General features: G+C 38.7%; 1 long non-coding RNA gene across 1 annotated transcript; it reads left to right on the forward strand.

Annotated features, from left to right (window-relative positions):
* The first annotated feature begins 32,787 nt into the window (after positions 1–32,787).
* Positions 32,788–33,602, forward strand: LOC149259181 (uncharacterized). Its single transcript, XR_016246938.1, has 2 exons — positions 32,788–33,012; positions 33,108–33,602. It is a non-coding gene; the product is annotated as an uncharacterized LOC149259181 (long non-coding RNA).
* The last annotated feature ends 38,487 nt before the right edge of the window (positions 33,603–72,089 follow it).

Below are 72,089 nucleotides of genomic sequence, written 5' to 3' on the forward strand. Positions count from 1 at the left end.
TCGAGGGGGTAACCTCCTTTACATTACACAAATGAACAATTATTGGATGATACAAATGACTAAACCTCCTTTCTATATATAGGAGTCTAAGGGGTCACAATATAATCAAAGCCGATATAACAGTAATATCATAAGGGCACAACAATAACAATAATGGGTTTCTATGGGGCACACTAATAACAATATGGGGACAATAGGGGCACAACAATAATAATAATAAGGGCTACAATGACAATAGTAATGGGGGAATCACTAGTATTATAGGGACCTAATGTGCCCCTCTCCTTCAGAAAAGTGTTGTCCTCAATGCTTGAGTAGTTCTGGTTGCTTCTATATAAAATTCTCATCCTCCCATGTGGAATCTTCAGCGGATAAGTTCTTCCACTTGATGAGATACTCCGAAATTGATCGATTTTGTAGCTGTCGAGTTCTTGTTACTGTGACTGCTTCAGGTTACAATATGATTTTTCTTTCCTTGTCAAGTTTTGGCACTATTGTTTGAAATGGGAGCTTGTCACCTATAACCTTCTTTAAACATGAAACATGGAAAACTAGGTGCACTCGGGAAGCTGCAGGAAGCTCCAATTTGTATGCCATAGTACCAATCTTTCGCAACACCTTGTATGGACCATAATACTTTGGTGATAATTTATTATCCTTCTTAGCTTGCTTGAGGGACATTTGTTTATATGGTTGTAGTTGTAGGAATACCTAGTCACCTATATCAAAAATTCTTTCACTGCGATGTTGATCTGCCTGTTGTTTCATTCTATTCTGTGCCAACGTGAGGTTATCCTTTAAGAGTTGGAGAACTTGTTGATGATGCTTGATGTGATGTTCCGCTGCTTGAACTTTATAATTTTCTCTTAAATATGATGTGATGGATGGTGGATGATATCCTTAAAGTGCCATAAATGGGGTCATTTTTGTTTTTGTATGGAAGGAAGTGTTATACCACCATTCAGCCAGAGGCAACCATTTGACCCATTGTGTCTGTTTATCAGATACAAAGCAACAAAGATATCCCTCCAAACATTTGTTTACTATCTCAGTTTTCCCATCAGATTGAGGATGATAAGATGAGCTATGAGCTAACTGAGTACTGAGACAAGAAAATAATTATGTCCAAAAATTTCCAGTGAAAATGGGATCTATGTCACTTACAATAATCTTTTGGTTTCCATGTAGCTTTTGAATTGTTCCATAAATGCAGTAGAAACTGTACTGGCTTTAAATGGATGCGATATTGCACAAAAGTGTGCATACTTGGTAAGTCTGTCAACTACCACCATGGTGACACTCTTTCCTTTGGACTTGGGTAAACTTGTGATAAAATCCATTGAAACCTCCTCCCAACATTGGCTTGGAATGGATAGAGGTTGTAATAGACCTGGGGTCTTAATTATTTCAACTTTATTTTGTTGGCAAACCAAACATGCCGCCACAAACTTTTGAATATCTGATTTAAGGCCATCCCAAAAAAATTCCTTCTTAACCCTTTGGTAAGTTTTTAAAAATCCTAAGTGCCCTCCTAAGGCAGAAGTGTGCAATTCCATAAGCATATTTTTTTTGAGTTAGGCATTCTTACATAGGTATAAGTGATCTTTGTACCATAACGAATCATTTTTCCAGCTAAATGTATTAGATGTACTGGGATCTTGTTGTAACTTTTGAATGAGTGCCCACACATTTTTCATCATTCTTCCATTCATCCCTTGCTTCGTTTATCCAATCTGGTTGGATAATAGAAATGGCACACAACAATGCTTCCACATTCTCATCATTTCTTGAGAGTGCATCTGCCACAACATTTTGCTTCCCTTTTTTGTAGATGATTTCAAAGTCATAACCCAACATATTTGTGACCCATTTTTGCTGCTCTTGAGAGGATAATCTTTGTTCTAAAAAGTATTTAAGGCTATCATGATCTGTTTTTACCTTGAAGTGTCTTCCCATTAGGTAGGGTCCTCATTTCTTAAGTGCATGTAGTATTTCCAACATTTCCTTCTCATAAATAACTTTGTGTAAATACTTTCCTTTGATTGGACGACTTTCGAAAGAAATGGGTCTTTCATCTTGCATTAAAACAACACCAATTCCATTTCTTGAAGCATCACGTTCCACAATAAAGGTTTTTGTGAAGTCTGGCGTAGCTAAGTCTCGTGCTTGGCACATTGCCTCTTTAGGATGTTCGAAGGCTTTTATTGCTTCTATAGTCCATGAAAATGCATCTTTCTTCAATAATGTTGTTAGAGGTGTTGCTATTCTCCCATAATTCTTAACAAACATGCTATAATACCCTATCAACCCGAGAAATCCTCACAGATGCTTTATGGATGTGGGGATTTTCCATTCCTTAATGGCTTTAATTTTGCTAGGGTCTACCTTAACACCTTCATGAGATGCAAAATGACCCAGGTATTCCACCTCTTGTCCTCCAAAGAAACATTTGGAGCTTTTTGCATATAATTGTTTCTCCTCCAATAGTTTGAGCACCCTGTCAACATGTTGAACATGATCCTTCCAAGACTTGTTGTAGATTAGTATATCATCAAAAAATACTAACACAAATTTTCTAAGGAAGGGTTTGAAAATGGAATTCATCAAACCTTGAAATGTAGAAGGTGCATTTGTAAGGCCAAAAGGCATGACCAAAAATTCATAATGACCCTCATGAGTTCTAAATGCTGTTTTTGGAATGTCTTTAGTCTTCATTCTGATTTGATGATATCATGAACGAAGATCCAACTTGGTGAAGTAAATTGATCCATGCAATTCATCCAATAATTCATCAATGAGAAGAATGGGAAATTTATCTTTAATAGTGAGCTTGTTGAGCTCCCTATAATCCAAACACATGCGCCATGATCCATCCTTCTTGTGCACCAATATTACTAGGGTAGAGAAAGAACTTTGAATAGGTTGAATTATACCAACCTCTAGCATTTCTGCAACCATATGTTCAATTTCACTCTTTTGGGCATAGGGATATCTGTACGGCCTTATGTTTGGAGGAACATTTCCTAGAATCAATGAATAGCATGATCATGATCACGAATAGGTGGGAGGCCTTTGGGAGTCTCAAATACCTTGGAATGATTGTCCAAATTTTTTTGAAGATCTAGAGAAATAGATGATTTCGATGTGGGAACCTCTAGCGAACATAATTGTTCAATTATGCCTCGTTGTTCCTTCTTTAGAAGATTTGTCATACCACTAGAGCTGATTATCTTTCTCTGTTTCCCTAAAATACCCATTAATTTAACTTCCTTTCCTTCCGCACACAATTTCATGAAAAGTTCTTGAAAATTAAAAGCTATTGTACCCAAGGATTGTAGCCATTGGACTCCTAGTACAACATCGACACGACCCATTGGAATGGAAATCATTGGGATATTCAATACATATTATCCCATGTATAGCTTGATATTATGGCACTTTCCAGAGCAATTTATGGTTCCTCCACTTGCAACCATCACTTGACACTTTGGTGCTGGATATAGGAATCACTAGTATTATAGGGACCTAACGTGCCCCTCTCCTTCAGAAAAGTGTTGTCCTCAACGCTTGAGTAGTTCTGGATGCTTCTGTATAAAATTCTCATCCTCCCATGTGGAATCTTCAGTGGATAAGTTCTTCCACTTGATGAGATACTTCGAAATTGATCGATTTCGTAGCTGTCGAGTTCTTGTTACTGTGACTACTTCAGGTTCTAATATGATTTTTCTTTCCTGGTCAAGTTTTGGCAATATTGTTTGAAATGGGAGCTTGTCACCTATAACCTTCTTTAAACATAAAACATGGAAAACTAGGTGCACTCAGGAAGCTCCAATTTGTATGCCATAGTACCAATCTTTTGCAACACCTTGTATGGACCATAATACTTTGGTGATAATTTATTATCCTTCTTAGCTTGCTTGAGGGACATTTGTTTATATGGTTGTAGTCGTAGGAATACCCAGTCACCTATATCAAAACTTCTTTCACTGCGATGTTGATCAGATTGTTGTTTCATTCTATTCTACGCCAATGTGAGGTTATCCTTTAAGAGTTGGATAACTTGTTAGTGATGCTCGATCTGATGTTCCACTGCTTGAACCTTAGAATTTTCTCTTAAATATGATGTGATGGATGGTGGATGATATCCATAAAGTGCCATAAATGGGGTCATTTTTGCTGCAGTATGGAAGGAAGTGTATACCACCATTCAGCCAGAGGCAACCATTTGACCCATTGTGTTTGTTTATCAGATACAAAGCAGCAAAGATATCCTTCCAAACGTTTCTTTACTATATTAGTTTTCCCAATAGATTGAGGATGATAAGATGACCTATGAGCTAACTGAGTACTGAGACAAGAAAATACTTATGTCCAAAAATTTCCAGTGAAAATGGGATCTATGTCGCTTACAATAATCTTTGGGGTTCCATGTAGCTTTTGAATTGTTTCCATAAATGCAGTAGAAACTGTATTGGCTTTAAATGGATGCGATAATGCACAAAAGTGTGCATATTTGGTAAGTCTGTCAACTACCACCATGGTGACACTCTTTCCTTTGGACTTGGGTAAACCTGTGATAAAATCCATTGAAACCTCCTCCCAACGTTGGCTTGGAATGGATAAAGGTTGTAATAGAGATGGGGTCTTAATTGTTTCAACTTTATTTTGTTGGCAAAACAAACATCTCGACACAAACTTTTGAATATCCGGTTTAAGGCCATCCCAAAAAAATTCCTTCTTAACCCTTTGGTAAGTTTTTAAAAATCTTGAGTGCCCTCCTAAGGGAGAAGTGTGCAATTCCATAAGCATCTTTTTTTTTAGTTAGGAATTCTTACATAGGTATAAGTGATCTTTGTACCATAGCGAATCATTTTTCTAGCTAAATGTAATAGATGTACTGGGATCTTGTTGTAACTTTTGAATGAGTGCCCACACTTCTTCATCATTCTTCCATTCATCCCTTGCTTCGTTTATCCAATCTGGTTGGATAATAGAAATGGTGCACAACAATGCTTCCACATCCTCATCATTTCTTGAGAGTGCATCTGCCACAACATTTTGCTTCCCTTTTTTGTAGATGATTTCAGAGGATAATCTTTGTTCTAAAAGGTATTTAAGACTATCATGATCTGTTTTTACCTTGAAGTGTCTTCCCATTAGGTAGGGTCGTCATTTCTCAAGTGCATGTAGTATTGCCAACATTTCCTTATCATAAATAACTTTGTGTAAATACTTTCCTTTGATTGGACGACTTTCGAAAGAAATGGGTCTTTCATCTTGCATTAAAACAACACCAATTCCATTTCTTGAAGCATCACATTCCACAATAAAGGATTTTGTGAAGTCTGGCATAGCTAAGACTGGTGCTTGGCACATTGCCTTTTTAAGATGTTCGAAGGCTTTTGTTGCTTCTAGAGTCCATGAAAATGCATCTTTCTTCAATAATTTTGTTAGAGGTGTTGCTATTCTCCCATAATTCTTAACAAACTTGCGATAATACCCTGTCAACCCGAGAAATCCTCACAAATGCTTTATGGATGTCAGGATTTTCCATTCCTTAATGGCTTTAATTTTGCTAGGGTCTACCTTAACACCTTCATGAGATGCAATATGACCCAGTTACTCAACCTCTTGTACTCCAAAGAAACATTTGGAGCTTTTTGCATATAATTGTTTCTCCTCCAATAGTTTGAGCACCCTGTCAACATGTTGAACATGATCCTTCCAAGAATTGCTGTAGATTAGTATATCATCAAAAAATACTAACACAAATTTTCTAAGGAAGGGTTTGAAAATGGAATTAATCAAACCTTGAAATGTAGAAGGTGCATTTGTAAGGCCAAAAGGCATGACCAAAAATTCATAATGACCCTCATGAGTTCTAAATGTTATTTTCGGAATGTCTTTAGTCTTCATTTTGATTTGATGATATCATGAATGAAGATCCAACTTGGTGAAGTAAATTAATCCATGCAATTCATCCAATAATTCATCAATGACAGGAATGAGAAATTTATCTTTAATAGTGAGCTGGTTGAGCTCCCTATAATTCGGACACATGCGCCATGATCCATCCTTCTTATGCACCAATACTACTGGAGCAGAGAAAGAACTTTGACTAGGTTGAATTATACCAGCCTCTAGCATTTCTGCAACCATACATTCAATTTCACTCTTTTTGGCATAGGGATATCTGTACGGCCTTATGTTTGGAGGAACACTTCCTAGAATCAAATGAATAGCATGATCATGATCACGAATAGGTGGGAGGCCTTTGGGAGTCTCAAATACCTTGGAATGATTGTCCAAGACTTTTTGAAGATCTAGATAAATAGATGATTTCGATGTGGGAACCTCTAGCGAACATAATTGTGCAATTACGCCTCGTTGTTCCTTATTTAGAAGATTTTTCATACCATTAGAGCTGATTATCTTTCCCAGTTTCCCTGCAATACCCCATTAATTCAACTTCCTTTCCTTCCGCACACAATTTCATGAAAAGTTCTTGAAAATTAAAAGCTATTGTACCCAAGGATTGTAGCCATTGGACTCTAGTACAACATCAGCACCACCCATTGGAATGGAAAGCATTGGGATATTCAATACATATTCTCCCATCGATAGCTTGATATTATGGCACTTTCTAGAGCAATTTATGGTTCCTCCACTTGCAACCATCACTTGGCACTCTGGTGTTGGATATAGGAATCAATTCAATTCCGTGTCTATCTTATAATGAATAGAATTATGGGTACTTCCCGAATCAATCAACACTATTACCTTTTTCTTCTTGATATGTCCTTCTATCTTGATAGTTTGAGGAGTGGTAATTCCAGCTAATGCATTACAAGATATGGTTGGATTCATTTCTTCTTTCTCTAGGGTTTGTTCCTGGTGTATATCCTCTTCTTTTGACATTTCTTGTTCTTTTTCTTCCTCCTCTTCACAATCTATGTAGAATAATTTCTTCTCAGCACACTTATGACCTTTAGTGTATTTGCTATCACAACTGTAACAAATCCCTTTTGCTATTTTTTCTTCCAATTATGTGGTGTCAACCTTGTAGGTTGTGGAAGGCTAGGGGCAACAACACTTCCATCTTTATAGTTGTGAGTGGTAGGCTTCTTCGTTGCCATACTTTTGCTTTCCATTTTTCTTGCTAACCTGAATCCCTTCTCCAATGAATCAGGTTCCCAAAGGTGAACCTCATGTTGGATGTTATCCTTTAAAGTCCCTATGAACACATCAATCCTATGCTCCTATGGAATATATTTTACCCTTAGGTTCAATTTTTAGAAGTCCTTAATGTGCTCCATCATTGAACATTTTTGTTTGAGATTTATCAATTGGCTAAAAGAGGTGTTGCTTTTTGTATCTTCATAATGTGATATCATTTCTTCCGTAAAAATTGCCCAAGTGACAATTTTTTTATGAGAGAAAATCCATCGATATCATACAAACTGATTTGGTTCCAAATATAAAGTTGCAATACGTACCTTTTGTGTGTTTTTCACATTATGGAGATCGAAAAATTGCTCCATCTATAGAATCCATGTTTCAATATCCTTGCCATCAAACTTCCTCATATCGATATTTGGAACATGGTGGGTCTTCAATCCAATTTTAGAGTCTATGAAATCATTATTAACATTTATTTTTTTCTCATCATGAGTTTCCTTTACTACATTTTTTCTGTTCATAAACATTTCTTGTAGAAACTTTGTCAAATTTGTCTTCAAATCGTCCATTTTGCCTTCCATCTTAGCTTCCAAACTGTCCTTCTTAGCTTCAATGACATTCATCTTAGATTCCATGCCTTTCTTTAAACCATCTATTTTATCTTCCACGCCTTTCCTTAAACCATCCATCTTAGCTTCTGTTACTTTTTGTGAGAGTGAATTTTATTTCACTTGGTCTCATAATTTTGATATATCATGTTGCATTTCTTCCTCTTCTTCATGAGTCATGCTAGAGCTTCCAGGTTGCTTACTAGGTGTTTCCATTTTATTTCTTCGGGGCATAAATTAATGCTAATAATGCTTCACTATGCCCTTTGAATTCCTTCAAACTAATTTTTCAAACCAATCTTATGTAAAATTTAAAAAAAACTACACACCTTTTTTTATTTTGTAAGAGACCGATATTGAATCTGCTGTATCTCTGTAATTGCGAATCTTAAAGATCTTAAATTTCGTCTTGCAATAGCCCTATGAGTCCTATTTCTATCTCCGCAAGTATGATCAAGATTGGATTCTCCAAGGAAGAGTTATGCCAAATCTCCCACGGTGACATGATTATAGACTTGTTCAGTAGAGCGAACTTGTACGAAGTGCCATGTATCACTGTTTCAACCTTAGTACCTGAAACTGACATACAAAAAACTACAACCCGTACTATTTCTGAAAATTCTTACGAAATTTCAATCTGATGCTCAGAACAAACGTTATGACGATTTTCCCCAGGTCACCTGTTTGAGATATAAATTTGGATCTTGCAAAAATCCTAAATTCCTTGAATCATATCTCTGAAAGTATAGTGAGAAAAGATCTAAAATTTGGACCCAAGGTTCAAAGCGATTTCGGGTCCAACGGGTTTTTTTTTGTAGCGTCTGAAACGTCTCAGAACAAAAGTTATAGAAAAAATTCCACGATGACATGTTTGGAGCAGTGAAACCCTAGAATCCAAAGATATGATACCAAATGTTATGCAACCAGCTCATAAAATAGAAGAAAAGATAGATGAACGCCTTCAAAATCAGCCTCTTTGAGGGGGAAACATGCTTTACATTACACAAATGAACAATTCTTGGATGATACAAATGACTAAACCTCCTTTCTATATATAGGAGTCTAAGGGGTCACAATATAATCAAAGCCGACATAACAATAATAACATAAGGGCAGAACAATAACAATATGGGGACAATAAGGGCACAATAATAACAATAAGGGATATAATGACAATAGTAATGGGGGAATCACTAGTTTTATAGGGACCTAACAAACCCTTCCTTAATTCGTGTGAATAATAAAAAGAATATATATATATATATATATATATATATATATATATATATATATATATATATATATATATATATATATATAGATATATATATTAAAAAACCTATATCATCCTTTGGACTCATTATGAGAATTTCCACTTTTGCTTAGTGTTGTAGCAGCTACAACACCCGCCAAAATTTTGGCTCGCATGAAATTTCAAAGCCTATCGTGGATCCTATGATTGATTGTTCCTTGGTCACTTATTGGTAAGTTGATGATCTTAAGCCCCCCTCCTTGATCTTAAGATTTGTTCATGTTCTCATCTTTATGCAACAGGTGTCATCCTTAGGCATGGGGATGTTATCATCTTTATGCAGCATGTGTCATCCTTAGGCATGGGGATTATTGTTTGTCATGTAAAGGGAAGTTTGTTCTGCTTCAAGGGAAAAATTTTGTGCGTATGGGTCATTCTCATCGCATAGACATGTTTCACACTCACTTCACGCACTCTTGTCACGAAGGTTGTTGCATCAAGAATAATATGTTTTATATGTTCTAGATGGTCTATGTTGTATCACTAAGTGTTCAAGTGTGTGATCATAGTCAATTTTTATCATTGTTTACATCAATTTCACTGATCCCACACTTAGCCAGTTTCCAGAGCAACCTAGCTTCATCTAGCTTTTCGAAACTGCACACTTCGCTTCTGCAACCCTCAAGCTTTTTCCCTTTCCTGTTGAAACTATGCAATGCGTAGAAACCCCAACCTCCCTTGGCATCCAAAATTTTGCAATGATTTCCTCCAGTGTCCTTCCCTCAGCCAGAACCCATTGTCTCTAGAAACTGCGCAGTATTGTCCCTCAGTTGCCCAACTTGCCTTGCATACAAAAACTGCGTAGAGGTGTCCTCCCAGGACCCCATCCCGCAACAATGTCTTGCATCCCAAAACTATGCAGTGTTTTCCTAGCTGCGCAGAGGTGTCCTCCCAGGACCCCATCCCATAGTAATGTCTTGCATCCCAAAACTACGCAGTGTTGTCCCAGCTGTCTAGTCTTCCTTGCATTCAGAAACTACGCAGATGTCCTCCCAGGACATCATCTCGGTAGTAGTCACTGCCCGCTGAAACTACGCAGATGTATCTCTCAGTGACCACAAGGAAAGATGACATGCTAGATGACTCTCAAGGAGTTGAGGAGAAATACCAAGGAACCGAGTTATGATAAAAGATCGGGACCACATGCAAACTCTGTTGAATGCATAACCATCTAGAGGGTAAGTATGGTAAGCAAAGCTCATCCTTTTGAAATACATCTCTTAGTGTAGCTTGAAGTACTGTTGATCATCGTCATATCATTCTGTCTTCAATGACATGCATGGTTGCAAGCACTGAAATTCATTCCATGTGTTTCCTCTATGTGTCTTTCTCCCTGTCGCTTGTTTAACCAACAATCGTCCTTTGGCATGCTGATTTCTTTGTCAAGCTTGTGATTTGGTTCTAGTGATTTTGAAGGTTTGTCTTTTTGTGCATGAGTTGTCTTCGCTCTGTGAACACCAGTCATTCTCACTCAAAAAGTTGTAAGCACAGTCGCGCAAGTGTCGTCACGGTCATCCGAAGGTCTATCTCAAGTTTCACACTTGTCGCTCTTAGATTTAAGATAGTCTCACTGAGCACATGTTTTGTCTTGTTTGTCAGTGTTTTATTTTCGTCAAAATATGATAAGTGTATGATCACATTGTCAGTCTACACAAATTCACTTGCTTTCGACACTTAGCCTTTTTCCAGAAAGTCTACTCGACCGGACAACCTCCTTCAGCCGGACCTTGACTGAGCTGCATTGCACAGTCTCAGCTCTCAGTGACCCTACTCTAGTACCCAGAACTGCATAGTTTTTGAGGCTATCCTCCGTGTCAGCTGCACTTTGAAATCGTGGAAGTGAGAAGCTTGTCTGACTCCCAGAACTGCGTAGAAGTTGCCTTCGAACCTGATCCAAACTACGCTTCCCGCAAGATCAGTTATCAAGACCCCCTTTGAACTGTGGAAACCTGCACTGCACTGGGACCTGGGGCTGCACTGCTCTCCAAACCTGCGTAGACATGCCCATTTGTTTCCCCTAATTCTTTCCCCACACTACCTTCAGAAACTGTGTAGTCATGATAAGCAAGTCTTATGTTGCCTTGCTCTACACTGTCTCCATAAATTGCATAGTCCTGTCCAGTAGGTCCCTTGCTGGCTTATTATGCACTGCTCCAGGAAGCTCCGTAGAATTCCCAGCTGTTCTCCTGAGTGGCATGCCTTGTCTTCCCCTTGAACTGCGCAACAATTCCCTTGCACCCTGCCTTATATTCCTCCCATAAACTGTGCAAAACTGACCAATAGTCCCTTTGTAGCCTTGTTTTGTCCTCCCTTTGGAAAGTGCGTAGGACTACCCAACAATCCTACTCTGTCCTCCCTTTGGAAACTGCGTAGAACTGCCCAAAAGTCCCTCTGCAACCCCGCTCTATCCTCCCTCTTGAAAATGCGCATAAGTTGTCCCTCTCAAGGTGTCATCTTGTAGTTGACACTGGTGACTGTCACTACCAGATTTTACCTCCTAGTGGTCACTGCGCAGTTTTTCTCAATAGTGCAGAATGAGCTCAAGAATTCCTCATCCTGGCATGAGTTGTGTTCTGCACAGTTTCACTGTCCTATCATCTCTCCCGGTCACTTGGACCTGAAAACGGAAAACAATGTATCATGTTAGACTAGGAGATTTTCATATTTGATGTCGTCCCATCATGAGTGAATTGTAGGAACATCGTGATACGATGAATAAGATGAAGAAGGAGTGCATGCTAGAAGACTTTCTTACAGTTGGATGGACGCACAAAGCACATTGAACAACAAGCGAAAGGAGTACATACATCAAACCATCTTGAAAAGATCAAGTCCATTGGAGACCCCGCAACACCAAGCTATGCAGAGGTGAGGACAAAGCACGTCCAAGAACACATCTATCACTCAGCAGCACAACAGCTTGACATGGACACCACAGTCAGTCAATACATGTTAGCAATGTCATGTCAATTTGTGTCATGAGTTGTCTCGGCCACATTCCTACCATGATCCATACTTGTTGTAATAAAATGTAATGAAAAGTGAAATTCCAAGTGTCATTAACGGAATGCAAACATTCATTATGTAATGTAAAGAGTTATATGTAACGAAGTTAAAGAGTGATGAGGGTAGTCCAAGAGTCAAAGTGGAATGTCAAGGGTCAACCCACCCTTTGCTATATATAGAACCTCATAACTCTTAGAACGGGCTTTTGGGAGCCAAGTTTTTGCTAGGCATTGCTTAGAGGGGGCTTGGAGAGTATTGTGACGAGCCTTGGCTTCTCTAGAGTGCAGAGTGAGTACATCTCTTTGGAGGAGCAAGTAGTGTTGACTGTAACGTTCCACTATTGGGGCTAGTGGCTATCATGGTTGTATGTATGGATGAAAATTTCACCTTATATAATATAACAGAGCCAACACGTTTTCATGCATATGTTGTTATTGTAGTTGGAATATTTTGGTTGCTTTAGCAATATATGTTATTTAACTTAAGCATTAATGTATGAACCACTTTGTATATGATTGTATGAATCATGTTGTTGGTTTAACTCATCACCCTAGTTTGTGGACTATTCCGCTTCCAACCCGTGACGTCATTCTTCTCTTATGTTCCTTTCAGGCTGCGTATTATTACAACTTCTAAGGACACACTTCCTTTTCTCCTTCGTGTGTTAGAACCTCCCCATGCATCTCTCTTGACTCGCCGCAAGGTCACACACTTGCTTCTGACAGAGTTATCTTACTTACCTCTGCGCGCTACCATAGTCAAGGCATTACCGTACTACCCACTGTTGGGACTCCTACTCCAAACGGTCTGAGGTCTAGTTGGGACTTCTTACCAGGGAGATCCCTTGACATGTTGGTGGGTCCAACACCATCAACACTTGGCCATACATAAAATTAAAATAATATTGTTAGAGACTTTAGTGTGTCCTAAGAGATTAGTGTGCCAGGTAAAATTATCCACTTTTACTTAGCTATACATAAAATTAACATATTATATCTAATATTTAATTCCAATCTATAAATAGAAAGTTTAATAAAATATTATATTTAATTGTAATTTAGAAATAAAAAATTTAATTAAGTGATTTTTATTTTTTGAAATAGATTTTAATGTTTTATTATTTAAATTAAATTTTTAAATGGAATTTTTCTAAAATCCTTAAACTTTGGAAAACAATGGAAATTCCTACATAAATTTTTGGAAACCTTGGTCACAACTCTCAAGCTTCAACATTTTGGGTGTCCTGAGAATTCTTAATGGTGCTGAATCCATTTCCACTATACAAAAACAATTTAAACATATATATAATTAAATTTCTTAAAAAATATTTCACAAATCATTAAAATTAAAACTAAATTGTAAACTCAATAAATAAACCACACCAACATTAATTATATAATTTTTTATATTTTTCTAATTCCTAATCAAAATTTTGGCAAAATAAAATAAAAAATTAACCAACAAACTACCAAAAAAATTGCCATTTATTCTACTGCACTTACTAATATTTTATATCCAACTCGAGGTACTTTACTTGACTGTATGTGGGGATGGGAACAATAATCCATGTTTGGAAACACTATAACAGGCTTCCGTGACTCTTCCGGTTATGGTCGTTAGTAGCTTCAGCTAAAGCTTATAAATCCTGTTTAAATGTGAATATCTATATCTATATATATATATATATATATATATATATATATATATATATATATATATATATATATATATATAGATATATGAGACTTTTAATAAAAGGTTTTTTTTTTTTTTTAGCACGAAAAAAAGCTTTATATGTATTATATTAAAAAACAGAGAGAATTTACAGACATATACGTCGACAACAGGGGCATATAAGGGATTCAATCGCCTGTTTGAGAGAAGAATAAGCCACAGGATGTAAATCCCGAAACAACAAAATATTTAAGCTCTGGTGAAAATGTTTTATGAGCATGATATAGAGGATATAGATCCATAATGACCAGGGAATAAAAGTGCAAAAAACAAAACTATTCGCAGCGAGCAATGAAAAGAAAGTGAGGGGAACATACCAGATATTCCATAGAAAGAAATTTAAGTACCCAGAAGGCAAAAATCATGGATCTGGAGGGTGGTATTGTGAACTGCATCCCCCAAATACAGACTATGCGGCCCAGAAAATATGATTATGTACCAGGCAACTGAAAATCATGAATCTGGAAAGAGATGTTGTCCAAAATAACCTGCATCCTCCATACTCCTTGAGGCGCGGAAAGCCCCAGTTTTGACAGAGCATCAACTTTACTATTCTTTTCCCGGCCAATGTGAGAGATTGTGAAGTCCTTCCGTTTATGCCACAGCTTCTCGATCCAGCTCAACCAACCGGATAGGTGGATATTTTTTATGCTGTTTCTGGACAGAACATGGTCAATGGTGACCTTGGAGTCTCCGTAGATATGGAGGTTTTGGATACCCAGGAAGTCGGAGAAATAGATGAGACCGGCGAGAGCCATAATTTCAGCTTTGCTACTGGTTCCGGGACCTCCGTTCCAATATAATTCAATAGCTTGATCTTCTTGAGTATTAATGTATACACCGCAGGCGCATATGTTGTTCTGGGCAGCGCCGTCGAAATATGCGCGGGGAAATCCATAGACAACGTTTGTCTGATGATACCTTCCTTTGACGACCTTGGGTCTCTGTTGGCGATCAAGGGATCGATCGAGGGCACCATATAAACAATGAATAGAATCAATGACATATGAATGTGGTTCTCTTTTTGATTCAAAGATTATTTGATTACGCCATTTCCAGATGTACCAAATGGTAATTAAAAATATCAGCCTCCGCGAGCAGCTCATGGTGCTCCATTCATAGAAAGTCTCCTGGATGGTGGGAGCGAAGACTTTGTTGAAACCCAATTTAGAAATTGAGCGCTGCCAGATTATAAGGGACTGTGGACATTCAAAGAAAATGTGTGAATTGTTTTCAGAATCCAATCTATAGAGGGGGCAAATTGCAGGGCCACTCCATTGGCGCTTCTAGAGATTCTCCCAGGTGAGATTCTTGTTATAATATACCAGCCAGGCAAAAATAACGATTTTGATCAGACATCCAGTTTTCCAGAAAGTGAGCGGAAAGATGTGGTCTGGAGGATCGAATTCAGAGTGAAGTATCTGTTGATATATATGTTTTGCACGTATATCCGCACAACCCCCAAGTCCATTCCATTTGATATAGTCGCTGTCTGTTGAACGGAAAATGCCGCGAGTTTGTAAGGCCAATATGATATCCTTCCATTGTGTTGCCAGCACATCAGGCAATCCAATTTCCACGGCGGATTTCCAGACAGGGACGACACCTTCCCACTTTTTGATAACACTGTCCCAGAAAAAATGACCAGTCCTGTGTAAAATATTTAGTAGTCGTGGGGGGATATGGATCTGTTCTCCCGTTCCAGCAAAGACATCAATGCCTATAATGATCGAGGCCCCTGTTTGAAATTTCCAAATCAAATTTTCCTTAAAAAAAGATTCCAATTTTTTAAAACCCCTCCATATGAACGAGCCGTTAGCAGAGCCAATGGTTTGCTGTCTGATCCAGTAAGTAATATCACGGCCTTTCATATACTTGGCACAGATAGCATAACTCCAGAAGGAAGACCCCAAAATCGCCTTGCACATTGATTTGCAAAGGAGCGCCCTTCGAAATGTGTGAAGATCCAATATGCCCCAGCCTCCCATATATTTTGGCCGAGTCAGCTTCGGGAGTTTGCAGAGATGGATTTTGTGTTTCTCCTTCTGACCGCCCCAAATGAAACATGCTATCATTCTGTTTAATTTGTTAATGATAGATGCAGGGATATAGAACAGGAGAGCCCAGTAAACCATAGATTGAACCAAAACGGCTTGGGTGAGGATGGCATGCCCACCCATCGATAAATATCTAAATTCCCATGAGGATATTTTGTGGTAAATCTGATCTAGTATCCATGCCCAGTCCGCCACTTTATAGCTCACAGGTTTCAAAAGATAGCCAAGATATTTGAGGCCCTCTTTGATAGGAAGAACTTTGATGCGATAAATTTCAGAAATATAAGCAATAATATCACCACTGACATCGGCGACATAAAACGAGGACTTGGTGTCGTTGATGATCAGGCCGATGGCCTTTTGAAAACACTCCAATATGTTAAAGATGCATAACCATGTTTCTCTGCACAGGAGGGCCGTCAAAAGAATGTCATCAACGAAGAGTGAATGTGACAAATATATACCCCTGCATATGGGGAGAGGTTTGATTTTTCCCTGTTGAGCAGCATTCTTGATGTGCAAACTCAATGATTCCATAACCAATATGAAGATGAGTGGAGACAGGGAGCAGCCCTGTCGTAAACCCCTGGCTGCCTTGAAAAAGGGGGTAGGAATGCCATTGATCAGGACAGCGAAATTAATATCCGCTACGCAAGCCATGATCCAATGAGAGCACCTGACATCCAGACCAATCCTAGACAGAAGGCATCTAATGAAGCCCCAGCTCACACAGTCATATGCTTTTTTAAGGTCGATTTTCAGGAGGGCCACATGGATGTTCCGACTGTGTATAGTATGAAGGCATTCTTGCGTGAGGGCCACAACGTCAGAGATATTTCTGTCTTTAAGAAATCCATGCTGTTCGGTGGACATATGAAGAGATAGGGTGTTCCTTTTGCGGAGAGCAATAGTCTTGGAAATGATCTTGTATAAAACATTGCATAGAGAGATGGGCCAATAGTCTGAGAATGTAGAAGAGGTCTTCTTTTGAGGGATAAGGGCAATGTATGTAGAGGAGATCTTCTGGTGTATGATGCCTTGAGTTCTGGACTCCTCAACCAAACTGAGGATATCGTCCTTGAATAATTCAAAAAAATGAATGAAGAAATCGATGGTCCAACCATCCGGCCTAGGGCATCTGTCCTTTTGGAAAGATTTCATCATAGCTAGTAACTCTTCCTCCGAAACTGCTGCAAAGAGGGCACTGTTCAGATCTTCATCAAACATGATGGGATAAGGGTCTAGTCCCCATAGAATATCCGCAAAATTGCAGGGCAATTCTTCATTGTATGCCCTCTTGAAGTATTTGATAGTGTTGGACACCTAATCCTCAATGGGTTAGTGTGGAAGCCGAATGGACCAAAGCAGTCCAAGAGACCTTGGGATCTGAAACCCAAGAGTCACGTATTGTACTATAAATGTATATCTCATGTTAATAAAAATTGTATTGCATGTTTTATCTTTCATATTGTCTTTGATGTCCATGTGTGTTTAACATGGTATCAGAGCAGCAGGAGAATTTCTACCCTGCCCAAATTTGAGCCACTTGTTGTGGCCTCTCTGTGCATGTCAGTTCTGTATTTCTGCAGATAGAATTGTCATTATTGTGTGCATGCCTATTTCATGCTGCAAACAGTCTGGCTGACACGCACCTGCACTCATCTGCCCTCTGCGTGATAATCAGAGTCTACCCTCTACGTGATAATGGGTAATGCTTGGTATTCCCATCGAATACCTGCTCCTACAGTGTTGTCAGCAGTCCATTAGCGTTCCTTCTCTCTGATTTCTGTCGCTCAGATACACCAAAATTCTCCTTGCCACCCTAACGTATCTGACAGCTCTGCCTGATTCTCTCTGTGTCAAATCAATACCCATTTTTGCATTGAGCGCACTTCAAAGCTATAGCAGAAGAATCAGACGGATGCTCTTGTAGATCAGTGCACATTCTGGAAGCTTGATAGTTTACATATTAGTTGTTTTGTGCTGATAAGTGGGTGCATTAAACGTGTTATTAAATTTTCTTGGAGTATTTTGGACTTTTGATTTCGTTGAAGAAAAGATGAATTTCCCGTGAATACACTGGCAACCTTTATTATCCAATTAACTTTAGTAGCAGACTGAGCATGGCCAGAAAGCTTTCCTTTTTCTAATCACAAAATCCTGATCAATATCTGGTAACACTTTCTAGCAGCTTTGTTGCAAAGCATATTTCAGTGCTATTGTTGATGGCAGAGGCTCTGTTTTTTTATCGAGTCTTCGTTGCCATATATATGTAGATAATGGGAATAGATTGGCACTTGAAGTCTATTATGGCCACGTAATGGAGGGATTCTCCTATCCATCTGCTACGCTTTAATTAGCTCACAATGAGATCCGTTGGCCCCTCCTGGTGAATGCTCAATGCAATAGAGTCTGAATTAAAAAGGGCAACTTCATACGATTGGTTTCCTTGACAAAACTATGAAGTGGTGCTGACCCACATGGATTTCAAGCTTGATTTGTGTCAGCTTTGTAGCTGTGAAAAGTAAGTATTGGCAAAATGGATTAATCCCTATTCCGTGCATCAATAATCTCTGTACTTTCCCGTATCTGAGGCTTTTGATTTTGGCTATACATCTCAGATAGTTTGGGCCTCTATCCCTGTTAGATAGTTTGGGCCTCTGAATAGTGGATCAGACATTTTCGCTGGAACGAACATGAATCCGACGACAACCTGCTCACTGATATTCGCAATGTGTTGAATGTGTTTTGAAGACCGTAAACTGTGCTTTGAAACTTTTGGCCGAATGGAATAATATACGATTCGTTGCCTTTAACAAAAACAAAAAATATCATATCATGTGCTATGACCAATGCGCTTACAGGATCCCCGTGCGCAGGATAGCTGAAAGGTCGTAAATGGTAATCCCAATTACTATTTGGTATCTTACCTGTCAACTCTCGAATTTTTAGGTGGCCGAAATAATTCATAGTTTAGCGGTGAGAATTCCATGTTGTAGTGGCACATATTTTGAAGAATGATGCATACAATTGTTTACATCCTTCATTAAATGTCAAATCTTATTATAAAAAGGTGGTGGTATATATATATTTTGTTTGGTGTATACGCTCCTGTGTCCATACTATCAAGATTTCCATCTGACAGTGAGGCTGCTCCTGTTCTAGATTTCGTTGAGCCGTCATCAGCTGGACACCCAGAAAATGGCCGACCACTACAGTGCAAACTGACATTGTAATTGTACCGCTGGTTTTGGTATCAGACAGTAAAAGGTTTGGGTTCGTGTTTTTGCTTGCTCGGCCTTCTTCAAAGCTTCTATTATTGTGTATTTGAAAATTGGATTTGAAGGATATTTTTAGTTTAATAGAGTCAGGGGTTCAAATCTTTATTTGCTGCAAGGTGCTGGTGTAAAATTAAAATGTGAATTCTCTCATTGAAATAGTGTCCAGACTTTATACTTGAGACATGACATTGAGATTAATTTGTATAAGGTATTTTCTGTGGTTGTTTGGGAAAGGTTCCAGTTAAAAAAAAAAAAAAAAAGGTTGTTTCTTTTTGTGAAGATTATTGCTCTTAATATGTGCATTGTATGTGCTGGACATTAAGTCTCTATTGCAGAGAAAGAAATCAGTTTTGTATATTGCTCATTGATTTGTTTGTGTGCTGACCTGGAGCTGTATTGAATGCAACGAAAACTATGATTTATGTTGCCTGAAATACGTTGAAGCTGCTGTACAATCCAATGGTATGGTGATTGGTTTCAAATACACGTTGAATAGTTCGAATTCCATTTGCAATCGAGATTCTGTGCTTCTGTTCCTATAGTTGGATCCGATTTGATTGCTGGTGCCATTAATATGTTTAATGCTTTGTTGAGGTTGACCGCTGTAAATTACAGTTCAATGAATTCCCATGACATGGTGTTATAATTATTGAAGTTTTGATAACCATGATTTCTGAAGGAGTACTTGAAGGATCCAAACAAGTTTGCAGTTGCTGCTGCCTCAATTGTGGCATTGCATTTAAAACTCATTATAGTGCATTGAATCCTTGATTCCACTGCTGCATAAAGATTTTGGTGAGCTGATTGTAAACTTTTATATTGCACACTGATCATTTGCTGACATTTATAAAGGATATTGCTGTGTACTGTGAGTAGATATTACTTTTCTGGATTGAGTAGTAGTTGTGATCAGTTTTTTAAGGTGTAAATCAGACATTGAAGAAAAAAATGGCCAGAACCAGTGAAGTATTACAGTTCCTTAAAACTCTGATATTATCTACTGTTGATGACACATTACAAATCAGCAAAGGATCTCTCTCAGAAATTCAGACATGTTTACAAAATGCACAGGAAAAGATCGATTTTTTGCAGCTTGAATCACAGCTACAGCAAGAAAAGCTACATCAAAATAGACACCATTCAGAACCTGTTTCTGTTCAGAACATTGAGACAACCACCCATCAGCAGCATGATAATAATGTTACAGTTCATTCAAATAAAGCATCTGTTGTATATGCAGATGCAGAAACTCAGTCTGCACTTCCCAAGCCCATCATCAGAACTTTGATGCGATAAATTTCAGAAATATAAGCAATAATATCACCACTGACATCGGCGACATAAAACGAGGACTTGGTGTCGTTGATGATCAGGCCGATGGCCTTTTGAAAACATTCCAATATGTTAAAGATGCATAACCATGTTTCTCTGCACAGGAGGGCCGTCAAAAGAATGTCATCAACGAAGAGTGAATGTGACAAATATATACCCCTGCATATGGGGAGAGGTTTGATTTTTCCCTGTTGAGCAGCATTCTTGATGTGCAAACTCAATGATTCCATAACCAATATGAAGATGAGTGGAGACAGGGAGCAGCCCTGTCGTAAACCCCTGGCTGCCTTGAAAAAGGGGGTAGGAATGCCATTGATCAGGACAGCGAAATTAATATCCGCTACGCAAGCCATGATCCACTGAGAGCACCTGACATCCAGACCAATCCTAGACAGAAGGCATCTAATGAAGCCCCAGCTCACACAGTCATATGCTTTTTTAAGGTCGATTTTCAGGAGGGCCACATGGATGTTCCGACTGTGTATAGTATGAAGGCATTCTTGCGTGAGGGCCACAACGTCAGAGATATTTCTGTCTTTAAGAAATCCATGCTGTTCGGTGGACATATGAAGAGATAGGGTGTTCCTTTTAAGGAGAGCAATAGTCTTTGAAATGATCTTGTATAAAACATTGCATAGAGAGATGGGCCAATAGTCTGAGAATGTAGAAGAGGTCTTCTTTTTAGGGATAAGGGCAATGTATGTAGAGGAGATCTTCTGGTGTATGATGCCTTGAGTTCTGGACTCCTCAACCAAACTGAGGATATCATCCTTGAATAATTCAAAAAAATGAATGAAGAAATCGATGGTCCAACCATCCGGCCTAGGGCATCTGTCCTTTTGGAAAGATTTCATCGTAGCTAATAACTCTTCCTCCGAAACTGCTACAAAGAGGGCACTGTTCAGATCTTCATCAAACATGATGGGATAAGGGTCTAGTCCCCATAGAATATCCGCAAAATCGCAGGGCAATTCTTCATTGTATGCCCTCTTGAAGTATTTGATAGTGTTGGACACCTAATCCTCAATGGGTTAGTGTGGAAGCCGAATGGACCAAAGCAGTCCAAGAGACCTTGGGATCTGAAACCCAAGAGTCACGTATTGTACTATAAATGTATATCTCATGTTAATAAAAATTGTATTGCATGTTTTATCTTTCATATTGTCTTTGATGTCCATGTGTGTTTAACATGGTATCAGAGCAGCAGGAGAATTTCTACCCTGCCCAAATTTGAGCCACTTGTTGTGGCCTCTCTATGCATGTCAGTTCTGTATTTCTGCAGATAGAATTGTCATTATTGTGTGCATGCCTATTTCATGCTGCAAACAGTCTGGCTGACACGCACCTGCACTCATCTGCCCTCTGCGTGATAATCAGAGTCTGCCCTCTACGTGATAATGGGTAATGCTTGGTATTCCCATCGAATACCTGCTCCTACAGTGTTGTTAGCGGTCCATTAGCGTTCCTTCTCTCTGATTTCTGTCACTCAGATACACCAAAATTCTCCTTGCCACCCTAACGTATCTGACAGCTCTGCCTGATTCTCTCTGTGTCAAATCAATACCCATTTTTGTAATGAGCGCACTTCAAAGCTATAGCAGAAGAATCAGACGGATGCTCTTGTAGATCAGTGCACATTCTGGAAGCTTGATAGTTTACATATTAGTTGTTTTGTGCTGATAAGTGGGTGCATTAAACGTGTTATTAAATTTTCTTGGAGTATTTTGGACTTTTGATTTCGTTGAAGAAAAGATGAATTTCCCGTGAATATACTGGCAACCTTTATTATCCAATTAACTTCAGTAGCAGACTGAGCATGGCCAGAAAGCTTTCCTTTTTCTAATCACAAAATCCTGATCAATATCTGGTAACACTTTCTGGCAGCTTTGTTGCAAAGCATATTTCAGTGCTATTGTTGATGGCAGAGGCTCTGTTTTTTTATCGAGTCTTTGTTGCCATATATATGTAGATAATGGGAATAGATTGGCACTTGAAGTCTATTATGGCCACGTAATGGAGGGATTCTCCTATCCATCTGCTACGCTTTAATTAGCTCACAATGAGATCCGTTGGCCCCTCCTGGTGAATGCTCAATGCAATAGAGTCTGAATTAAAAAGGGCAACTTCATACGATTGGTTTCCTTGACAAAACTATGAAGTGGTGCTGACCCACATGGTTTTCAAGCTTGATTTGTGTCAGCTTTATAGCTGTGAAAAGTAAGTATTGGCAAAATGGATTAATCCCTATTCCGTGCATCAATAATGTCTGTACTTTCCCGTATCTGAGGCTTTTGATTTTGGCTATACATCTCAGATAGTTTGGGCCTCTATCCCTGTTAGATAGTTTGGGCCTCTGAATAGTGGATCAGACATTTTCGCTGGAACGAACATGAATCCGACGACAACCTGCTCACTGATATTCACAATGTGTTGAATGTGTTTTGAAGACCGTAAACTGTGCTTTGAAACTTTTGGCCGAATGGAATAATATACGATTCGTTGCCTTCAACAAAAACAACAAATATCATATCATGTGCTATGACCAATGCGCTTACAGGATCCCCGTGCGCAGGATAGCTGAAGGGTCGTAAATGGTAATCCCAATTACTATTTGGTATCTTACCTGTCAACTCTCGAATTTTTAGGCGGCTGAAATAATTCATAGTTTAGTGGTGAGAATTCCATGTTGTAGTGGCACATATTTTGAAGAATGATGCGTACAATTGTTTACATCCTTCATTAAATGTCAAATCTTATTATAAAAAGGCGGTGGTATATATATATTTTGTTTGGTGGATACGCTCCTGTGTCCATACTATCAAGATTTCCATCTGACAGTGAGGCTGAGTGAGGCTGCTCCTGTTCTAGATTTCGTTGAGCTGTCATCAGCTGGACACCCAGAAAATGGCTGACCACTACAGTGCAAACTGACATTGTAATTTTACCGCTGGTTTTGGTATCAGACAGTAAAAGGTTTGGGTTCGTGTTTTTGCTTGCTCGGCCTTCTTCAAAGATTCTATTATTGTGTATTTGAAAATTGGATTTGAAGGATATTTTTAGTTCAATAGAGTCAGGGGTTCAAATCTTTATTTGCTGCAAGGTGCTGGTGTAAAATTAAAATGTGAATTCTCTCATTGAAATAGTGTCCAGACTTTATACTTGAGACATGACATTGAGATTAATTTGTATAAGGTATTTTCTGTGGTTGTTTGGGAAAGGTTCCAGTTAAAAAAAAAAAAAAAAGGTTGTTTCTTTTTGTGAAGATTATTGCTCTTAATATGTGCATTGTATGTGCTGGACATTAAGTCTCTATTGCAGAGAAAGAAATCAGTTTTGTATATTGCTCATTGATTTGTTTGTGTGCTGACCTGGAGCTGTATTGAATGCAACGAAAACTATGATTTATGCTGCCTGAAATACGTTGAAGCTGCTGTACAATCCAATGGTATGGTGATTGGTTTCAAATACACATTGAATAGTTCGAATTCCATTTGCAATCGTGATTCTGTGCTTCTGTTCCTATAGTTGGATCCGATTTGATTGCTGGTGCCATTCATATGTTTAATGCTTTGCTGAGGTTGACCGCTGTAAATTACAGTTCAAAGAATTCCCATGACATGGTGTTATAATTATTGAAGTTTTGATAATCATGATTTCTGAAGGAGTACTTGAAGGATCCAAACAAGTTTGCAGTTGCTGCTGCCTCAATTGTGGCATTGCATTTAAAACTCATTATAGTGCATTGAATCCTTGATTCCACTGCTGCATAAAGATTTTGGTGAGCTGATTGTAAACTTTTATATTGCACACTGATCATTTGCTGACATTTATAAAGGATATTGCTGTGTACTTTGAGTAGATATTACTTTTCTGGATTGAGTAGTAGTTGTGATCAGTTTTTTAAGGTGTAAATCAGACATTGAAGAAAAAAATGGCCAGAACCAGTGAAGTATTACAGTTCCTTAAAACTCTGATATTATCTACTGTTGATGACACATTACAAATCAGCAAAGGATCTCTCTCAGAAATTCAGACATGTTTACAAAATGCACAGGAAAAGATCGATTTTTTGCAGCTTGAATCACAGCTACAGCAAGAAAAGCTACATCAAAATAGACACCATTCAAAACCTGTTTCTGTTCAGAACATTGAGACAACCACCCATCAGCAGCTGATAATAATGTTACAGTTCATTCAAATAAAGCATCTGTTGTATATGCAGATGCAGAAACTCAGTCTGCACTTCCCAAGCCCATCATCAGACCTTGGGAACAGCTTGTCCACAACAAGCACAAAACTAGTCTTGGATATGACAAGGACTTGTCCTTTCATATTCCAGACTATGTCGAGCCCATTCAGTTTCAGAGTGCTGGGTTCATTCATGACAGTTCACCTTCAGCTGATCCAGACTCTTCCCCTCTTCCACAACAACAACAACAACATATTGTGAAATGCCAACACTGTGACCGAGTTGGCCATCTGAAAGATCACTGTTTTGATCTTCATCCATGTAAGCACTATCATAAAACTAGCCATTCTTCACACAGATGCTTCAGAAACAAACGTCCTGCAAGAACAAAGATTCATCTTGGATGGATCGCTTCTTGGCAATGGGCATCAACAGCCAAGAAGTTATTCCAAACACATGTCAGAACTTGTTCCAGAGTATTGAAGAGTCTTGCAGTTGAGTTTTCTCCATCTTCTCACCTTGTATCTGACAGGGGGGGAAATGATGGTCATCTACAAGCTTCAAAGCCACATCAAGCGAGCCTGAGCCACAACCTGCCACACCAGTTTCAGAGTTGTAGCCAGAGACAAAGATGCCCCTGAGCATGCCTTGAGTTGGTAATCTGGGACACTTCCTCTAGCAGAAGACTTCAGCTTCTTGCTAGTTTTGGAAGAGTTCCAGGAACACAATTGAGAACACTTCCTCTAGCAGAAGACGCCAGCTTCTTGCCAGTTTTGGAAGAGTTCCAGGAATTGCATTAAGCATTCCAGAGTTGTTGGTCATCCTTAAACCATCACAGGTTGAGACTTCCCTTTTCAGGTTGAAGTTTTACCTTTTATGTGGGGTGAGACCTCCCTTTTATGGTTGAAGGTTTCCCTCTTTAAAACAATAGGATCACTTCCTCTAGCAGAAACCTTTAGTTTCTTGCCAGTTTTGGAAGAGTTCCGAGAACTGCACTAAGCGTTCCAGTGTTGGTGGTCATCCTTAAACCACTGCCCTTTATACCAACATTTCATAGAGCACATTCAGCCTAGTGCTGCCATGCATTTTTTGCACATTTTGTATTACAACTCTTTTCTTGGACTCATACATAACCCTTCGGATTAAGGGGGGGAATGTTGGACACCTAATCCTCAATGGGTTAGTGTGGAAGCCGAATGGACCAAAGCAGTCCAAGAGACCTTGCGATCTGAAACCCAAGAGTCACGTATTGTACTATAAATGTATATCTCATGTTAATAAAAATTGTATTGCATGTTTTATATTTCATATTGTCTTTGCTGTCCATGTGTGTTTAACAGATAGCCTCTTTAGAAATAGCATCCTGAGTGGAGTGTGAATTCCCATGCTCGTCCTTGATCTCCCATATGGCGTTGATCTCCCTTCTCTTATTTGCATACCTGTGAAAAAACTTGGTGTTATGGTCACCCTCCCTGAGCCATAAAGCCCGACTTTTGAGCCTCCAAGATAGCTCTTCTTCTTTTAAAATCTTCTGTTTTTTTTTTCCAGAATCCAAATCCTATGCTTGATGTGAGACGGCAAACAAGGATTTTTAAACAGGAGAGATAAGCGTTTTAATTCTGTGCAAATATTTTTTATCTCTTTTTTATTTGAGGCAGCCTTCTGTCTTTGCCATTTTTTAACCTCCGATCGGAGGGATTGTAGGCGCTCGATAAAATGACAAGGAGGGTCCATCGCCTGCGTATGTGATTGCTTCCAGAAATCCTTAATAAAGATATTGAACTTTTCATCATCCAACCAAGTACGGTTAAACTTGAAGGGGTAACCGAATCTACAACCAGATTTTTTCCATTGAAAGGTAATGGGTCTGTGATCGGATATATAGGACGGGATGATGTTCATAGATGGAGGCCCAAATTTTCCAATCAATCGTTCATGGAAAATAAATCTGTCGATTCTCTTCGCCAAGTAGGAGTTGTTTGATCGGCCATTATCCCAGGTAGGCCCCTATTCAACCGGCAAGACATCAATGAAGGCATATTGAAAAAAAGATTCCCTGATGAATCTTCCTATAGGGTCATACTTCTTATTGTTTCCCCAGATTTCTTCATTACAGAATGTGCAGTTAAAATCCCCGCCAATAATCAAAGAGTCAATGTCAAGGAGCTCAGATGAAAAGCAATTGATTCCAGAAACGAAAATGATTTTTATATGGAGCATATAAATTTAATATATGGAAGGGGTTTGGGGAACCCCAGAGATGTGCCAGAACCAGAATGCCTGCAAAGCACTGGAATGCAGCAGCAGAGATCCACTTAGGGTCCCACAAGACAGCGAGTCCCCCGGACATACCTTCAGCATTAGTAGCGACCATATGCCAAGTCGGCATCATTCGCCTGAAATATAAGATGGTATGAGCGCTGTCATGCATGGTTTCCTGAATGAGGAGCATTTTGGAGTTCGAAGAGACAAAAAGTTGTTTAAGGGCCAGAAATTTGTGTTCAGCGCCAAGGCCCCGAATGTTCAAGGACAAAATGTCAATCATTTGAGACCTTCAAGAGGCCGACCAGCTCTAAGAGGCCTATTTTCAGAAAAGACGTCGACAACAACTTCAGTCACAGGAATGTCAATCAGTGTAGGATCTCGGATTGACGAGTCCCGCCTTCCTTTTCTACCACGAAAGTGCCGACTGCCGCGGTTCTCCTTCCGACGGACTGTAATGTTCCCCGCAGATGTTGGGCTGATGTGGGGCGAGGGGGAATGGGAAGGTCGATGGACAGTAAGAGACTGGAGATTAAGTGAAGCCTTTTGAAGGAGGAGATCGATGTCGCGGTCGAATGAATTATGAGGAGAGGCCTGGGGAGAAGGTGGAGGGGAAACCGGGATAATAGGCCCTTTTCCCTTACGGTCATCCAATTCAGGGATGTAGGGCGAGGGGGCAGAAAAGGGAGGAAGTGGTCTAATCTCAGAAAATCGCCCATGTGAGGGGATGGGCGAGGGTTCCGGGATAGGAAGAGGGCGAGGGGGGGCGAATGGGGAGAAGAAGAAATGTATATGGTGGAGGCAGCCGCGGAATCAATACCGAATGGTTTGGAAGTTGTGGGAGGAGGAGGGATCTCAGGGTCCAAATCCGGTTCAGGAGGCGGCGACGAATAGAATGTGCACAAAGTATTGCCTGGAGGGTTGATGACGGGCAAAGAAGGTGACTTGGAAACAGTAGAAGACCTCGGATGTTCAGCCGACAGATTCGAGGATCGGAAGGGAGGGTCCACGAAGACAGAACAGGAAAGAGGGAGGCTAGCAGAACGATCAAAGGCCCTGCCCATCAGGGGAGGAGAAACGGCTTCAGAATTACCAGGAGCCCGCAAATTCTCTGAAGGGAGAGGCCAATCAAAAGCTGCCGAAACTCTTTCATGTGCACGGGAGGAGATATAAACAGCCTTCTTCTTCATTTTTCCGCTCGGCCGTCGAGGACAAGTTGAGGAGAGGTGCCCAGTTTTGTGACATATGGAGCACCTGAAAGGCACGCCCCAGTAGTCAAGGCGCTGCTGAACTTTTGACAGCTCCCACGTTAGATCAATGGTAGCAGGAAAACCACACCTGTATTCTCTTTCAATCAATATCCAGGCCACGCATTTGTCTCTAGCACCAATACAGCGGGGGTCTACATATATGAAACGACCGATTGCATTCCCGATATTTTCCATCGATTCCTTAGTCCACAATTCAAGAGGCAGTCCAGGCAATTTAAGCCAGATGTAATTATTCTGTGGCGTGCATCTGAGCAGATTGAAACCGATGAACCATCTATGCAGAGTTTTATTGTATTGTTGACTCTAAAGGAGAGGTTAATTTTTTGACTCACCATATTATAAATTTTTTATTTTCATCTTAAACTTATATTAATTACAAATTCTAAATTTTTTTTTTTTAATCATACATTCTTTATTTCATTTTAAACTTATATTAATTACAAATTCTAGAAATATTCTTTTTCTTTAATTTTTTTTAGTGATTACATTTTATTTTCATAAAATCTATCATCCCCACCATAAAAATAAATAAAAAATTTATTATATGATGAAGGTCATATACATTTATGATACTTCTCCTTGTTTCTGGAAATCAGGATGTCCCCCCAAACTTATCTTCTTTGCGTGGCTAGTGTTCTACAACAAAAACCTGTCTTGGGAGAACTTGATTAAGAGGAACTGGCACGGTCCGGGTATATGCTTGTTATGTGAAGAGGCAGAGGAAAGCAATTTCCACATGTTTTTTCAATGCCAGAAAACGCGTTTGTTGTGGTATGAATTGGCAGCATTTCTTGGCTTCCCCGTTGTGGCCCATGCTTCTTCGCAGGATGCTTTCTTTTGGTGGAGTGGGCAACGTGAATCGTGGAGATCCATTATCGTCATAACTCTATGGTATGTCTGGAAGTGGAGAAATGATTTTATTTTCAGGAACAGGAGAGCACCTCTCATGTCTATTTTTCATAATGTAGTCGCCCTTTACGACTCCCTCCCTGCAAGAAATCATCCAAGGACAGGCTGTTATCTCCTTCAGGTATATGGTCTATAAAAAGTTATCTCTGAGGGGATTTCTTTCCCCATACAGGTTTTCTCCCTCCCGGGTTTTTGATGCACCGAAGTTTCAGGCGTGATGTCATTTTGTTCCTCTTGTTACGTGCTTCCTCTACAGGTACTGCAATTTTTGTTGTCCACATCTGACAATTTGCTCCACATCCTAGGCATTATTTGATCAAGTGTATCTTCTTATTCGGCATTTTGTTTTGATCCTTCTTTGATGCACGGGGCCTACTTGAAGAGCCTTATCTGATTGTAATTATCTGCTCTTTATATTGCCTTAATATAATATATCTCAGCTTTTTCGTTCTGAAAAAGAATTTGAGAGTTCGATATATGGTAAGGGTATCTTCACGAGTAACACAATGTACTTGCAATAAATCTTCAAATGAGATAGCAGGTTGTGGTTATGCCTTGGGTCTCTATTTAGAGAGGATTGTTACAAGATCATAGCTATTGATTGTGGATTAATTATTATGATGACATTGGTTTTACATAGATTGTATTGTTTTCTCTTTATTTTCTTCATGTTTGGTATTGGTTATTTTCTTTTGAAATACATTGAGCTTTGCACTCTTTAATGGTGCTCACTTAGTTTAATTATGTTTTTCTTCATTTCCTTTAATCACAAGAATAGTTAGACAACATCCTCAGTGTCAAAAAGGAACTTTTGGCCCAGGGTCTCCTTGGAATTGGAGAACACAAATTAAGATGAAGTCATTGGCCAAGGATATCATTAAGAAATTCTAAGTTCAATTAAGGATGAGCTACCAGACTTAAAGGGTTATGTTGGTGGGAAGAGGGTATCGCAGGGGTGGTGGTTACATAGGTACTCAAAGTGTGGAATATTACGATGCGAGAATAATATTTATATGTAATTGATCATTATTGGCATATGCAATCCCTCTGAAGTAGTATTTGATAGGAATGAAGTGAAGAATAAGATCTTGCTGGTCATGAATGATATCATGTTACAATAGACATGGACAACATGCAGGAGTGCATTGAGGATCCTTCAAGTCCGGAAAGTGGCAAGGCGTTTGAGCGCATCCCAATTGATGTAGAAGCCATAATCTATGCACTCTTTGTTGTTTCTATTTTTAGTGTTTCCTAAGCTGGTTTGGGATCGATAGATTTTTGTTTATGTTTTTCTTAACTCTATTTCCCAGAATTTGTTACCGTTATTATTTATTTATTATTGGGATAGAGAACAAATATTTGTTACCGTTACTTAAACTCGTTATTTAAACTTATTATTAATGTCAGGGAAGTTTTAGTGACAATTATGAGAAAATCAAAACTGAAAAATGAGATAAAAGTAAATATAAAAGATAGTGAAAAATAAAATAAAATGAAGGATAAGCGTGGCCATCAAATTTATACCTACTCTATGATGCCATCGAGTATGTGAAGCAGCTGCAGGATAGGATCAAGACATTGTGAGAGCAGGCTCCTTCAAAAAGTGTTCAGTCAGTTGTGTGGGTGAAGGAGGAGGAGCTTTGTGTCGATGATCAAGATTCAGATAAGGTATTCTCTTCTGCTTCCATTAATTGCTCGTCAGACAAAGATGTCACGGAAGTCATGATTGAGATGCTTGTTATGAATAGAAATGTTCTTATTCCTACCCACTGCCAGAAAACGAAACGCTTTTCGTCTGAGAGCTGCAGAAGCTTCAGCTGACAGTGATAAATGCAAGCATTCTCTCATTTTCAAAAGCTACATCCAATTTCACGTTTAATTTTCAACCATTCAATAATGGATGCACAATAAATGTACTGTTTTTGTTGATGGGTTTCTTGATTCGGAGTTAGTTGTCTTATCTAACATATTGTTTCTGTTTGGCTGCCATAGACAGAAGAAGTATACGATCCCTTGGTGCAGAAAATGGCTGAAGGTTCTGCCCTTTCAACAAGATGACATCATTTTTTCAAAACGAACCAAATTACTGTATGCCCCACAATATTTTTCTCCCTAACAATGGCTTTTCACCTCAATTGAACCTACGAGATTAACACATGCACATTGCAGTCGATTGGACAACATCCTCGCAGTGCTCGTTTGTCCAGATGATCTGCCAAGTTGTGTATACCCCACCAGCCGACCTTTATGTTTCCCATATTTCAAGGTCATTCCTTGTTTAGCTTAAATTGTTTTTACTTTTAAGAATTTAACAAGGTTTATATAGGATGAGAATGATGGGTTATGAGATGTAAAAAATAAAAGAGTGAGAGGTTAATCAAAATGTTTTAATTTTTTTTATAAAGTATTAACAAAAAGTTTTAGAAATATTTATAGTTTTGTTGAATTAAAGGATAATAGTGTGATAAATATTTTGAAATTTATATAATTTTATTTTATTATATATATATATATTAATGGTGGGAAAGTCTATCATAATTTAGTTGTCAAACCAGCACTCACGACAGATATCTTTGGTTGTTCTCTCCTTGTTATCAAGGAATGCAAGCTGACTCATCATCCTTGGTCTTGAGCCATTAACCTATTTCCTTAAGTTAGAGGAAAATAAATTCTTAACCAAGCAGAAATACTTTTGAACATATATCTTTGGTTGATCTCTCCTTGTTATCAAGGAATGCAAGCTGACTCATCATCCTTGGTCTTGAGCCATTAACCTATTTCCTTAAGTTACAGGAAAATAAATTCTTAACCAAGCAGAAATATTTTTGAAGTATACTCCTAGCCTTCTATTTTTTTTCACATTACAATTTTTTCTGAAATTTATTTTACAAAATAAATTTTGCTTTATCTAATAATTTAATATATATATATATATATATATATATATAATTTCAATTCATATATATTCCTAAAAAAATCCAAATAAATGCTCAAAAGCATTCGACATGTGTTTCAAATATTTATATTTTTAAATTAAAAGAAGAACTTATTTTGTTTCAAAAATATCAGAAAATTTAACCAGCAAACCAATAAAAAAACTGCAGTTATACTTCCGCACTTAACCAATATTTTTATATCCGTTTTCGACTCGAGGTACTTTACTTCACTGTATGTGTGGATTGGAGCAATCATCTACTTTACGAAATACAATAACAAGCTTCCGTGACTTTTACCGTTATTGTCTTTACCAGTGTCACATCTCCAACTATTTACATAATATATTAGTAAGCAAATACATAATAATAAAAAAAAAATATTAAAATTCTGCCTCGTAATCCATTTAGTAATAAATCATGGCGTAAATACATAATACGAATCATTACTCTGGTCACATGTTAAAATTTTGATATGTGGGCTACAATAGAATCCATGCAAACCGGGTGGTCTTATTCTCTATTTTTGCTAACAGTCAAATTTATTTGGCTTTAAATTTTATGAAGGCTCACCAGTTTTTCGCTCTAGCTAGACTATCCACTCATTTTGGCATTTAATCTTTTTACTTGGCCATGGAATCGTGGCACGACAAAACTGTCCTTCGACATGTGGTCGCCGTGGGACTCTCATCGCATCGACGGTGGAGGTTTTGGGACTTTGATCTTAGGGCTGGGCGCTCTCCCGGAGATTACTCAAGTTTGTTTTCTGGAGTTTCACCTCATTGTGCCTCCTTGCTCCTCGGCACTTGATCTGGCTCTCCTTCTCTCGCTGGTTTGCTTGGTCTATAGTCTCTTGTTTACCATGCGGTTGAACGATGTCAGAGTCAAGGTCATGGAATTTTTTCCTGTGGATTGTTTGATACCCATCAAGTTATTCAAGTGAGTATTTTTTGTTTTTTTTGTTTTTGTTTTTCCGCCAATGTTCAGTTATCTCTGGTCTTATTGCTAATACAGTTCCATACGGTCTTGTGTAGGAGTAAAGGAAACGGGTCCGAGGGTTTCAAACTGCTGACAAAGAAGTTTATGGCTCCCCTTCTTGCCTTCTACGCTCGAGGGTTTCCGATGAAGCTTATCGGCAGTCCTATGCTTGTTGACAGTCAAGGAATACCTGCGATAAATTTGTGGCTACTTGCTACATTTCTCCAGATTTGTGATAGTTCTTGTATTTTGAATTTCCGAAGCTAAGTGGAAGGCTTTTAGGCATTTGCCTGTTAAACTCCCTTTCTAATGGAGAATGTCTATTGTTACAAGAAGAATTTGTATGTCTATTTTACGGTGTTGCGCTGAGGGTTTCAGTCAACTATGGCCTGGAAACCAAGGCCGCATTGGTGTAATTATTCCAAACTTAGGTTCAAGCCTTGACTTGGTACTTCCTGTAACAACAAACTTTTCGGCTGAAACCATTTGAGTTTTCTTCCTGCCAAAACAATGTGGGTTTTTCCTTTGGAAAGTATTTACGTTTTTCTTTTGACTGATATGTGAATAATTATGCGCTTTTATGGTTATCGTTGCTACTCTTTGTGCACATCTTGTGCTGTACAGTTTTATGTGGGTGAGATAATTTATATGTGAACACTGTGTCACTTTCTTTAAAAGATTTCGAGCTTTCCTATGAATGCGGCTCTGAGTTTAATTATTGTTGGAAGTTATATCTGTAGTTTAGAGTAACAGGATCTCTCCGTTGATTATGTATCTTGAAGCTTCAATTACTCGTTCGTGTGTTAATGTTATATCACTGTAGGGTTCGTAACTATGTTAATGATGTATTCGCAGTAGGGTTTCATAATTGTATAGAGTTTTCAAGAAGAGTTTTACAGAGTTTTTGCTCATTAGTTAGGACTCTTCACCTTACCTAGTTCGGCTTTGGTGTAAAATACTCTTATTTATCCTAGTTATAATGGCCTTGTCTACTTACTTGAACTTACTTTGCTTTTTAGTGTTCTTTTTGCTTCTTGCTTAAGGGCGGGGGGTGTTAGTTAGATTTGTTCTCCATACTTATATTTACACAGTTGTGTTGTATGAGAGTTTTATTAACTTGTTCAGTTATGAACATTTAATTCCTCTACAATAATTTTTTTAGGAAAGAAGGTATTCAGTTATATTCAGTTAACAATCCCATGTTTGGGTTCCTCCAGAAAGTAAATTAATCAGGACTATTTCAATCATTATTTTCTACTGTTAATTTTATTGTAGAGGGAATACCCAGTGTCGAACAATTAATACCCTATTGTTTTTTTCTTATATCTTCTTTCTTTTAAATAACTAGTTGCTTTATAATCTACATAATATTTTCAAATATCTTTTTCTGGAGTTAAGGCTCCCTCCTTTCCATTCACACATAAAGATTCATAATTCAACTGTGCATCAGATTAGTTAGAAAAAGTATTGCTTACCTGAGATTTCCAAAAAGAAGAGAACTCACTGGTAGAAGTCACCTTGTTATCTGCTACTTTTCGTCCACTCGTTCATGAGGTTTGTCCTCTAGACTAAATCTCCCCCCAAGCTTGCTTGCAAGACCTTTGTTTTTTGCAAGTTTTTCTGCACACAGTGCTTATGCTATCTAGTCATCACTAGACTTAGCATTTTCCCCCTTTCCATCTGACCTATCATCACGGTTTTTCCTCCCCCCACTCCTTTTTCTTTTTGGAGCATATCACAGCTAGGGGAGGTAGTTAGGGTTTTTCAGGCAACTGCCTTTTTTCAACTTTTCTCTATGAGAAGTTACAAAGTCTGCTATCACTCAAACCATTTTCTATTTCAATAATTAACAACATTGTTTAACTCAAACAATAACAACCATAATTATCTAGTTTGTTTCTTATTGTGGTAAAATAAAATATTTACAGTTTTTCTGGGGACATCACATCTTCCCCCCCTGAAATCAAACATCGTCCCGATGTTTTCTAGCCACAAACAAACCTAGATATGCTTCTTTCATGAGTTGCTCATCCTCCAAGGTGGATTCATTCGGCTCAAAGTGTTGCCATTGCACTTTAACCTGGGTGATGACTTGTTTCCATAGCATTACTTCTCTCCGATTGAGTATATTTAGTGGCTCGACCAAGAATTCTCCTTCCGGCTTGACCTGAAACAAACAGAACTTAAGTCAGTTTTCCTTTAATATCGAAATTAATTGGTCTACCTAAGATACCTTCTTTACCTATATATCTTGCCAACTGACTATGTGCTTAGGATCATAAATGTATCTTTTTAATACAGACACATGAAAGACATTGTGGACTTGAATATGGCTTGGTAGGGCGAGCTGGTATGCCACTGGCCCAACTCTCGCTAAGATTTGAAATGGCCCACAAAACTAGGGTGCCAGTTTGCTGCACCCACTCCATTGTAACATACTCTTTTTAGCTCGTATTCTCACATACACATGATCACCTACTTGATATTCCCTAAAATTTCTCTTCCTATCGGCGAAATTCTTTTGCCTATCTTGGGCTGCCTTTAAGTTGGTTCGTACCTTCTTGACCATTTCTTCCATCTCTTTTAACATTTTGGGTCCCAGCAACAGCTTGTCTTCTGGTCCCCCCAACTGGAGGGTGTGCAGCATTTCCGCTCGTACAACACTTCAAATGGGCTCATTTGCAAGGAAGTATGATAGCTGTTGTTGTACGCAAATTCGACCAAGTGCAGATAATCCTCCCATTTCGACGGTTGTTGCATTACATATGACCTCAACATGTCTTCTACTACTTGATTCACCCGTTCTGTTTGTTCGTCTGTTTGAGGGTGATAGGCGGTACTAAAATTTAATTGAGTTCCCAACCCCTCAAATAGAGTTCTCCAGAAGACTGATGTAAATTTTACATCACGATCAGAAATTATGGTTTTTGGTAACCCATGCAGCCTGAAAATGTTTTGCATAAAGATATTGGCAATCTGTACCACTCTGAAAGTGGATTGTACTGGTATAAAATGGGTTGATTTTCTTAATTTGTCTACCACCACCATGATAGAGTCATTGTTTCTTTTGGATTTGGGTAACCCTGTTATAAAATCCATAGAGATGGTTTCCCACTTCCACTCCGGAATTGGTAGTGGATGCAATAACCCAGCAGGGTGCTGATGTTCGGTTTTGACTTGTTGGCATTCCAAGCAACGTGTCAAATATTCTGCTACATCTTTTTTCATGCTAGGCCAATAGTACTCCTTCTGGAGTGCGGTAATCAGCTTTTGGTACCTCGGATGTCCTGCGTAGGGACTTTTATGAAATTCATCTAAAATCAAACTTTTAATGTTACTTTGGTTGGGCACATATAGTCTTTTTTTATAACTCAGCATGCCGGCAACATCCATCGCATAACCCTGCTGATATTCATTATTGGTTGGATTTTGAACTTGCTGTCCTATTTGCTGATATTTCAGATCTTGATCTGCTGCTTTTTTAATCATTTCATCGAAGGTAGTCTGCCCTTCACTGCAAGAAATTTCGTAGAGGCAATGTACCTTTCGACTTAAAGCGTCCGCTACTCGGTTCTCTTTCCCTTTCAGATGTTTAATCTCGAAATCAAATCCACTCAGGAAATCTACCCACCGTGCCTGCCTAGCATTTAAGGTAGGCTGATTAAAGTAACTAGTCAAGCTGTGATGGTCTGTCATCAACAAAAACTTTTTGCCCATCAGATAGTGACGCCACATCTTTAAAGCATGAATGATAACTGCCAACTCCAAATTGTAAGCGGAATATTTCTGCTCATGTTCCTTTAATTTCCTAGACTCATAGGCGATTACCTTACCTTCCTGCATCAGTACTCCTCCTACCCCTTCCTTACTCGCATCTGTGCACACCACATAGTCCTTACCTGGATTTGCTATGCTTAATATAGGCGCAGTGGTGAGCAGATGCTTGAGCTGCTCAAAACTTTTTTGGCATTCAGCGGTCCATTTAAAAATTTTCCCCTTCTTCTACAGGGAGGTGATAGGATAGGCCACTCTAGAGAATCCTTCCACAAACCGTCTATAGTAACTTGCTAATCCCATAAAGGATCTTATATCCGCTACGTCCTTCGGTACTAGCCATTCCATTATGGTCTTTATCTTCTCGGGATCCACCACAATTCCATCCTTAGTAATAATATGTCCTAAGTACTGAATTTGTTCCTTAAAGAAATCACACTTGCTATATTTGGCGTATAATTGATGTTCCCGGAGAGTTTGCAATACCAGTTTGAGGTGTTCCTTGTGTTCCTCAATATTCCGGGAGTATATCAGTATGTCATCAATAAAAATTAATGCGAATTTGTCTAAATATTGATGAAATATGTTGTTCATTAAACACATAAAGGTCACAGGGGCATTGGTTAACCCAAAGGGTAATACCACGAACTTGTAGTGCCCATAGCGAGTCCTAAAGGCAGTTTTGGCTATATCTTCCTCTTTGATTCTGATCTAGTGGTATCCCGATTGTAAATCAATTTTTGAAAATACAGTTGCCCCTTTTACTTGGTCAAAAAGTTCATCAATATGGGGTAAAGGGTACTTGTTCTTAATTGTCAACTTATTCAGTTGACGGTAGTCCATGCACATATGAAGGGTTCCATCCTTCTTTTTGACGAACAACATGGGGGCTCCCCAGGGTGACATGTTGGGGCAGATATAATTTTTATCCAATAGCTCCTGCAATTGCATTTTCAGTTCTGTTAGTTCTAGCGTGCTCATATGATAAGGAGCTCGGGACACCGGGGTTGCTCCTGGCACCAATTCAATAGTGAAATCTATGTCTCTCTTGGGCGGCAGTCCTGGTATCTCTTCAGGGAACACATCTGCAAATTCTTGAACCACTGGAATACTTTCCAAGGTGGCAGTCTTGTCCTTTGAGTTGGCATAACCAACCTGAATAGCATACACCTGACATCCTTTCCTGATACACTTTGCCAGTTGAGAAGCGGTTATTGGCCGAATCTGTACTAGCCTTAGGATGCCTTACATCTCCTGCTGTTCTCCCAGTTCATTCTTGTAGCAGATAGTTTTTGTTTTACAATTTATAATGGACCAATGTTTTTCCAGCAAGTCCATATCTATCAACACATCATACGACCCAAGGGGAAGTATGTTTAGATCTTCCCTCAAAGGTTGACCTGCTATTTCAAGAGGGAAATTATTGACCTTGGCTAACACACATCTCTTCGCCCCTGTTGCCAGCTGTACTAGCCAAGGGTTTTTAAACTTGACAGACTGTAATTTACACTGTTCCACAACCTTTGGACTTACATAACTTAACGTAGCTCCAGGATCAATTAAAACAGATACAGGATGATCAAAGATCTTACCTTCAAATTCCACCATTGTTGGTTGGTATTCGGCCTGATGGTCTTCGAGAGCAGCATTAATTTTCAGAATGCTCCAGGCCATGTCGCCTACCGTAGATGCTTCGTGGATCTGTGAAACCTGTTCAGTGCCTTTCCGATGAGGACAGTTTTTAACGTAATGTGGCCCTCCACATCCCCAACATTGTGGTGAGCACCAGTATTGCAGCAATAATGCTGCAACTCTTAGGGCTTCCTACTTTACTTTTATCAACCCGATAGTTCGTAAAAAACTTAGAAGCGACGGTGCTGTATGCACAAGTACTAGTTCTTATTGCAGGCTGTCACTTGGTCAGCTGGTGCAAGATCACTAGGAGCTCAAGTCAACTTCTATGAATTCTAGAAGAAGCTTTAATTGTGATGAAAGAAAGCTAACTCTACAGAGGCTATTCTACTTGTAGAAAGAGAAAGAAGACTGAAATGTGTAGTAAACCTAGCAAACCCTAATTTACCGACTAACCCTACTTTTGCAAGAAGAGAGGTGAAAATCTAGGAAATGAGTGCCATTACCTACCGAGGAAGTAAACTACACCTATTCAAGCAATTTCTAGAAGGAAATGAGGAAAAATTGTCTTTTTTGGATTTTTATGTATTTTATGTGAAATTGTTGTGCATGTAACTTATTCGTTTGTGGATGTGGCAGCGATTAGGTGGCGATGGAGGGTGACTTTGGGATTTGCAGAGGTGTAGGAAGGTGTGGAGGGGTCCTAAGAGGCCTCTGGCAACCTTCTAGAGGCTTTCCCTACAATTGGACTTCAAAAAGTCACTTACAGGAAATTCTACAGGAGGCTGCAGGGGATCTACAGGAGGATGCTGAGAGCTATTTTAGAGGTTTTAAAGGTGGAAAAATGGTGGGAAAGGGTAGCTGAAGACTAAAGGGAGGTGTTAAGGTGTATGGAGTTCATCAAGGATAATTAAGAAAGAAAATGATGGTTGGATTTGTTCAAGAGACGAGAGTAAAGCTTACAAGAAAAGTGCAGGAACTAGCACAGATTTGTGAAGGGCTGTGAATGACCTATGAAACATGTAGCAAAAGAGATGGTGATGGCTATTTTATTGAATTATTTTGAGCAAAGATGTACTGCAAGAGAGCTATAAATCAAACACTAAAACTGAGCAAGAACAGAACTAGCTGCACCAACAAATAGAACTATATCTCATGTGTAACTTAAATTCTAATGTAGGAAAATAAAATGCTGAACAATGCTATATGGAAAGGAAAGCATGGAAAGAGATTTATTGCAGAAATAGAAATAAGTATGGAAAAATGGATCTGAAGCAAAACATTAACCTCTAAATCAAACTGTAACACTAGAAATTGCATGGAGGAAGAAAAACTGTGTTTTTGTGGTAGCAAGAGTGTCTTGACCTCAGCTCATGGTACCAAAGGGAGGAAAGGAGGTCAAGGCTCTGTTGATGGCCTTTTGGTATCTTTTCCTATCTCTATTTAACCTACTTCAGCAAACTAAAATGGAAACAACTATGTAAATCACCAAAAGCAACCTGTTGTAACCAAGGGAAAAGAAAATCTATCTAACAACAACTAATTCATGAACTGAAACAAAACATATAAATATAAAAAAAGAGGTGATGGGTAGCTTGGGTTGGGCCCTAACCCAAGAGCTTCAGCCCCTTGAAAGAACTCAATTCTAGCTCAGAAAATATTTCATCTCCATTATCAAAATAACAGTCACATTACATAAAATTGTTCACAAAAGTAAGCTCGCAATGAGCTGAGCAAGAGTTGCAACAAGAGTGTGAAAATTTGACTAACATCCAACTAACCTACTGAGACCCTAAGCCCCCCTATTTATACAATTGGAGCCCCAATAGCTCTCCTAAAATCAAGGAGTCTTGGTTCCCAAGACTAGAAATAGACAACAGTTCTTCTTCACTTGCTCGGCTCCCCCTTTGATGCATTGATGTGTCTTCTTGTGCTCCGAGCCTTCTGAAAGAGGATTCGAAGTAGGGGGTCATAAATGAGGAGGACACCCTCCTCCAAATCCTCTCTCTTGTTTTCCTTGAATATTGGCTGCCAAATGCTCATTAAACCTTTGAATTTGTCTCAAAATTGATCAAAAATCTGCATAAAGCACACATTAAACTTCATGGCATAATGATTAACTCAATTCACTCTATTAGCATAAATATAATCGAAAACATGCAATAAACTAATGAAAATGGTGGATTAAGCTAAGTTAGGAGGAAAAATGAGCCCATATAATTACCTATTTATGGGGCTCATCATCATCCCCCTACTATATGTTGGTCATCCTCTGAGCAACTAGTCCATCTCTTCATCTTTGATGGCCCTGATGGCCTCCCTGACATCCCATGCCTCTGATGTGAGATCCTCTTCCCTATCATGGAATCCAGCCTTTCTGTCCACCTCCTCCCACTGCTGTTTTTCTTCTCCCTCTTTTGTGCCCTCTAGCAGTCCTAGCAGCAGTGGGGGACTCAATTTAAGGCCAATCCAATTGACCTTCAAACTTTGCATAGAGTGCTTGTATAGTGGCACTCTCCTCAATGCTTCTTTCATCCTGTTTGGGGAGTGATACTCCCTGATCTGTAGGCTATGTGGCAGTGTGTTCCACCTTCTCATACAAGCATGAATGCAGTCATCTCCAAGCAATCTTTCCATGTCCTCAAAATGTGCAATAGCCTGGGCCTGATCAGTGATGTACTTAGGGGCCCTTTGAGGATCAGCTGCAAGCAGCTGGTGTGTGCTAATGAGAGCCATAGGGTCTGATGGTTCTGCTCTAATCATCAGGGGCTCATTTTGTTCTTTTGCCATCAACTTCTTGATTTCTATGGCCCTTTTCTCCTCATGACTCATCCATGATGCCATGGCCATCAGCTGCAAGTCCCCTAACCTAGCATTGGGGTCCCATAGGTTCATATCAATGAGGGCCATGTTATGTAAATAAAACTCTACCAATTTTTCCTTGTCTTCTGCTGAACTGCGGTCACATAGGTCCATGAACTATCTATAATCCTTAAAAGGCATGGTGTCTCTTTGCGCCAGAGTTTTGATCTGGAACTGTAGCCACTGGTCTTTGAGGTATACTCCATATGATTTTGCTGGTGTCCTGTATTGTAGTGCCTCCATAGACCAGCTGGCCATGCATGCCAATTGTGTTTCCCTTTCTTGCAATTATTTTCTTAACATTTCATTTTCTGCGTCCAAGTGAGGCCTTTTGATTGCTTCTATATGTCTTATAGTGCTTAACTCCTTACCCTTTTCTCTAAGCTTGCTTTCCATGTGGCCAATATCTTCCACCCCTTTGGACTTGGAAATTTGCATCCATCTATGGCTCCTTACCCTTTCTTTTTCCAGTTTAAATAAAAGTGGGACTGCAAATTTCTGTGGAATAATTTCCCCCCCTTCAAGGAGATTGTAATAAGAGCCCAAACTAGGCTGGGGGTCAAGTTCTTGAATCTCAGTTGTTTCATCCTTCCCCTTGGTTTGCTCTTCTGCCCTTTTCTCAAGTTTCTCAGTGTCCTGTAGCTTTGTTAGCATCCCTTGTAGAGCAGTCTGTGCCTCCTGTAGGAGTGTTTTTGAGTACTATAGTTTTATTCTTTCCTTCCAAGTGGAAGATATAGGACTTCCTCTTTCATAAGTAATGGGGGTTTTGGAGGGAGATTCTTCCCTTTTAACAGTAGGGGAATCTTCAATTATGATAAACTCTTTTGAGGATGGCAGTGGCTTCCCTGTTTTTATCCTTGTGCTTTTTCGAGCCCTAAAGTACATTGATGGTTGCCTTTTCCTATTTTGTTTGGGTTTAACTGGGGTGCTGAGGGCCCTCCCAGAATCCAGAGCGTAACAGGATGTCTCTCTCTCAGCTCCTCCAGTGAGGTGAGAAGCCTGAGTTTGTCTTCAAGTTTTTGAGGACCATAGACATTTGTGATCATATAGAGTTCCTTGTCACCCAAAGGTTGGATAACCATTGAAAGGTAGTTCCTGGATGCTTCAACATCTAGGATTCCAATTTTTTGGGGATTCCAAAGAGTGAGAATCCCTCCTGCTGTGTTGTTTGCTTTGACTTCTAGATACTCATACTTAATAAGCCATTTGCTATGTATCTCTTTGATTTTGTCTATTGAACATTTTGTTTCCTATATAAACACCATATCTGGTTTTTCTTCTTTTATTCTATTGCTAAGATTTCTTTGTTTTCTTTTACTTCCTAGACCCCTAATGTTCCAGGTTGTGAGCTTCATTATGAAAGGTTTGTAAATGAGTAACTAGTAATATCTTTCATCTTGCTTGAGTTAATCATGAGTTTCCCACACTCTGTTAGTAGCTCATTCTGTCTCTTCCTTCCTCTTTTCCTGCCTAGGTTCTTGGTAGAGTGCCCTGATGTTACCTCCATTGGTTTTACCCCTCTATTTTCCTCATTGTCATGGTTCCTTTTAACTCCAGCAGCCTTTTCTTGAGATCTCCAGAGTAAGAGCTGTTGTACTCTGTCAAACTCTTCTTATGGTAGAGAATCAACACCTTTGTTGGTTCCCTGCTCTAGGAACTTTTCTAGATCAAGATTCATGCTCTGAAGAATCTCTTGTAGTTCATGGTCCTTCCTACCAACTTCAGTTGGGGTCATCTCATGGTCCCTGCCAAGTTCCATAGTGCTTGGCATATCCTCCTTTAATTTGTTGTTCTCATGTATGACCTCCATGCTGTCATCTTTTTCCTTCTCTGCACGATTATCCTTCGGTGCCTTGTCCGTTCCATTGTTCCCACCTTCTTCTTCTAAAATATTGAAACTGTTATGACTTGGTTGTTTATCCTTGCTAGGTTTCTTTTGTACTTTTTCCCCCTCCTTTCCATCTGCCTCCCACCTTGGTAAAGCCTTTAGGATCTTTTCCTGTGTTGGTTTTCATATTGTCCTCCAGTTTGTTGAGTTGGAAGTCTTTGAAGAGGTACCCATGTTCATGACATTTACGGCATCTGAATGGGACATGTTCATAGTCCACCGCCTACACCCATTCTTCATCACATACTTCTAGAATAATTTCGTTTGGAAGTGCTCCCGATAGGTCCATTTCTACACATATGCGGGCGAAGGAGGTATATTTGCCTCACAGAGTCACCTCTGATATTTTTTAAAAATGACCTAATTTATTGCCTATGGCTTTTAAGGATTCAGGCAGCCAATTATCTAAAGGTGGGGAGTAGAGTCTAACCCATACTAGTACTGATGTGAATGTTTCCCGCTTCGGGACAAAATTCATTACCCATGGTCGCATGTAGAGCCCTGCAACAACATAGAAATATGGTCCTCCTTCGAACACTCTGTCTTTATCCTCTAGGTTTGTGAAAACCACTGTGAAGAAACCCTTGGACCCAAGATGAAGGTTTATTTCTCCCTTTGGTTTCCAGTGGTTTCTTATCCATGTGTACAAAGCCTTCTCCATTGGCCATATTCCCATAAATTTGCATATAACCGCGTAAGTCGCCATGTGATCCCTATGCACCTGTAGCGCTGGATCATTTAAGACAACCCGAGGTTTAATGGTTGACCTGGGTTTGTAGAGTCCAGTCACAGTCTTGTGCTTAGTTCTCTAACTATTGTCGCCTGTTCTCTTCTCTCTTCTGACTTCCTCGTGATTCTCTTCTTGTTCATGAGATTTGATGCTTTCCAACTTTTTTTTGTTTATCTTCGCCGTTTCTACCTCCATTGGTTTCTTGAATCTATTTGAACCTGCCTCCTTGCTTCTGTCCTCTACTACCTGACTGTAGGAGGGAGTGGAGCTCCCCCCCCCTTCCCCTCCATTGTTACCTGCTCGCACCTGTAGCTCCCTGTTCAGAACCCTTGCTCCTCTCTGAACCCTCCTTCAATGGTGTGTTCATTTCATTTGAATGTGTGTTTCAACATTTGTTTAGATGCAGTAAACATATTTCACTTTCATTCTCAAAGCTAAAAATAAAACATTTCAATGTCTATATTTTATACCAGTAGTAGTATATAAAGTAATTAAATGTGTGTGTGTGTAATGATGATGATTAATGTCCACTAAGACCGATATGATCTATTGGACCTTAAGAAAGAAGTGGTTAATTGAGATTATTTAAAATTTTATTTTTGTGAGAAGAAAAGAGGGAAGGAAGTGTTCTGAGGTCACTGTGGGTTTGCTAACTGAACAAGTCAAGGAGGTTGGTAGTGGGGAAATGCTTTGGAAATTAGAACGGATGTGAGTAAGTGTTGGACAATCCAAGAGAAAGTGCTTTTCATTTTCGACTTTCTTAGTATCATAGAGGACACGTATTCTTTCATCCCAAGGTATCTTGGTCCATACGGCCTCCTTTGGTCTATGTAATAGATCTGTTCAGTGGCTCCTTCAGCCCCTTGGTATATAACTTTAAGTCTGGTCAAGGATGAACACTTGTCTGTAGAATGATTCTCTTCACAGATTGAACAAACCTCTATAGAGTTCAATGGGCATTCATTCCTAGGATGCCTCCTAGTGCATCTAGGGAAAAAAATGGCCAAAGCCCTCTCTGCTTCCTCTTGTTTCCTTTTGATATGTAAGGTATCCATTTTCATGGCAAGAATCTGCAACATCTCACTCTTGAGGTCTTCCAGCATGCTTCCAATTTCACCTTTAATGGATGAATTAGAAGAAAGGGTACTGCTCTCAACATTTCTGTTTTCAGCCATTGGCTCCAGAGGAATGTTTTCTTCTTCTTCTTCCCCTATAGGTTCTTCAAATATGTTTGGCTATTACCTAAGAGTTTTTCTTGATTGCAGTCACTGAAAAAGAGAGAAGGTTGGCTGTGTGAAGTAGTGGAGGTGTTGGGCAAACATTTTCCTAAATTATCTCTATTCTTACGAGGCATGAAAAGAAATCTTTTTGAGTGGTTTTTGCTTTTTTTTGCTTGTACCTGCAAAACTGAAATTGATTGAACAAACAAATTGCAACTAACTAAAATGAACTTGCTGAAATGAAATTGCAAAACTGGAAAAGGAAAGCAAATGAAATGCAGAAAGGAAATGACTAATCTACTTTTGCTGGAATGGAAATTGTAGAATTGAAATGGAAGCAAGGAAACATTTGGCTAATCTACTTTTTCTGGAATGGAAATTGCAAAATTGAAATGGAAGCAAGGAAATGACTAATCTACTTTTGCTGAAATGAAAATTGCAGGATTGAAATGAAAGTAAGGAAATGCAGGAATTGAAAGGAACAACTACTCTACTTTTGCTTAAATGAACTACTTAGTAGAATGTTGCAGTAGCAAATAGAAGAAAAGTAGTAATCACAACATACTCTGACGCTTCCCCGGCAATGGCGCCAAAAAAGTGTTGAGCACCAGTATTGCAACAATAATGCTGCAACTCCTGGGGCTTCCTACTTTACTTTTATAAACCTGGTAGTTCGTAACAAACTTGGAAGCGACAGTTCTGTATGCACAAGTACTAGTTCTTATTGCAAGCTATTACTTGGTCAGCTGGTGCAAGATCACTAGGAGCTCAAGCCAACTTCTATGAATTCCATAAGAAGCTTTAATTGTGATGAAAGAAAGCTAATTCTATAGAGGCTATTCTACTTGCAGAAAGAGAAAGAAGACTGAAATGTGTAGTAAACCTAGCAAACCTAATTTACCGACTAACCCTACTTTTGCAAGAAGAGAGGTAAAAATCTAGGAAAGGAGTGCCATTACCTACTGAGGAAGTAAACTACACCTATTCAATCAATTTCTAGAAGGAAATGAGGAAAAATTGTCTTTTTTGGATTTTTATGTATTTAATGTGAAATTGTTGTGCATGTAACTTATTCGTTTGTGGATGTGGCAGTGATTAGGTGGTGATCGAGGGCGACTTTGGGATTTGCAGAGGTGTAGAAGGTGTGGAGGGGTCCTAAGAGGCCTCTAGCAACCTTCTGGAGGCTTTCCCTGCAATCGGACTTCAAAAATTCACTTACAGGAAATTCTACATGAGGTTGCAGGGGATCTACAGGAGGATCTACAGGAGGATCTACAAGAGGATGTAAAGAGCTGTTTGAGAGGGTTTAAAGGTGGAAAAATGGTGGGAAAGGGTAGTTGAAGACTAGAGGGAGGTGTTAAGGTGTCTGGAGTTCATCAAGGATGATTAGGAAAGAAAATGCTGGTTGGATTTTTTCAAGAGACGAGAGGAAAACATACGAGAAAAGTGCAGGAACTAGGGAAGATTTGTGAAGGGCTGTGAATGACTTGTGAAACATGTAGCAAAAGAGATGGTGATGGTTGCTTTATTGAATTATTTTAAGTAGAGATGTACTGCAAGATAGCTGCAAATCAAACACTAAAACTGAGCAAGAAAAGAACTAGCTGCACCAACAAACAGAACTATATCTCATGTTAACCTAAATTTTGATCTAAGAAAATAAAAAGTTGAACAATCTGCAAGAGAGCTGCAAATTAAACACTGAAACTGAGCAAGAAAAGAACTAGTTGCACCAACAAATAGAACTATATCTCATGTTAACCTAAATTTTGATCTAAGAAAATAAAATGTTGAACAATGCTATATGGAAAGGAAAGCATGGAAAGAGATTTATTGCAGAAACAGAAATGAGTATGGCAAAATGGATTTGAAGCAAAACATTAACCTCCGAATCAAACTGTAACACTAGAAATTGCATGGAGGAAGAAAAACTATGTTTTTGTGGCAGTAAGAGTGTCTTGACCTCAGCTCATGGTCCCAAAGGGAGGAAAGGAGGTAAAGGCTCTATTGATGGCCTTTTGGTATCTTTGCCTATCACTATTTAACCTACTTCAGCAAACTGAAATGGAAACAGCTATGTAAATGACCAAAAGCAACTTGTTCTAACCAAGGGAAAAGAAAATCTATCTAACAGCAACTAATTCATGAACTGTAACAAAACATATAAATACAAAACAAGAGGTGTTGGGTAGCTTGGGTTGGGCCCTAACCCAAGAGCTTTAGCCCCCTGAAAGAACTCAGTGCTGGCTCAGAAAATATTTCATCTCCATTATCAAAATAACAGTGACATTACATAAAATTGTTCATAAAAGTAAGCTCAAAATGAGCTGAGCAAGAGCTACAACAAAAGTGAAAATATTTTACTAACATCCAACTAACCTACTGAGGCCCTAAGCCCCCCTATTTATACAACTGGAGCCCCAACAACTCTCCTAAAATCAAGGAGGCTTGGCTCCCAAGACTAGAGATAGACATCAGTTCTTCACTTGCTCGGCTGCCCTTTTGATGCATTGATGTGGCTGCTTGTGCTCCGACCCTTCTGAAGGAGGATTCGAAGTAGGGAGTCATAAATGAGGGGGAAACCCTCCTCCAAATCCTCTCCCTTGTTTTCCTCGAATATTGGCTGCCAAATGCTCATTAAACCTTTGACTTTGTCTCAAAATTGACCAAAAATCTACATAAAGCACACATTAAACTTCATGGCATAATGACTAACCCAATTCACTCTATTAGCATAAATATAATAAAAAACATGAAATAAACTAATGAGAATGGTGGATTAAGCTGAGTTAGGAGGCAAAATGAGCCCATATAGTTACCCATTTATGGGGCTCATCACATTGTATTGGGGGTCTTGCTGTCCCCTCATTATCAACTTTACCAGATTGCTCATTGAATCTAGGTTCAGAAGGTGGCCTAAATCTGAGCTGGTTTTTATGCAGATTTCTGTTGTTTTTCCCTTTGGGAAATCCTTTGCTAACATTGCCACGATTTCCCTTATTGCCCACAAAAATCTTGTTACCTTTCTTGTGAGCCCACTTCTTTCCTAAAATCTCTCCCTTCTACTTACTTTGCTAATAGCATAACCTAGCCTTACGTATAACCTCATCCATCATTTTTGGGTCATCAAACTCAATTCTTTCTTTCATTGCCACAGGCAAACTACTGACAAACCACTGTAACTTAGCCTTTTCCTCTCGTATGTAAGGTACATATCAGAGTAAAGAGGTAAATCGGGGGATAAACTCATCCATTGTTTGCTGCCCAAGTCGCAGGTTGTGAAATTCTTAGGCTTTCTTGTCGTAAAATCGTTCAGTCAAATATCTTTCCTTGAAATATTTTTGGAACTTCTCCCAGGTTATGTTTTGTTCACTTACCCCTCGTACAATCTTGACCTCCTCCCACCACAAAGTGGCCTTTCCTTGCAGTTGGAAGATGGCCAGCCAAGCTTTTAGGTTGTGATCATATTCATATAATTGAAAATACTTGTTCATGTTAATAAGCCAGGCCTCAACTGCCTTCTCCCATCGAAAAGTGGCAGTTTTATTTTTCGAAACTCCCCTTGTAATTCTATCTACTGCCTTTTTGATGTGGGGTGCTCTGAGGCATTATCTGATTTCTCCTCTCGATTCTCTTCCCCTCCTCCTGTTCCTTCATGTTCCATGTGGTAACCCTGTTCTTTTGACATTCGTTCCTGTTCAGGGCTGGGAATTGGTTGGTGTTGATTCTGCTTATTAGATAGGATTTTCATAATTTTTTCTTGTTCCATCGTTAGTCTTGCATTGTCCTCCCGTAGGCGGGCCATCTCATTCTTTAATTCCTGAACTGTTTCCAATATTGTAAGATTAGTGTTGCGAGCCTCCTCTCCTAACTGTACCCATATTTCAGGATTATTTTCAGGAAATGTTGCAGGTCCTAGGCCAACCATATTCCTGTGTGGAACTTTGTCCGTTCTTCGCATAATATGCTGTTATCCTATTTTCCTGTTCTTAACACGTTAGTAGGTCAACAATCATTGAGAAAACAAAAGGAAACAATAACTAATTGATCTTGCTTAGTACATTTTCCAGAGGCCACAGTCTTGTAATCTGGGCTCTAATACCACTTGTCACATCTCCAACTATTTACATAATATATTCGTAAACAAATACATAATAATAATAAAAAAAATATTAAAATTCTGCCTCGTAATCCATTTATCCATTTAACAATAAATCATAGCGTAAATACATAATACGAATCATTACTTTGCTCACATGTTAAAACTCTGATATTTGGGCTACAATAGAATCCGTGCAAACCGGGTGGTCTCATCCATTGTTTTTGCTGACAGTCACATTTATTTGGATTTAAATTTTACCAAGGCTCACACCAGTTTCTCGCTCCAGCTAGACTATCCACTCATTTTGGCATTTAATCTTTCTGCTTGGTCATGGAATCGTGGCACGACAGAACTGTCCTTCGGCATTTGGTCGCCTTGGGACTCTCATCGCATCGACGGTGGAGGTTTTGGGACTTTGATCCTAGGGCTGGGCACTCTCCGGGAGATTACTCAAGCTTGTTTGCTGGAGTTTCACATCATTGTGCTTCCTCGCTCCTTGGCACTCGATCTGGCTCTCCTTCTCCTCTCGCTGGTTTGCTCGGCCTATAGTCCCTAGTTTACCATGCGGTTGAACGATGTCAGAGTCGGGGTCGTGGAATTTCTTCCCGTGGATTGTTTGACACCCATCAAGTTATTCAGGTGAGTATTTTTCATTTTTTTGTTTTCTTTTTCTGCCAATGTTCAGTTATCTCTGGTCTTATTGCTGATACAGTTCCATACATTCTTCTGTAGGAGTAAAGGAAATGGGTCTGAGGGTTTCAAACTGCTGACAAAGAAGTTTATGGCTCCCCTTCCTGCCTTCTATGCTCGAGGGTTTCCAGGTAAGCTTATCGGCGGTCCTGTGCTTGTTGACAGTCAAGGAATACCTGCGATAAATTTGTGGCTACTTGCTACATTTCTCCAGATTTGTGCTAGTTCTTGTATTTTGAATTTCTGAAGCTAAGTGGAAGGCTTTTGGGCATCTGCCTGTTAAACTCTTTTTAATGGAGAATGTCTATTGTTACAATAAGAATTTGTATGTCTATTTTATGGTGTTGAGCTGAGGGTTTCAGTCGACTACGGCTTGGAAACCAAGGCCGCACTGGTGTAATTATTCCAGACTTAGGTTCAGGCCTTGACCTGGTACTTCTTGTAACAATAAACTTTTCGGCTCAAACCATTTGAGTTTTCTGCCTGCCAAAACGATGTGGGTTTTTCCTTTGGAAAGTATTTATGTTTTTCTTTTGACTGATATGTGAATAATTATGTGCTTTTATGGTTATCGTTGCTACTCTTTGTGCACATCTTGTGCTCTATAGTTTTATGCGGGTGAGATTATTTATATGTGAACACTGCGTAGCTTTCGTTAAAAGATTTCGAGCTTTCCTACGAATGCGGATCTGAGTTTAATTATTGTTGGAAGTTATATCTGTAGTTTAGAGTAACAGGATCTCTTCGTTGATTATGTATCTTGAAGCTTCAATTACTCGTTCGTGTATGTAACTCTGTCAATGTTATATTACTGTAGGGTTCGTAACTCTGTCAATGATGTATTCGCAGTAGGGTTCGTAACTCTGTCAATGATGTATTTGCAGTAGGGTTCGTAACTCTGTCAATGATGTATTCGCAGTAGGGTTTCATAATTGTATAGAGTTTTCAAGAAGGGTTTTACAGAGTTTTTGCTCATTAGTTAGCAGTCTTCACCTTACCCAGTTCGGCTTTGGTGTAAAATACTCTTATTTATCCTGGTTATAACGGCCCTGTCTACTTACTCAAACTTACTTAGCTTTTTAGTGTTCTTTTCACTTCTTGCTTAAGGGCCAGGGGTGTTAGTTAGATTTGTTCTCCATACTTATATTTACATAGTTGTGCTATATGAGAGTTTTATTAACTAGTTCAGTACGAACATTTAATTCCTCTACAATAATTTTTCTAGGAAATAAGTTATTCAGTTCTATTCAGTTAACAATCCCACGGTCGGGGTCCTCCAGAAAGTAAATTAATCAGGACTGTTTCAATCATTAATTTCTACTGTTAATTTTACTGTAGAGGGAATACCCAGTGTCGAACAGTTAATACCCTACTGTTTTTTTTCTTATATCTTCCTGCTTTTAAATAACTAGTTGTTGTATAATCTACATAATATTTTCAAATATCTTTTTCTGGAGTTAAGGCTCCCTCCTTTCCATTCACACATAAAGATTCATAATTCAACTGTGCAACAGATTAGTTAGAAAAATAACTGCTTACCTGAGTTTTCCAAGAAGAAGAGAACTCAATGGTAGAAGTCACCTTGTTATCTACTGCTTTTCATCCACCCGTCCATGAGATTTGTCCTCCAGACTAAATCTCCCCCAAGCTTGCTCGCAAGACCTCTGTCTTCTGCAAGTTTTTCCGCACACAGTGCTTATGCTATCTGGTCATCACCAGACTTATCATTTTCCCCCTTTCCGTCTGACCTATCAGCATGGTTTTTCCTCCCCCCACTCCTTTTTCTTTTTGGAGCATATCATAGCTAGGGTAGGTAGTTAGGGTTTTTTAGGCAACTGCCTTTTTCCAACTTCCCTCTATGAGAAGTTACAAAATCTGCTATCACTCAAACCATTTTCTATTTCAATAATTAACAACATTGTTTAACTCAAACAATAACAACCATAATTATCCAGTTTGTTTCTTACTGTGGTAAAATAAAATATTTACAGTTTTTCTGGGGACATCACAGCCAGCATCAGGTAAAATTATAAATTCGGGTTAAATATGAATCTCTAAGCCATTGGAATATATATAATTTTAAGAATTATAAATTTTGGTTCAGTAATAACTCTAATGTCGATACCTTGTGGCTTGATGAAGATGGTAATTTAGCTAATATATTTAAGAGAAATTTTGAAGACATGAACTTATTTGGCACCGAGATCCTCAAACTTTGTAGTCATTTGTAATGGTATTAACAAGTGGTCTCTCTTCAGTTAGATGACCTGTTTCCATGGGTTGGGTAGCAGTGTCGTGGATTATGCGATTTTCGACATCCATGTTCTCAATCGTATTACAAACTTTGAGCTACTTAATGGGTACGAGCCTGAATTTGACCATAGAGCTTTGTCTATATCCATCAATCTTTTTATGCATACCACCCACATGCAGGAGACCAGTGAAAGCAAAAGACACATTCACTTCGATAGGAGTAATGTTGACCTTTTCCTAAGGGATTTAGAAAGGGATTTGATGCAGCCTAAGCTGCACATACCCATAATATGCATATAATATGCATGTCACATACGTGTCCTAGGAAATTTATAATTCCATACTTAATGAAACCATCACAGGTCAAGGTTTAATGCTCCTTCAATAAACTCTTATGCGAAAACGTTTTATTTACCTATCCAAAGTCTGGACCTTTAGAAACCTTTGAGCGGAACCTTATGAATCCTTCATAATATTTGGTTAATTCTTATTACCCGTGCATATTAATCATACCATGGATTTTAGACTTTGGTTAAAAATCAATTTAAACCATAATACATTAATCCCACTTATTTATAGTATAATTCCCATATAATAGAAATATTTCATAAACCACACTTAAACCTTACCTTTCCTCCATTCCACAAACCTTTGCACATATATCGATTCTCTCTTTAGCAAATTAAATATTCACTGTTGATCTGTCTCGTCCGATCCAATGGCTATCACCGTCTTGTCTGCTCACCAACTAGCTTGGCTGATCTCCACCGTTGATCAATCCCGCTCATTCCAACGGTTATCACACAATCTCGTGTGAAATATTGCTTGATCGATATCAGATCGAGAGCATGAGAGAAAAGTGGTTTTCTCATGCTACATTTCACCCACTTAGGCTAATTGCGTGAAATTATAGAATACCATTTACCGCTTTGAGGGCACGCGAGATACTACTTACCGTCTATGAAGACCGCGCCACTATTTAGCTAACACGTGGTTTTAATCTCCACCATTCATCTTGACTTTATTTTGCGCGACTTAATCCTAGCTATCTATCTCACACAATCTCGTCCATTGATCTGACTGATCCAACGGTTCTTGTGCATTGTTACGTTCTTTTGTTTCTTATTGTGTAATAGTCCATTTATTTCTTTTTTTGTGTATTTATTCTCACCTTACGGTCTTCAACTGTTCTGATCCCGATCTTCAGCTCCTTCGCACCTTTACGCTTCCTTCGTAAATCCTTAGTTTTTAGGAAACCTTGCACTTATACCTTCGCTATAACATTAAATGTTTTCTCTAATACTGTCTATGTGCAATCCCGTAACACTCCTCTCTGCACTTCGTCTCTGGTTCTGCACACCTGCAAACCTATGTTACACAGATTTATTCTAATCCACATATAATTTATCATTCGATTATTCAATCCACACTTGCACAATTCAAAATTAAATTCTTTGTATATATATAAACAAATGATTACATAATGAGTCTTCCTTTGGCTTGGTATTCTGATCAGTGGCCTTTTTCCTTTCCTGGCCGTAGGCTTACAATCAAACCCTATCTAACTAACTTTCGAACTAACTCTCTCTATGCCTTTTAGGCTTACATTTATACAAAAGGTTCTGTAACCCATTTCGGTTCAGATCCTTAATATTTTGAACTAAATCATGAATATTCTCTAAGTCCACCTTTGATTCAACTAATCCCTAAGGATCCTCTCTAGTTCCACAAACCATGAAACCAATTCCTAATCTAAGATTTACAATTAATTCCCAAAACTCTCAATCCCTATGGAATCTTAACTAGCCTAAATCTCTCATGTTCTCCAACATTTGAGAACATTTACAAATATGCCTCGCAATAATTAATTAAATCCTATTCTTAATATCTCTCATAACTTTACTTACAAACCTTAATAATTACATTAATTTAATACTTAGGAAACCAACTTCCTTGAAAACACAAGACCCTCTATGTCTACTAAAATACAATGAAATTGTTGAGCTGGATGCTCCTGCATCAGACTCCCAAGGTTAAAATAATTGTGATCTCCAGATCATGTGTTCTCATATGTTGATATAAAACCTCCAGGGTCCCAAACTTTAGTTTGTAGTTGTCTGAATGCTTAGTTCCTTTGTTGCTGTTGTATGTTTGTTGTCTTCTGTTTCATCTTCCTCTCCTTGTCAATCAGTTTCAAATTCTGATTGATCACTCTTCCTGTTGTTGTCAATCTCCTCCATCTGGACTATTTCCTCATTAATTGCCATAATTCTTCAATCTTTATCTCCAGAATATCCTTGGGCTGGTACATACTCTGCCATTTGTTGTTGTACTCTGTCCACTCATCTTCAAACTGCTATTTACTATCTTCTCTTTGAAGTTGTCGGATTCTTACTACCGCCTTTTCATCCTTACCCTCTTGTGACTTTCCAAACAACCTCTGTTCAATATCTATAAATTTACTTTCAAAAAATAAATTGTCCTCCAATTCCCCTTGTACTTGATTCCTCTCAAATACATCACTATGTTGTTCATCAATTCCAACATATTTTCCTTCCTTTTCCATCTTTACTTGGCTACTCATATGTGCCAAAATTTCTCCAGCATCTGCAACAAAACCTACACTCACAGAAAAATTGTTAAAATGAAAAACATAAGGCTTCAGTGCCTCTTCTTCCTTTGGCAACATTTCAATATGCTGCTCTGATTTTTCCTTCTCTATCAACACATCAGTATGTTGATTCAACCTCTTTAAAGAATTCTCTAAATGACTCTCGAAATTGTCAGCAAGTCTCTCTTCCACACCATCTGCTTCAATGGTGTCTTTATGCTCTTTTCCACTGTAGTGAACTCCTTCTTCTGCAATCACACTATCATACTCTGCGTTTTCTGGCAAATATTCCAGCAATTCAATCTCTTTCACACTTCATAAGTATTTCATCATCACTTGTAATTCCTGCATTTGTACACAAATTATCAGTTTGAAAATTACAAGGTTCAACAATCTCCACTGTTGCTTCACATATCAGTTCTTCAGATTGAATCTCATCTCCTTCTTTCACAAGAAATTGTTCCCATGTTGTAACATCGTCAAACATCAATGTATTACTAAATTCTTTTTATTGCAATAATTCACTGCTTTTCTCATTCAAGAGACATTCTCCATCATTCTTTACTTCAAAGTATTCATCTTCTGAAAGATACTCTTCCATACTTTTGACAGGTTCAAAATACTGTTCATCTTCTACAAAACCTGTAATCACATCAAAATTATTAGATTCAAATATACAAGGTTTTACATCCTCCTACTAATCTAAATTTGTCCAATAGCTCAAAAAATCATCAATAATTCCTTCTTCAGCAAAGTAAACTTCTTGTTGTCTTGAATTTGCACAATGGTTCATAAGATCTTTCACAGATCTCCAGTCTTCATCTTCATCCAAAACTTCACCTTTTTCTACTTTACAAATGGAAACGTCCATTCTCAACTTAGCTTCTCTCAGTTCTTCAGACTTCAATTTAACATTCATTACATGTTCAAGCTTCATCAGCTCTTCTGCTAACTGCATATTCACCCACTGTTGTCTCTTATCTTATAGCCTCTGCCAATTTACTTTCTTCCTTATGACATAACCATGCTTCTGGTCATCCTTATTCATCTGCAACATCTTCATCAATATCTCAAGATGGAAATTTATCTCAGCCTTCTCCCTCTCATATTCTTCTTCACTTAATTGTATTTGTATGCCATTTTCCTTGGCATCCGCTTTATTCACCTTGCTTCTATTGTGGTCTTCCTTAGAACCTCTGTTATTTTTGTTATGACTATCAATAGTCATCTCCTTCTCTAACTTCATGACTTCCTCACTCACTTACTATGAGCTGCATTAAAGCCTCTGCGATAGCAAGTCCTCCCGGTTGTCACTTACCTCACCAAGCTTTCCTTTGTACTTGGTATTTTGGCAAGCACTTGGTTCTCTATTGTCTCAAACCTCTTTGAACACTTCTCTATGCTCCTTTTAGGATTTAACTCATCTGCACCTTTCAATAACACAACTGTCCTCTTGTATTTCACTCACAAATGAAATACTAGGTTCTGGCCACCTCTTCTTTCACTCAGAAATTCTTACTAGTTTCTTCATCCTTTAGCAATTCTACCCACATCCTCTGTAGAATTTCCTTTATGATCTTTCTATGAGCTGCAACAAAACCTCTACAGTAAAAAGTCTTCCTTGCTACATGATACCTTACTAAGCTTCTCTCCTCTGAGCTCAGTCTTTTGGCATCTCTCTAGTTCTCTCCTCTGGAACTAATTGATCACTCCTTGCTCTAAGTTGCTGCAATCTTCTCACCTTCTTATGCCGCTACCTTCAAGACCTCTACATGATCTTGTTTTACCATTCACTTGCACTTTGAATGGATTGTTCTCTATTTCCTTTGCATCTAAAAATTCTCCTAAACTTTATCTCTGTGTGCCCACTATTTTTCAAATTTAAAATCAGATCTCCTCTTGTTTCTTTTCATAACCATTCACTTGTATACACACCTTCAAAACATAACTATGTTCTAAGTTTTCTCAACGAATTTTTACATGCAGAATTTTCTTGTTTAGCTCTGATACCAAACTGATGCAGCGTAAGCTGCACATACCCACAGTATGCATATAATATGCATGTCAAATATGTGTCCGAGGAAATTTGTAATTCCATACTTAGTGAAACCTTCACAAGTCAAGGTTTAATGCTCCTTCAATAAACTCTTATGCGGAAACATTTGATTTAACTATCCAAATTCTGGACCCATAAACCTTTGAGCGGAACCTTATAAATCCTTCATAATCTTTGGTTAAGTCTTATTACTCGCGCATATTAACCATACCATGGATTTTAGACTTTGGTTAAAACTCAACTTAAACCATAATACATTAATCCTTCTTATTTCTATTATAATTCCCATATAACAGAAATATTTCATAAACCAAACTTAAACCTTACCTTTCCTCCATTCCAAAAACCTCTGCACATATATCGATGCTCTCTTTAGCGAATTAAATATTCACCATTGGTCTGTCTCGTCCGATCCAACAGCTATTGCATCGTCTGCTCACTAACTAGCTTGGCCGATCTCCACCATAGATCAATCCTGCTCGATCCAACGGTTATTGTGCAATCTCACGTGAAATCTTGCTCGATCAATATTAGATCGAGAGTGTGGGAGAAAAGTGGTTTTCTTGTGCTACGTGTCACCCACTTAGGCTAATCGCATGAAATTATAGAATATCATTTATCGCTTTGAGGGTGCGTGAGATACTGCTTACCGCCTATAAATACTGTACCACTATTCAGTTAACACATGGTTTTAATCTCCGCCATTCATCTTGACTTTATTTTGCACGACTTAATCCTAGCCATCTATCTCACACAATCTTGTATGTTGATTTGACTGATCCAATGGTTCCTGTACACTGTTATGTTATTTTGTTTCTTATTGTGTAATAGCCCATTCTTCTTTGTCTGTGTATTTATTCTCGCCTTACGATCTTCAAATGTTCTGATCCCGATCTTCAACTCCTTCGCACCTTTACACTTCCTTTGTAAATCCTTAGGTTTTTAGGAAACCTTGCAGTTATACCTTCGCTGTAAAATTAAAGGTTTTCTCCAATATTGTCTGTGTGCAATCCTGTAACACTTCTCTCTGCACTACGTCTCTGGTTCTTCACACCTCCAAACCTATGTTATGCATATTTATTCTAATCCACACACAATTTATCATTCGATTACTCAATCCACACTTGCACAATCCAGAATTAAATTCTTTGTATATATATAAACAAATGATTACATAATGAGTCTTCCTTTGGCTTGATATTCTAATCAATGGCCTTTTTCCTTTCCTGCCCGTAGGCTTACAATCAAACCCTATCTAACTCTCTAGCTAACTAACTCTTGAACAAATTCTCTCTATGCCTTTTAGGCTTACATTTATACAAAAGGTTTTGTAATCCATTTCAGTTCAGATCCTTAATCTTTTGAACTAAATCCTAAATATCCTCTTAGTCCACTTTTCACTCAACTAATCCCTAAGGATCCTCTCTAGTTCCACAAACCAAGAAACCAATTCTTAATCTAAGATTTACAATTAATACCCAAATCTCTCAATCCCTATGGAATCTTAACTAGCCTAAATCTCTCATGTTCTCCAACATTAGAGAACATTTACAAATATGCCTCACAATACTTGATTAAATCCTATTCTTAATATCTCTCATAAATTTACTTAGAAACCTTAATAACTACTTTAATTTAATACTCAGGAAACCAACTTCCTTGAAAACACAAGACCCCCTATGTCTACTAAAATAGAATGAAATTGTTGAGCCGAATGCTCTTGCATCAGACTCCCAAGGTTAAAATAATCACGATCTCCAGATCATGTGTTCTCATATGTTGATAGAAAACTTCCAGGGTCCCAAACTTTAGTTTGTAGTTGTCTAAATGCTCTGTTCCTTTGTTGCTACTGTATGTTTTTTGTCTTCTATTTCATCTTCCTCTCCTTGTCAATCAGTTTCAAATTCTGATTGATCACTCTTCCTGTTGTTGTCAATCTCCTCCATCTAGACTACTTCCTCATTAATTTCCATAATTCTTCAATCTCTATCTCCAGCATATACTTGGGCTGGTACATACTCTGCCATTTGTTGTTGTACTCTGTCCACTCATCTTCAAATTGCTATTTACTATCTTCTCTTTGAAGTTGTCGGATTCTTACTACCACGCTTTCATCATTACCCTATTGTGACTTTCCAAACAACCTCTGTTCAATATCTGTAAATTTATGTTCAAAAAATAAATTTTCCTCCAATCCCCCTCGTGCTTGATTCCTCTCAAATACATCACTATGTTGTTCATCAATTCCAGCATAATTTCGTTCATTTTTCATCTTTACTTGGCTTCTCATATGTGCCAAATTTTCTCTAGCATCTGCAACAAAACCTGCACTCACAAAACAATTGTTAAAATGAAAAACATAAGGCCTCAATGCCTCTTCTTCCTTTGGCAACATTTCAGTATGCTGCTCTGATTTTTCCTTCTCTATCAACACATCAGTATGCTGATTCAACCTCTTTAAAGAATTCTCTAAAGGACTCTCGAAACTATCAGCAAGTCTCTCTTCCACACCATCTGCTTCAATGATGTATTTATGCTCTTGTCCACTGTAGTGAACTCCTTCTTCTACAATCACACTGTCATACTCTGAGTTTTCTAGCAAATATTCCAACAATTCAATTTCTCTTTGACACTTCATAAGTATTTCATCATCACTTATAATTCCTACATTTGTACACAAATTATCAGTTTGAAAATTACAAGGTTCAACAGTCTCAATTGTTGCTTCACATATCAGTTCTTCAGACTGAATCTCATCTCCTTCTTTCACAAGAAATTGTTCCTGTGTTGTAACAACTTCAAACATCAATGTATTACTAAATTCTTTCTGCTGCAATAATTCACTGCTTTTCTCATTCAAGAGACATTCTCCATCATTCTTTACTTTAGAGTATTTATCTTCTGAAAGATACTCTTCCATACTTTTGACAGCTTCAAAAGACTGCTCATCTTCTACAAAACCTGTAATCACATCAAAATTATTAGATTCAAATATACAAGGTTTTACATCCTCCTGCTGATCTGAATTTGTCCAATAGTTCAGAAAATCATCAATAATTCCTTCCTCAGCAAAGTAAACTTCTTGCTGTCTTGAATTTGCACAATGGTTCATAAGATCTTTCACAGATCTCCAGTCTTCATCTTCACCCAGAACTTCACCTTGTTCTACTTCACAAATGGAAACTTCCATTCTCAACTCAGCTTCTCTGAGTTCTTCAGACTTCAATTTAACATTCATTACCTATTCAAGCTTCATCAGCTCTTCTGCTGCTAATTTCTCTTCACTTGCTGGTTTCTCTTCTCTTGTAGCCTCTGCCACTTTACTTTCTTGCTTATAACATAACCATGCTTCTGGTCATCCTTATTCATCTGCAACATCTTCATCAATATCTCAAGATGGAAATTTATCTCAGCCTTCTCCCTCTCATATTCTTCTTCACTTAATTGTCTTTGTATGCCATTTTCCTTGGCATCCTCTTTCTTCACCTTGCTTCTACTGTGGTCTTCCTTAGAACCTCTGTTATTTCTATTGTGACTATCAGTAGTCATCTCCTTCTCTAACTTCATGAGTTCCTCACTCACTTACTATGAGCTGCATTAAAGCCTATGTGACAACAAATCCTCCCTATTGTCACTTACCTCACCAAGGTTTCCTCTGTACTTGGTCTTTTGGCAAGCACTTGGTTCTTTATTCTCTCGAACCTCTTTGGGCACTTCTCTCTTCTCCTTCTAGGCTTCAACTCATCTGCACCTTTTAAGAACACAACTATCCTCTTACATTTCAATCACAAATGAAATACTAGGTTCTGGCCACCTCTTCTTTCACTCAGAAATTCTTACCAACCTCTTCATCCCTTAGCAATTCTACCCACATCCTCTATAGAATTTCCTTTATGATATTTCTGAGAACTGCAACAAAACCTCTACAGTAACAAGTATTCCCTGCTACACGATACTTCACTAATATTCTATCCTCTGAGCTCAACCCTTTTGTATCTCTCTGGTTCTCTCCTCTAGAACCAATTGAGCACTCCTTGCTCTAGGTTGCTGCAATCTTCTCACCTTCTTATGCCGCTACCTTCAAGATATTTGCATGATCTTGTTCTACCATTCACCTGCACTTTGAATGGATTGTTCTATGTTTCCTTTGCATCTGCAAATTCTACTACACTTTATCTTTGTGTGCCTACTATTTGACAGATTTAATCTGATCTCCTCTTGCTTATTTTCATCACCATTCACCTGTATACACACCTTCAAAACATAACTCTGTTCTAAGTTTTCTCAAAGAATTTTTACATGAAGAATTTCCTTGTTCAGCTCTAATACCAAACTGATGCAGCCTAAGCCGCACATACCCACAGTGTGCATATAATATGCATGTCACATACATGTCCCAAGAAATTTATAATTCCATACTTAGTGAAACCTTCACAAGTCAAGGTTTAATGCTCCTTCAATAAACTCTTATGCGGAAACGTTTGATTTAACTATCCAAAGTCTGGACCTATAAACCTTTGATTGGAACCTTATAAATCTTTCATAATCTTTGGTTAATTCTTATTACCCACTGATATTAACCATACTGTTATCACTTAGAACCATAGTTCATGTATGTAATGTTGTCCACAAGGTTCATATAAAGGTTTTCAGTTTTGTGAATAGGTTTATATGTGTGTGTCACTTTGAAATGTGAATTTCAAAAGGTATTGATGTAAGTTCGTGTAAGAAAAAAATCGTTAGATACCCTCCATCATTGTCAGTTAAGACATGTCATGTCATTAGTACTTTGCGCAGTTTCGCAGTGCATGTTTGTTTGGTCCATTTAGTTGCGCAATGATGATTCCGTCTTTTCACAGCGTACTGTTTATCAGCCATTTCGTAGCGCGTTTTGTTAAATTTGAACTGTCCGCGCTACGAAATCGGGGTTTCAGGGTTTTTGTAGCGCTTGTTCTTGGAATGTCAAATCCGGGAGGGGTGAGTCATAGGTCCGTTCATGTTTGTCAGTTGATGTCATCTCCCGGTCATGATAAATCATCATTCCGCCATAAGGTCCAGAGTCATGCATATGAATGTCAGCTTAAGGGATTTTACGAGGTATGGTTATGTCATGATGTGTTTTCATAATGTGTAAACATGTTTGCTGTATGAGAAGCCCAAGTTCTCATTTAAAGGGATCATTGCAAGCGAGCCTGCACTCCAAAGTCGAGATTGTTTTCGCGCTGTAGCTGCCATTAGTTTCCTGTGCGAAAATATCCGAAGCAAGATGGAAAAGAGGGAACATCGTTCCGGTAAGTGTTTGAGGACAGAGCCGGAGGGGTTAGATGTTACTCTCGGGGATGAAGGTGTAGCAAGAGCCTTTCGAAATGCCGGTTGCTGGAGGTTCTGCGAGAAATTGAAGGGAGGACATGCAGAGGTAACGAAGGCTTTCGCATTGAATCTTACTGGACTGAATTCAAAGGTGTCAATGTTAGAGTTTCCTGTGTCTCCTGAAGTTATTTCCACTGTCACTGAAATTCCGAGGGGTGGTCAAGAATGGTTCAAAAACTTTAAGTTCGACATGAGTCCCTGTAAAGAGTTTTTGAAGGAACCTTATGTAAATGAGGACCTCACCAAAGCGGTGCCAAGGAGTTACATAAAAGAACATTATGCTATGCTCCTCACATGCATCCAGAAATACCTGACATGCGAGGGAAGGTACAATAAAGTTTACTCCTACCACTTCAAACTTTTGTTGCATTTCACAGGTAAGGTTTCAATAGACATACCTTTCTATTTGTTCAGAAGCATTAGTAAAATGTGTGATAAAATCCAGTTAAAGAAAGATGGTTGTGAAACATCCCTGTTTCATCATGGTTTAGTAAAGTTGCTGGTGTTGGATGCTTTACAAAAGATTGGCAGAGATTGGGATTCATTTGTGTTTATGGCTGGCTTCCCAAGCAAAACAAGCCTCACTCCATTACCTGTGAGGGAAAGGGAAGAAAGGAGTGAAGAACCCACTCTGGCTGAGCTTAGAAAAGAGGTGACTGACCAAAAGAAGCCTAAAACCAAGTTAAGGAAATCAGAAAAGTCTGTGGCAGCAAAAGAGACACCTAAATCATCAGTGCAGGAAACTCCTAAGCCATCATCTAAAGAGACACCTAAATCATCAGTGCAGGAAACTCCTAAGCCATCATCTAAGGAGACATCTCAGTCATCAAAGCAGAAGATCCAGAAAAAGAAGGATGAAGCTAAACCAAGTGAAGTTGAAAAGATTTCAAGGGTGAAAACCAGAGGTCAACTAAACAAGGAAAAGGGTAAGTCAATTACTGTGGAAGAAAGCCCTATTTCAAAAGGCAGTTTAAATGACTTACTTGAAGCTATTGAAATTGAGCAAGATCAGCCAATACAGATTGAACCAATAGAGTTTGAGCAAGATCACCCAGTGCAGCCAATGCATATTGACCTCACTCAATCTTCACCCGAAAGTACAAAAAAACCAAGAGCTTCAAAAAGATTGAAATTTGAAGAGCCTAGTAAAGAATATGCTTTCAAGCCACGTAGACCAGTCACAAGAAGACAAATGAAAGAAGTGGAGAAAGCGCAGAAAGAGAAGGCACCTTTAAAAGTGCCTAGTACAGATGTACTTGAGGTTTTGACCAGAACAGTTCAAGCAGCCAAAAGTAAAAATAAGGGTAATAGGGTTATCATCAGTCAAGGTGGAAATGTCATTGCTATCAAGCAACAAGCAGGAACAACACAAGAAGAAATACCTCAGATTAAAAATGTTTCTAAGGAAAGGGCAGTAAGATATGCAAATTATAAAAAGGCTGTAATAAAAGGCAGAACAAGTCTAATGAGCCAAACTGACTCAGTGTCTGATGCATATTTGTGGACGGTGCCAGCTCTGAAGCAGGCAAAAATCATGAAACAAATGAACACAAGCTTAAGAGCAGAAAACAAGGCTTTAAAGGAAGAAGTTAGCAGTTTAAAGAGGAAGCTAAGCAAACTAGCTAATTAATCCAAGGGGAAATTTGCTTTTCAAGTTTTGATAAATTTTGGCTGTCATCATTTTGAAACTTTTTGGAGCCTTTACACCTGTAAAAAATAGCTAAAGAGATCACGGAGTTAAGTCATCAGTGCTTTAAGACTCATATGCTTTGTTTTGATTACCTACAGCAGTTTCGTAGCGCGCTACGAAACTGCTGTAGATGACTGTTTATGTGAAAAAAATGAAATTGATGCTGAGGTCAGCAAATCTTAAAAGGGATGACTCGAGGCCAGCATGGAGATTATACAATGCTATCTAAGCATTCAAAAGGTGACAGGTGTGAGTATGTAAGGAAAAGGTGAAATTTTTGTCTTTGGTTGAAGTCTTCCTAAAGTTACTTTATAGCCGAAATATTAGGGTTCTGGTAGGGTTACCGAAATTTTGAGTGGTACACCTGTTCAGTTCACAAAGTGTCCAGATCATAAGGCATATTGAATCATGCGTGGTTATTAGAAGAATTAAATGGCTTGGAGCATAGTCTTTTAATGCATGAAGACTAATGGGAGGCAGAAACCGTGAACATAGGACACAGGTCCTCATCAGTTGATGAGTCATCCACATATCAAGTATCCGAAGCTGCTCATTCAGTGAATGTTCCTCCAGCATGTCTTGGCTATTACTGAAGTGATACAGGTGTCAAATTTCAAGAAAGCATCAATGCACACGAGGAGATAGACTTAGAGTTTCAATGGGAATGGGACTCTATGTTTTCACAGCGCAATACCTTTGTAATTAATTAGTTTGTTTAGATATGGATAAGGCAATTAATGATAGGATTTCGAGCTCCCTTCATGCTTGTTGAGGAGTCTCAAGTAGTGGTACTTTTGGTTTTCCTATATATAGAAATGACTCTGATGTAAAAAAGGTTGGACATTTTATACAAAAACAGAGTTATTTGGGCCAATGTAAAGACTTGTTACAGTAATAGTAAAACAGTGGTTATTTCTTCTCAAGATTCTCAATGGATTATTTTGTTCAAATATGATGGTGGTGTTTTCTCTTATATGTTCTTTTACAGCCTTGTTATAACATAATCACTCAGAATTCATTTCTAATGCTCTGACTTCCTGTATGTTTGGCAAGCTGTGGTTTGTGTGAGATATGTTTGAACATCTAATGCAAAGAGCCTTGACTTCCATGAAATGACTGTGCCTTTGTTTATTAAATGTGTGAGACTCCATAGCCCAATGAAGACCGATTTGATATGTGTCCAACCAGCTTTGTTTTCATAAATGTGTGAAGAGTTAGCCATCTGTTGTTGTGATTGATTTTTATCAAAAGTTTGTGAGAGAGCCCTCTCTGACTAAGGAGGCTAATCCTTAGTCTAAAGACTGGTTGAAAGAGTTACATGAAATCTTGCTTGGCTGCAGCCCTAAGTACTGATTTTGTGATAACACATACCATGGATTCTAGAATTTGGTTAAAACTCAACTTAAACCATAATACATTAATCCCACTTATTTCTATTATAATTCCCATATAATAGAAATATTTCATAAACCACACTTAAACCTTACCTTTCCTCCATTCCACAAACCTTTGCACATATATCAATGCTCTCTTTAGCGCATTAAATCTTCACCATTGATCTGTCTCATCCGATCCAATGGCTATCGTGTTTTTCGCTCGCCAACTAGCTTGGCCAAACTCTACTGTTCATCAATCCCACTCGATCGAACGGTTATCGCACAATCTCGCATGAAATCTTGCTCAATTAATATCAGATTGAGAGTGCACGAGAAAAGTGGTTTTCTCGTGATACATGTTACCCACTTAGGCTAATCGCGTGAAATTATAGAATACCGTTTACCGCTTTGAGGGCAAGCGAGATACTGCTTACCACCTATGAATACCGTGCCACTATTAAGCTAATACGTGGTTTAAATCTGCACCATTCATCTTGACTTTATTTTTCGTGACTTAATCCTAGCTGTCTATCCCACACAATCTCGTCTGTTGATCTGACTGATCAAACGATTCTTGTGCACTGTTACGTTCTTTTGTTTATTACTATGTAATATCCCATTCGCTTCTTTGTCTATGTGTTTATTCTCACCTTATGGTCTTCAACTGTTCTGATCCCGATCTTCAGCTCCTTCGCACCTTTACACTTCCTTAGTAAATCCTTAGGTTTTTAGGAAACCTTGCACTTATACCTTCAATGTAACATTAAAGGTTTTCTCCAATATTGTCTGTGTGCAATCTTGTAACACTCCTCTCTGCACTTTGTCTCTGGTTCTGCACACCTGCAAACCTATGTTATGTAGATTCATTCTAATCCACACACAATTTATCATTCGATTACTCAATCCACACTTTCACAATTCAGAATTAAATTCTATATATAAATATAAACAAATGATTACATAATGAGTCTTCCTTTGGCCTGATATTCTAATCAGTGGCATTTTTCCTTTCCTGCCCATAGGCTTACAATCAAACCCTATCTAACTCTCTAGTTAACTAATTCTCGAACTAACTCTCTCTATGCCTTTTAGGCTTACATTTATCCAAAAGGTTCTGTAACCCATTTCGGTTCAGATCCTTAATCTTTTGAACTAAATCCTGAATATCATCTAGGTCCACTTTTGACTCAACTAATCCCTAAGGATCCTCTCTAGATCCACAAACCATGAAACCAATTCCTAATCTAAGATTTACAATTAATTCCCAAATCTCTCAATCCCTATGGAATCTTAGCTAGCCTAAATCTCTCATGTTCTTCAACATTCGAGAAAATTTACAAATACGCCTCACAATACTTAATTAAATCCTATTCTTAATATCTCTCATAAATTTACTTAGAAATATCAATAATTACATTAATTTAATACTTAGGAAACCAACTTCCTTGAAAACACAAGACCCCCTATGTCTACTAAAATACAATGAAATTGTCGAGTTGGATGGTCATGCATCAGGATTTAGGCTCCTTGAGTTATAATAACAACATTGATGACATTTATTACCATTTTACTACCACCCTTTCCACTACCATTAGCAAGTTCTCTAATGAGACTTTGTATAAGTAGAATAATAGAACTTCCAATCCTTGGTATGATAAATATTGTAAAATTGCCAGGAAAGCGATCAGAGACACTTCTAATGAAATCATTAATCTCTGGAATATAAGTATATACAAAGCTCTCATCAAGAGGAAGAAGAGGTCATGTATTAATAAGAGACAAGAGAATCTTCTCCACCTTTCTAAATTTGCACCCAATTTTTTTTGGCGGAATGTGCTTGTTAGTAAAACTAAATATATTCATTCTATACCCTTAGAAAATTCGGACAACTATCTTAAGAAGTTGTATGACTCTCTGGACACCATGGGAACCATCTTAAACACTCCTATTAAGGAAGATATATTTTCTCTGGAAGACATTGAGTTTGGGATTTATAAGCTCGCTAATGGGAAAGCTAAAGATATTGAAGGATACCAAGCTGAGATCTTTAAAATGGGAAGATCTATCCTCATTCCTCATCTCCACAAGCTTCTCAATTTGGCAGTAAAGCATGACTTCCATAAGCTTTGGATGCAAAGTATTATTGTACTTATCTTTAAAAATGGGGACAAGAGTGTTCCCTCTAACTACAGGACCATTATGATCAGTGAAATCCTAGCCAAGCTATATGGGATCATTTTGGAAAAGAAGCTTAGCCTTTGGCTTGAAAGCCATGGTAAAAGAGCTAAAGGGAAAGTTGTTTTTAGGAGACATCACTCAACTATTGACCACCTTATCACTCTCAGGATCATTACAGAGGAATGCCTCAATAGTAAAGCCGACCTCTTCTGTTGTTTTGTGGACTTTAGAATTTTTTTCGACATTGTTCCTTGAGATAAGCTTTGGGAGAGACTTGAAGATATCATGGTTCCTCCTGAACTGAGGATTGTTGCAATCCACCTCTATGAGAATGTTATTGCCAAGCTTAAGACCAACGAAGGGTGGTCTAGATATATTACACGCAATATCGAGGTTAAGCAAGGGTGTTCCCTATCCCATACCCTTTTTAGCATTTACATCGATAAGCTGGAAGAGTGTCTAGAAATTACAGGTTGCAAGGGCATTGAGCTTGCTAGAATAATCATTACTCTTCTCCTTTATGCTGATGATGTCGTTCTTATTGCAAAAAGCCATGATGACCTAGATAAGCAACTTAGTAACTCTTCATGTCTACTACTCCAAGATGGGTATGACAATCAATACCGATAAGACTAAAGTCATGATCATCAAATCCAAAAAGACCATCCATGGTGGTTGCATCTATGACAATGTAATGTCCAAATTGAAGAAAAGTTGGAACAAACCTTTCCAATAAAATTTCTACTCAATAGCAAAAGATTGCCATGTAAAATATGACAGATTTAATGTATGCAATTCTAGATCTACAATAATGCCACAATGGGCCTCCCAAAACAACTGAAAATCAAATCATTGCAACCTATGAACCCTGAATGGATCCAGCAAGGGAAATATGGGTGCTCACCCACTCTCACTGAATCACTCGAGGGTTTCTGTCCTGGGGCTACTATTGGAGTAGAGAACTCGGTTCTCAACCTCACATACAAGAAACAATACCAAATCCAAGATGTCCTCCAATGGTCTCCTCCTCCTATTTTATAGATTTGGTGGACTCCTCTAGAACCTTCTATTTTATTATTATTTTAATCATGGAGCTCTTTTCCCTCTTTTATTTCAATTAAAATATTTTTTTAGTGCGGGAAAAGGGTAAATTGGCCACCACTTCTCGTCAGCTGAAACTCATATCTAACCATCCCATCTTGTAGATCTTTCCATTCCGGTTCCAACGAGCTATTACACTGAGGTGTTCCATCAATTAATCTCCTTGGAATTCCACCTTGAGCATAGTTAATTAAGTTATGCCCAATAATAATGTTGATTTCTCCCCTGATCAGGGTGGCTCCCTGAGGAAGTCGGCCAGATATGGTTGTTAGGAAAACAAAAGGATGGGTACAACCCACCACAGCCCACACGCTCATGGTGATGGGTGTAGTGGCTTCCCGCATGACGATGTACAGAGTGGAAGGGTGGCAGCCAGTGCCAGGGTACTGATGGAGGTGAGAAGGATAAGACAAGAGGATGGATGGGACAGATAAGGAAGGATGGGGAGTATGAAGGAATGAAGGGTGTTGGGGAGAGTATTGCTATGAAGGAGAGACAAAGGACTAATGAGGAATTTCATCTCAAAAACCTACAACGACGCCTTCGAAGCGGCACTGGGTATGTTATATGGCTATATTCGTTAATTGAGATGATTCGTGTGTGTTTATATGGAAGGGGAATGAGAGGTCCGACCATAGAGGAGGGTAGGGATAAAGGAGGGAGAGAACTGGACATGCAGGGAGGGAAGGGGACTGAGGTTGAACTTGTAATTGGTAACACGAGGGACCACCAGGGATGGGAATATGAGGAAGCACATGCCATTAAGTTAGCCAGACAAAATTACAATGAGGAAGGAGATAAGGGAGATAAGCAAGTGAGAGGCAAGGAAATTGCGAGTGGCAGAGAAGAGTGAAAGGCGCACTGTCCAGAAAGGAGAGAGAAGGGAAAGAAATTGAGTGTAGTAATTATATGGTTCAAGGGGTGGGAGGTTAAGGTTGTAAGTGTCATGCGAATTGAGCACCAAGACTCTAACCCAGGGAGAAGAGTAGAGAGAGGAAAATACCAAAAAGACAGAGAGGCTATTGCATGGCAGGGGAGTCGCGTTGTTACTTCAGGCAGAGAAGAGGCAGCAAAGCAGTGGGCAGAGGGGCATCGGGGTTGAGACAGGGGTGGTAGGAAATGCAAGGAGAGGGGAAGAAATAAAACGATGGAAAGGCTAGCAAATATAATATGTAAGCTAGCCGGAATGTTTTGTGAATAGGTGCGCACAATAGGAGACATGGCTAGACTAGCTCGTGGAAGAGGACGATGCCTAAGGGGAAGGGAGGAGCCTCAAGCAGCTGCCCTAGGCACCTTAGAACCCAGACGTGGAAGAAAGCCAGCAGAAAGGCTTATCAATGAAGCGACGAAAGCGTATAGGGTAGGGACGAATGCAGGCATCCGGAAGATCTTAGAAGATGAGGAGGAACAGATAAAGAGGAGGAAGACTCAGAAGAGGAAATGGAGGCCTGGTGAGAGGTAATCCCAGACCCAGGAAATACGAGGGGAAGACTAACTCAATTTAAGCAGACTCTATACTTATATTGGCTCATGAAGAGCCTGATGGGGAAGGCCATGGAGCAACTATCAATGGGGATGGAAATGACCCTCCAGGACATGCCAAACTACAAGAAGGACCTACAGACCATACAATTTTAGTTGTGAAAGTAGGACATCTGCCTAGATCATATTCAAAGGCATATCCCTTGTATTATCAAGCTGGCAGATGCACTAGGAGACTCAGCTGAAGACATGACCCCAGTTGACTCAGCCTCAGAGGATCAAAAGGAATAGTTAGGTTCCTGACTGTTTTTTAGTTTTTAGCAGATAACATTTACTTTTATTAATGTATGCTTATGATAGACAGAAACTTAGACTCTTATCATGATATAGATGTATATATAGCTTGGGTAGATCACCTTAAACTATATTATTTTTGGATGGCATATAACGCGGATAGGTGGCCAACAGACTTGGTTTCCCATGAGGCAAGTTGAGGCCACCTATCTCATCTATGTGGTGTAAACCTATCTTTCATAAATAGAAAATAGAAGGTCCTACCAAGCATTACAAAAAAAAAATGTTGATTTCTAAAAGTTGTCAGAATGCGACGAAACGAAAGGCAAATTGTGTAGATGATGGAATATGCCAAACGAATTCCATCAAATCCCATAAAAGCTCCTCAAAACTCCATTAGAACCCCTGATGACATAAACCTGCTCCATTGACCTCGCCATCTTCTGCTCTGGAAATCATCAAACATATCACAAACATGTAATCTACAGGTCATAACCATAGATCTGAGCATAGGGGTCTCATACTTATTTGAGAATCATCAAGGAGAATTTATGCCTTATCATAATAGTTGCATTATCATCTATTAGATCATATAAACATTCACATTCCATGTACTAATTAAATCATGATGAGAACAATAACCAAATTTTGTCATGAACCATGCTTATAACCAGCATATAACTAACATAGTAACAATAATAGAACAACCATTGAAGCCACACATTAACAAGTACATTTACACGTAAAACATAAGAGGAAAAGAGCTCTTATTAAAGTAGGAAAAACCCAACCAAGCTAGGGACTTCCACGTACCATCCGACCATAGATTGAGCTAAACCAAAACTTTCTTTCATACAATCACCCTTGTGCCATATTTCAAGCATGAATGTGGGACTCACAATAGAACCAATGAATGTTTCCTTGAGCTTTACCATATATCCACCAAGGGATTCCTAGGCTTGAAACCCTCATCAATATAACTAGGCTTTACCGCAATCCCACCAATCACTAAGCCCTAAACAAGCATGGATTTCTCTGGATCTCTCCACTTAAACTGTGAGGAATTTGTCTGTCTCCAAATCTAGGATTTACCATATATCCCTCCATTCATTGGTCGAGGATTCCTAAGCCCAACAAGGCTCCACCCTCTAGGCTTTACCATATATACTACCATTCATTGGTCAACAATTCGTAGGCCTAACAAGGGCATACACAATCAGGGTCTACCACAATACCACCTTCACCGGTCCAGGGATTTGATGAACGCTAGTATTGCAGCGAGGATGCTGTAACTCCTGGGCTACCAGCTTTACTTATCAACCCGAGGTTCATACAAACTTGGAGGTGAGAGTGCTATATGCACAATTAAAAGTGAAGGTCCTTCTTTTTTTCACTATTCATTCGGCAAGAGACCCCAGGGGTTCCAAGCCAGACTTCTATAAAGTCAAAAGAAGCTTGATCCTTTGATGGAAGAAGAGCAAATATACTCTAAGAGAACTACTCTACTGCAGTAATGAAGAAAACAACATGTAATGATAAATCACACCATATCTTAATTAACCATGTAAAAAACTATGCTAAGTAGAATTGCTAAATCAACATTAAGCAAATTCTAATTTCTAAGCTGCAGAAGTAAAGAGAATTAAACCATACTAGTGTGTAAGAAAAAACTAAGCTAAATCTGTTTTCACTTTTTTTGTTTTTTAGGCAAAATCAAGTATGCAAATTA

Source organism: Pinus tabuliformis, chromosome 6, assembly GCF_031772625.1.
Source record: "Pinus tabuliformis cultivar Carrire ecotype Pingquan chromosome 6, CPIR1, whole genome shotgun sequence".
In the NCBI taxonomy this organism is placed as follows: Eukaryota; Viridiplantae; Streptophyta; class Pinopsida; order Pinales; family Pinaceae; genus Pinus; species Pinus tabuliformis.